Source organism: Thalia democratica, chromosome 5, assembly GCF_965202585.1.
Source record: "Thalia democratica chromosome 5, ktThaDemo2.hap1.1, whole genome shotgun sequence".
NCBI classification, from domain to species: domain Eukaryota; kingdom Metazoa; phylum Chordata; class Thaliacea; order Salpida; family Salpidae; genus Thalia; species Thalia democratica.
Window position 1 is genome coordinate 36574652 of NC_139169.1, and position 72089 is coordinate 36646740.

The following is a 72089-nucleotide window of genomic DNA, read 5'->3' on the forward strand; positions in this document are numbered from 1 at the left end:
AAAAATTAATAAAAACTTTTACGCACTTGAGTAAAGGCAACAGAACAAAATAGAGATAGTAAGCATTTAATTTATTTTTAAGAGCTTTAGACATGTTGTAGGATAAGTTTTTATTCCTTATAAAACATTCATTTTAAGCATTTCTACTACAAAGGAAATGTATTAAATACAGTAAAACTAAGTGCTTTTTATTATATTATTTGAAACATATAAATACTGACATAAAACTAATCTTACACAGGTAGTAAATTAGCACTACATGTAGCTCTATAAAGTCAAAGCATAAGTAGTTAAAAGGAAAACATTGTTATTCTTACATGCTAAACAAAAAGACATGTGAAAATTCAGTATAAAAATGGTTAAAACTCAAAAAAAAATTATTGTAAAAAGCTACATATCTGAGAAAAAAAGTTGAAATCTTCTTATTGCAAAATACTTAATCAAACTAACCTTTGCAGATAGAATTTTGCAGTCACGAAAATATTTGTCGTATGCTTGTTTCTCTACTCTTAACATTTGAAGCTAAATCATTGGTTTGAATTGATAACTATTTAGTTGAATTACAGGGTAGAATCAATGAATAGTCAAAAAGTAATAGAAGTAAGAATAAAACAAAGCGAAATCGTTCTTTTGCCAAAACAATATATCTCAAACAAAACTTGAGCAAAAAAAAATTCTCATTTACACAAAACGCTTACCACAGTTGATGCTTTAAACTCAAAGTTCAGGCTTTTAGGAATCAAATTAACATTGTACGCGGCGAAACATTTCCAAGCGAATTGAAACGCGTTCATATGAATATGCTTCAAACAAACTCCTTTTCTAATTTTGAACTTTTGAATGGCAACAATGGAAAGAGCGGCTGACAGCAGCTCTCTTTCTTGCTCAGTTGAACTTACCTGCGAAATAATATTTACTCCCCATTTAAAATTGTGATTTATCAACAAAGAAAATTAAGGGCATATGATAGCTAAGGTAAGTTTTCACAATATAGTTTTATTTTATTGAGTTTTAAGTAAGCACTAAGTTGCATTTAAAAAATTTTAAAAATCAAAATATTTATTGAGATATTGCCGGTCGAACTCGTAGACTACAATTTCATTATGGGAGGCCCAGACTAAAACGGCAAATAACTAGTAATCACTAAAAATCTATCTTCTCTTACGTTTTTTGAGATAACTGCCGAAAAATTTCAGGAAATGTTACTTGCAAATTTAAAAAAATTCTGTCAGAACAAAATATAAGAAAATTAAAAAATAAAAGTTTGTGATAAAAAACCAAAAAAAAAGTTTTTTTCTGTTTATTTTTTATCTTTTTAAAATTCTTTCCGACGGAATTTTCTAAATATTTAAGGAAAATTTTCTAAAAGTTTGAAGTATTTATCTCAAACAACGTAGGAGAAAATAGATTTTTAGTGAAATAGTCTTTTTTTGCCGTTTTAGCTTGCGCCTCCCATAAGGAACCTATTGTTGCCTCCGACTTTGACTTGCTATATCTCAAAAATTAGTTTGAACTTATAAATCTGTAAAAAGCATCATGTAGCTTAGTTAAAACTCCATTAAATAAGATCTAATTGTGAAAAAAGAATTAACCACCTATACCCTTAACAGTACGGCTTGATATTAAATTTTTTAATAGAAAATAAGGTAACTTTTTAAATAAAATAAAAACATAACTCTAACGAAATGTCACTTGTTTGACTTAAAAAAACTTAAACAAGAGTTTATGTTAAGTCAAAATCTTTTTTTTATGCATATTTTATTTATAAAAATAAATAAGAAGTAAAAGTTGAAATATTATTTTTTAAAAAGCTATAAACTGAGAATGAATATTACTTTAATCAAATGAGTCTTTTTTTGGTTCGAACTATTGTTTTGAGCTATCCAAAATTGACTTAAAACAATTTAGAAGGGTTCTATGTGTCTCATTAAGCTGTAAACTTTTGTTGCAGCTTAAATAATATACACCAGAAGAAAATCTACTTTTAATGAACAAACTTTAATCCCGTATCACTTTGATTGTAAAACATACTTTTTAGTCATTTAGTTACAGAATGCTCATTCTACTAAATATTAAGTTTTATAGAACACTCTGCTTACATTTTCAAACTAATTTAACAGCTACTTCCAGTACTTAAGTAAACGACAAACTATTACCAGATGACAACATTTTAGTGTAAAACCTAAAGGTCAAAAAAAGTACTTTCATAAAAAAGGACGGTCATAAAACAGCCACATTTAAAAGCCTTAAGGATATAAAATGTACACATTAAGCTAAAATGAATTTTACAAAAGTTCAAACTTCTTTTCGCGGAAGTCCTAACTGCCCTTTAAGTTCCGACATTCCTATATCAATAAATTTTTTCTTTTCTAATACAGCTTTTAAATTGCTATTTTGATTTTTGTACGTCTCCTGATAGAATGTTCCAAGTTCAGCTTTAAAATCTTGCAAATAGTTTTCCAAGATCTGCATTGAATACTTGTATTTAAAAAATAGAATATTAGTGATAAAAACTAATGAAGCTGCTACTTTTGATGTATAAATAACTAAGTTGAAACATTTTACGTTTTCCGAATGACTACAAACATAAATTAAATTGTACTAAATTAAAACAAAAAATTTACACCTTCAATTTTCATAAACTAAATTACCAGAATTTCATATAGTAAAAATACAACACTTATTTCAATTAAAACAAGTTAAAAAAGTTTATATCCAAGTAAATAAGTCTGAGATTTTCATTAAGGGCATAGGAGGGGTAAACACCCTTTTTTGGTTTTTGATCTTATTTTATATAGTTTTTACTAAGCTATAAGTTGCTTTTTACAGATTTAAAAGATTCAAAATAAATTTTGAGATATAGCCGGGCAAAGTCAAAGGCAGCAATTGGTTCCTTATGGAAGGCGCAAACTAAAACGGCAAAAATAGACTATTTCACTAAAAATCTATCTTCTCCTACATTTTTTGAGATAACTACCTCAAACTTTTAGGAAATGTTCCTTGATATATTTAGAAAATTCTGTTGGAACAGAATTTAAAAAAATTAAAAATTAAAAATTTTATATAAAACATAAACAAAAAAAAGTTTTTTTAGTTTTTTTGTTATAAATTTTTTATTTTTAAATTTTTTTAAATTCTGTTCCGACAGAATTTGTTAAATATTGCAAGGAACATTTCCTGAAAAATTGAGGTAGTTATCTCAAAAAACGTAGGAGGAGATAGATTTTTAGTTATTTTCTGTTTTAGTTTGCGCCTCCCATAAGGATCCTATTGTTGCCTCCGACTTTGACCGGCTATATCTCAAAAATTGTTTTGAATTTTTAAAATCTGTAAAAAGCTATTTGTAGCTTATTAAAAACTATATAAATAAGATCAAAAACCAAAAAAGGGTGTTTACCCCCCCCCTATGCCCTTAAGACAAATAAAATTATATATAGTAATACCAAGTAGGAAAACGAAACAAGCTTTGGCTTTTAAACTTGTCCAAATAACAAGTGAAATATTGATTTTTACTAACTAAAAGCCACAAAATAGCAACAAATTGACACTCACCTGGTTTGGGTGAAAATCTTCGATGACGTTTTCTAATTTTTGCAATTTTTCATGAGCAGCCTTATCTGGGTCCGCAAGCTTTTCCTTGAGTAGCCGAGTAAGTTCTTCACGTTCCTCTTCAATGAGTTTTTTTTGGTTGTTACTTTTTTCATTTTTTAACTTTCTGGCATAAAAGTCCTCCATTATTTCATCTACTACGCTATGAAACTCATCTGAAGATTCTAGTGCGTCTTTCAGCTGATGAATAAATTGAGGTTGGTTTTAAAGTTAAACAGACAAAACTGCACAGCTTATAAGTTGGGAAAGAAGAGTTTCTAACTTTTTAATGTTCTAAAAGTTAAAACATCAAGTACTAAAATTTTATAATTATCTTGAAAATTTCAGTTGTTCAATTTTTTATTAAATTTAACTAGAATACTTCAGGAAATTTATGTATTTTTGAAGTGGTTCAAACTAAAAACAAACTTTTTACTTTGTTATTATGATTACTTTAAAATTTTTTATTTTAAAGTTTTTACTACAACCAAACTAGCTTGAGTAAAACAGAGACTTTTTAACTATTGAACTAGTCGGAGTGTGCGACAACCCTGTATTACAGAATTAGCAAACTAAGATGGTGTAAAAAATACTTATTACTAAAATCCTACTTTATAATAGAGTTTTTTCAAATCTTTTTTAAAATTTTTATAGCAATTTTTATTATGTAATAAATAAATTAATGTAGGATTTTTTTTATATTCAAGAAATTAGGAAACAATATAAACTTAATTTTCAAAATATTATTACATATTTACTTAATCATAAATATCTCGCAATACTATTTAAAACTTCAGAGCTTAATAAATAACATTTTATCTACTAAATATAAATAATGTTGTATTTGAGATATATAGTAACACGTCAAAAAGTCCACAAAATTTTTAATTTAGCTTACTGTTTTCCTTGGAAGTAGTTGTGATTTTTGTCTTTAGCAAGCGAAAACGATGAACTAAACCATTACAGTTGTAGACTTTTTGAAATATTTTAATATTAATACAAATAAAAGATCAACACAAAAACTTCAACAACAAACTGTTGACATTATAGGACAATTTAAGGAATTTAGAGCTTATAATATTATCAGCTAAAGTTATTTATTAATAAATAACATCTTATGTAAAAATCAGCATCTGAAAGACTATTTAAGGCCATAGGGGGGGGGGGGGTCCACTTTGTTTTTTACAACTTGATCTTATTTTGTAGAATTTAATCTGAGCTATCAGACACTTTTAACCGCTTAAAAAAACTCAAAGTAACTTTTGAGATATAAGCAATCAAAGAAAGGGCGTTCAATAGGTACCTTATGGAAGGCGAAAACTAAAAATGCGAAAAAAGACTACTTCACTAAAAATCTATCTCCTCCTTCATTTTTTGAGTAATCTTTCTCAAATTTTTACAGAATGTGTATCATTAAACTTTAAAAAGATCTATTGTAGGAATTTTTTAATTTTGAGTAAAAAAAAATTATTGTCAAAAAGCTACCCTTTTTTTTAGTTTTTTGTGGATAAAATTTTTATTTTTCAAAATTTCAAAAATTCCAACATTCAGATTCTTCAAAATATTAAAAGGAACATTTCCTGAAAATTTGAAGTCTCTAGGTCAAAAAATGAAGGAGGAGATAGGTTTTTAGTAAATTTTTAAATTGCCGAGATAATTTACCCCGAAAAATTCGCGGTTCATACGTTTGTATTGGAAACTTTTTACAAAAAATAAAATATCTTAAAAGTTAAATTATATTTTTGAATTCTGTGAAAACAGGCTTGTAGTTTGTATTTAAAGCTTTCATATAAAATCCAAAGTTATTTTTTGTAAAAAAAAAAGTTGGACCCCTCCCCCCCCCCTATGACCTTAACTTGCTTAAAAACACGAGTCAGTGTGTACACAAAAGAAAGCTTAAACACCACTATGCCCTTAACTTTCACGCTGTTTAAAACAACGTTTGGAAAATTATTTCTGCTACAGCAACCTTTCTGGCTGTCTCAAGAAACAACTAACCGATGATTGTTTGGATAAGTCAAACAACAATTTCAAGTCAGCAGCACGGACAAACGGCCAATTTTCTTCTTTTGTTTTGAGTATTTTGGATTTTAGGAACAACTTTTCCGTCCAGCTCTTAATCACACAGAAAACTCCCAATATAATCCCTTTTCCACCGCAATCGAATCGTAAGCTATCGTCGATTTTATTGATTATGTACTCATACGTTCTGTCAACCTACAGAGACATGACAGTTTTATATCATACTAATGTTAAAATCAAGGGGAAAGAATTATGTTTGAAACAACTTTACAGTGGTCATTATTTATTATATCAAAACTTTAGGAAAATGCTTGATCATTTTCTTGCACTAGGAACTATATATTTGTTTAAAATACTTGAAAAAACTTGTAACTAACAATTTCTTGCAAATGCATGCAAAAATGTCTGCTTTTATCCAATGTCTGCTTATATTTCATGTTAAAAGCTTCACAAAACCTATTCTTATTTTGATTGCACAGTTTATATTCGTCAAAAAGGTTTTCCTTGAGAAAATTGTTGGCTAACATCTCCATGATCTTATTCATCAACAAGTCCACAACTTTTCGGTCAAAAAATCCCATATCACTGAGCTTTGTCAAGCCAGCCGGTTGCTCTTTTACAAACAACTCCAGTGAGTTTAGAACGCTGTTTTGCTGCACATTTGATGTTTCCCCAACATTCTTGTTTGTCGTGTCAGCGGTTGAGTCTTTCTCGCATTTATTGGTTTCTTTTTCATCCTTGTTTTGATTCGGCACCCCCTTAAAATACTAGTAGTTTTATTTTTTCTGAATTTAATTAAACAACTTAAAAAGTAAGTTTATCTTAAATCAAATTTATAAAAAATTAATAAATCTGCAAAACTGAGCTTAAAACTGTAAATCTAATAATATATCAAGTTTGGGAAGACAAGCTATGAATTAATTAACAAATTTTTATATAAAATTTTAGCAAACAAGTCATTTTTATTTTAAGATAATAAAACACTATAATGATGACTAAAGTCTTTAATATTTAATAATATAATAGAGAATATGCAGTAGACAACATATTCTTGGAAAAAATTAAAAAACTTAACCAACAAAGTTATGTACTACATTTTTTTTTTGTAAAAAATAACTTTAAACAAAACAATAACTACAAAATAATCTAACTGAAACTTAGAACTACTTCAAACAAAAAAAAGACACTTTTTATTTCATGAAACAAAACAACTAGGCTCAGGTACTGGGTTTGAGAATTGTTATGAATAAAATGTACAGTGAAAATAAAAACCATTCAACTTTTGGTGCTAACTTGAATAACTAAGAAGTTTTTAACAAAAAAAAATCAACTCACATTGTTGTCTATCCCAAGGCTTGACGTAGGAAAAACTTTGTTTCCGTCTTTTAGGCAATATTTTTTGATGACTGCAAAAAAAACGTATAGACAGTTATGCATATACATTTACATTGATTCACTATTGTAAACAAGTAGTGACACATTAATGCTAAGCCTCGACTATTTTTACAGTACGAGTCGAAAAGGGATCAAAACTATTTTAATATTGCATGTACCAAAATTCGAGGTATAAAAGAATTACTTAAATAAGAACTAAACAAGGATTTCCTTATAAAAATAGCTTTACAAAACATATGAGAGAGATAAAGTAAAATACAATACCAAACTTAAATAGATCAACGATCATGTGTTTAGTATAACTCTTTTTACTACTATGGTATCTCTAAAACTATCAATAAATTACAAAACCTTGAAATACAACTGTAAGCTAAGCAATTAAATTCTCAATAAAAGGTCTTTATGGCACAATAATTTTTATAAACACTTTTCATTAACTAACTTTTATTTAACAAAATAAAGCAGCAGGTTTAAAAATAACTGGTAAAACATTTTTTTTACTAACAATTTTTTTATTTACAAATATAAAACTTTAAACTAATTACAACTTAACAAACATTATATAACTATGAGCTTCAAAAATTAAAATTACATAAAAAAAATCTAATGAAGTTTTCAATACAAAAAAATATTTTTTTGTAACTACGAACAGTATCAAAAACTACATTTTTTATACTACAATACAAAAAACTGCTTATTCTGGTAATGGTATAACCTTTTTGCAACTTACAATCAAAAGAAAGCTTTGGTTTTTCGTGCCCTAGAAGCTGATCTTCTGAGAGGCGTTCAATTGTTAAAATTGCTATCTTCATGTTTTTCTTGTACAGCAAAAACTCTGTTTTGAATCTGCTAAGTTGCTCACTACTGTTAACACGACCTTTTTCATTCAAATTAGTACTTTCAAGAAAATCATTTTGCTTAATTGTAATCGCCTTTTCAATGCAGTCGTTTAGATTTCCTGTCAAGTTTGCGCGCAGAGTCCAAACGCGCTGAAGTTGTGAGTCAAAATTCTCCAGAAGCTTTCCAGCTTCTTCGACTGCAAGCTTCTTCAGTTGCTCAAAAGACATCTTGTTTATCTGTTGATGGTGGGGAAGTAGGGATTCGCGCTGAGGATTTTTTAATCCAAGCATCATGTAACAAATGCTGTTGACTGTTTCGTTTAAACGTTCGCCTTTTCTTTTTGCAACCTGCATAAAGTTTTATTATCTTACATATGCACAAAATTAATTTTGTATGATAAATTGGTTCTGCATCAATGGTCGTTGCCCGAAAAAAGCGACATCGCTTCTTTTGAGAACTCCTGTTTTAAAGGAAAACCAAAAACTGGTCTGAGTCAGTCGAGTTCATTTAATAATCTTTTCAAATGCAAAACCAGATACCAGCTTAAATTCGGTATACTTGAGTTTTATTTTTCACTTTTTGTACAACTGCTTATTGAAAAGTAAAGGGCTGGGACAAAAATAAAGTTTGTTAAGCTGATCACAGATATGTGCACTTAAAATGACTTAGTTCATTTCAAAGTTTATTTTATGTCTCCATAAGGTTTTGTATTTTTTTGTACTATGAGACTGAAGAAAATAGATTGCTTTCGTTTTAAACAGTTATAAATGCAATACAAATATTCAAAAATACATCGATTTTAAACTGTTTATAAACACTTGAATGTGTTAAAAAGTAATACATACTACTTGCTAAGGCGCATGTTTGAGATAATCAATTTTGATAGTTAGGTTTCATAAATTTTCAATTGTAAACTTTAAAAAACTGTGATAATTTTGATAATACAATAATATAACAAGATACACAATACAATATGAGGTATTACAAAAAAATATTTTTTATAAAACTTTACTTTCGTAATACCTTTCACTTTATTTCGTGTTATCGTAATTATACTAATGAATTTATTCGTTCATAAATTTATTTTACTAACTAAGTTTCGGTCAAAGACCTCGTCAGTGCTTAAATAAATCTAAAAAAATATGTAACAGTCTTGGAAAATAGCATTTAATCAATTAAATTAGAATAAAATAAAAATAATTTAGATCTTAAAAACAAAACATATAATAGTAATTATGTTAATCTAAAGTTCTACTAAAGATAATACTTGTAAGTACGTTTAAAATTTTTTAGTTGTTACCAACTGTTTTTTTTTATATACTCTTTTGACCACTTTGTAGTTACTTTGTTATTAATATGTTTAATAAATTTATCTTTTGGTAGCTTTGTATTCTACCGAGGAAAATTCATCGAAATATATTTAGCTTGTTAAACTATGTGTCTTATTTATCTAACTGTTTAGTTAAAGGTCAGTAATGTTTCAAAATATTTTGATTTAACTGTTAAACAATTTTTTAACATTACTTTAAGCTTTAGTTGATATACGTTTTACAAATAATTTACAACCTCTAAAAATTTACAAACTTATAAATTAAAATTTAGTTATTATGGTTTTAATGTGATAAAGCATGAATATACACCTCGTTTAACTCCGTTTTAAAAGGAACATTAATATTTGTTTCATTGACAACATCTCTCATCACTCCCATGTAATATTTGAACAGTTTTTCTTCAATATTATTTTTTATTACGTAGTGAGCAACTCCATTTCTGACCTTTTAAATAGAAAATTTTATAGATAAACTGTAAACTGTCAATATCAAAAAGGATACAAAAAACTTAATATTACATCATTTTTATTAAAGACTACATTAGAGCAAAATCTTTAAAACCAACAACAATAATCAGTAAATTAAGCAAGTATGTTTATATTAAATAATAAAAAAATGTTAAAAATGTTTTAGACCAGCGGTTCTTAATCTTTTTTTTTCGTTTTTTACCCCTTTTTGGAAGATTATTACCAAATTTACCCCCAATATACAAAATAGTATTTAATTTGAGGAAAAGTAATAGATTATTTGAACTTTAAGCTTATAAAATCTAAAAAATATTAAAATTTAAAGAATTTATCTAATTAAAAAAAAATACAGTTAAGTATTAATTTATAAATTAAAATAACAATTAAAAACATTGATTTACATAACTTGTAATAAAGTAAATTTACTTCCTAAAATAAGGTAATTTACTCCAGTTTAAGAATCGCTGTTTCAGACTGTTTACAAAAAAATCTTTCATAATAAAATGCTTTAACATTCTTTAATAGTAGAACAAACAAAATTTTACAAAGAAATAAACAAAACACACAGAACATAAAAATTTTTCTAAATAGGTTCTTTTAAAAAACTGGAACTATTTGTTAAAACAGCTACTATAGTAAGAAGATAACAAACATCTGTTAAACCACAACCAGTACTGTAATTAAGAATTCTATCTTTATCAAATCGTCCGAATTTAGTAGCAAAACTTATAATGTTTTGCGGCTCTAGCTCATCAATAGTTCTAGGCCTTTTACTCAAAACTAAAGTACTTGGTGCTTCTTGTGCAATAACTATGCTATGTCGAAATTGGTCATTGAAATACGCCTATGCAGTAATAATTGTTTTGTAAATTAAAGTAACAGTATTTCAAGGTTGTATTCTCTAAGATTATCTTGTAAATGAATATTCACTTATTTATACCTTTATTATAAAACTAAACACATAAAACTATATTTATAAATTATACACAAAACAACTTTACTTTATATAAGTTTTAAATTAATAAAGTGAAATAAAAAAACCTTTAATAATTGGAATAAGTTATATTAAGTTTACTTACTATAATTATACTACGTATATCAAAAGCCAAATTTTTTTTTTCAGTAAACCAAAACAGCTAACCTTAAAAAATACTTAAAGAAATAAACTAACTGTTAGTATATTTAGTTCTTGAATATAATCTAAGTACTTGGCTTTTAAAATATCAGGATAAGTCTCCATATTTTTAAATTTTTCAATTGAAATACTCTTTCCCTGATGATAATATTTGCTAATTGTAGACCGTATGTACTGTATCCATTCGGCATTCATTTCCCAGCTATTTGATCTGTTTAAAAATAAGAGCTATTCTCTTTTAATTCTCTAAATACTACTAAAAAAACTCACTTTTAAGTATTATGAAAACAGTGTTTTTTTCTTGCAAAGTTTCGGTTGCAAATCTTGAAGCATAGCATACTTAAATTAACATAAAAACCAACTCATGACATTTATATTAATTTTATAGGGTAAATACTATTATTTAAAAACAATTTAGCTCAGCATTTATATAACTAATACAATTTAGCTAAATAAATAAACAGACTAAAACTACTATAAATACAAAAAGTGTTTGTTAACAACATTTTAAAAGTGCATACTATTTAAAAATTAAAACTGTATTATAATTAATAAAGAAAAAAGAAAACTAACTTTGTTCTTGTTTATATCTTATAAAAATTTAAAACTCTAACTGAGTTTTCAATGAAGCTTAAAAAAATTATTTGAAAAAACATTATAAGACTAAAATATGTTATCAAACAAAAACAAGGATTTTTGTAAAAAACTCACATACACTACAAAATATGAAAATAAAGTGCAAAAATTTAAAAATCAAATTAAGCACATAAACTGTACTTCGTTTTTAATTAACTAACTGCTTATTGAAGAATTTTGTTTTAATAACTACATATTTTCTAAACAAACTTATGAAAAAGAAAACATTTAAACTATATATTTAAATTGACTTCGTATGAAATGTCGAGAAAAATTAAAACCTTAAGAATAATTTTATGTCTTATACAATTTTGAAGCTACTAACTTAAAAAAAAAGAAAAAAATATTTTTTAAAGAACTACAACAAAAACATTTTTTAGAAATGATTGTTGATTAGAGTTTTTTTTTAGTTACATACATTTATAGCTACAAATAAGTTTTTTTTTATTCTAATTTCTTATTGCTGATACGGAAGATCATCTATGGTTATATACTTTTTCAAACACTCTTTACACAGTTGTTTATATACTATAAACGCATGGTGGATAGCAATTGTCAGGGTTCGTGCGCGAAATTTTTTTCATTTAGACTGACTGGGACCAATTTAGCCTGACATTTTTTCAAAGTAAGGAAAATCCCCTTAAGAAGTCATTTTAGATATTGGTGGGTCTTAATTAGTACTATTGTAGTCTCCGACTTCAACTAGCTTTATCTCAAAAATATTTAGAGCTTTAAAAATATGCAAAAAGCAACTCATAGCTAGTTACAACTCAATAAAATAAGACTCAATAAATTGTGAAAAAAGTGATTGACCCTCTATGCCCTTAACATAACAAATTCAGTGATAAGTTTTAAAATAAGTTATATCTAATCTATCAACAGTGTAAAAATATTACTTAACACAATTGTTCAAATTAATTATAATAGATTTATAATAAAACGACATGCATTGTCGTGTTTTATTAAAACTTAAAAAGAAACGCTTATACGAGTATTAAAATTCGAACAAACGGCTAAGTTGTTGAACTAAACTGTAATGTTTAAACTGTATTTTTTAATGAATTTTCATAGTTATGACGAATATAATCTACTCAAAACAAAATAATGAAGATTCTTATATTTTTTTAGAGATTCAACAAAAGGTTTTGGGCATTTATTTTTACAAGTACTGACTGATTTTGTCTTTAATAACTAAATCATTATTTAGAAATAAATTCACATCTCAATTTAACCTTAAAAAAATTTCTCAACTTTTTTTAATCAAAAATATTGAAGCATTTGAACTAAGAAAAACTGAGATTCTCAAACTTTTAAATAAAAAAACTGATTTAGCCTGACGTTTTTCAACTTTTTTCAAAAAAACTGATTTAGCCTGACTTAGCCTGATTTAGCCTGACGCGCACGAACCCTGAATTGTTTATTAACAAATTTCATCTATAGAGCGACGGTAATAACATCAGAGAAAAATAAGCAGTATGTTGGCTCATCAGGTTAATCGTTTAAAAGTAGGTACACACGGCATAAATGTTCTTTTAACAACAGTAAATACAGACTAAAAACTACGCTTTTAAAATATATCTGGGATTTGAAGGATAGAAATAAAGATTTTAGCATTTATTGGGAAGTCTTAGCACGAACAAAAACGATTTCAATTTAAAACATGGCTGCACTCTCTGCAATATAGAAAAACACGATATCTCAAAATTAAACTCAAATCTAGCTTTAAATAAACGAAATGAACTTTTTAGTAATTGTAAACACTTTTCAAGCTTTTATTTTAAATAGTTTTGAACAAATATGCTATCTTAGTGTGTCTTATACTTTTTAATAACTTATTTAGTGACGGAACAATCCTTAAAGCTTTTGCTTAATTTCATGTTTTTTATGCCAATCATAAAAAACCTTTTAAAGGCGGCATATATGAAAATGACACTAAACTTTCGAAGTATGTTTGTGACTTAAAGCGCAGTGGCATTGACTTTGAAATATCCTGGGAAGTCATAAAAAGAGCACAGTCTATAGCTGACGGCAATAGCCCAATATGTAGGCTGTGTCTCAAAGAAGCAACAGCCGTTGTATATGCACTGAAAGACAAGAGATTCCTAAATAAAAGAAGCGAGTTTGTATCGTCTTGTAGACGTATAAAAAAAACGCTTTTAAAGTTTAACAAGTTTTAATTTCACTTAAAATAATCTAAATTTCAATTTGTATCTTAATTTTATCTTTATCTCTTTCAATTATCTGTCGTAATATATAGTTACTTATTGAAGTTTTATGAATTTTTGCTAGTTTATTGTCGATTGGTAAATTAATTTTTGCACAAGCCGTTTTGCATGATTTTTGATAGTTTCAAAATTACGTCATAATCTATTTATGCTAAATTTTTTAACTTTCATTTGTGTGTTTTGTTTTGTGCTTTATTTTAAACTTGCTTTGAAGCTGATGAGTGCATAGGCACGAAACTCGAGTCCTTTGAGTTTTACATCTTGAAATAAACCTTTTATATATATAGTAAAAATCAGTGTTCAACCAGATCCAAAAGCTTATCAGATTAATCTTAATTGAGCTCAAACTAGAACTAGATAGGTCCTTTTTTAACTAAAATTTAGCCATAAGTAGATTTGAGTCTTTAAAATTAAAATCTGATCAGATCTAAATACTGGCAAGCTATAGCATGATCCGGAATTTGGATCCCATAAGACACTAGCAAATTATTTCTTTATTTGTTTTAAAAATTTATAATTTGTTTGATAGTTTAAAAAGAATTCTATATACTATTTAAGTTTTTCACATCTATGAAAAACATGCTTTTAAGCTCATAGTATAACTAAAATATTTCATGTCAATAGCATGTTGTATACAAACCTAGGATTATTCAATTTAAAATTTATGGCAGCTTCTACATCTGTTCCTGGGTATTGTGGATTGTAATTGAAATCTTTTTTTAGGACTTGTAAAATTTCTTTCATTTTTTCTTTTGCTTTTGGTTCAAGTTGCTTCAATACATATCTAAAATGTTTATAAGACTCTAATAATCACATAAAATATCTAGATTTATTACAAAAAAATTATGTTGTTTTGATTATTAAAGAATAAAAAATTACTCACTTAAGTACAAGCAACTAAGGAAGTTCTTTTTTTGTTGTTTTACTTATTTTTTAATTTACATATTTTCTTGCTTAATTAAAATGTTAATCAACTATAAAAACCAAGGTAAAAGTTACGAGGAGAGTTAACAAAATATATCAAAGCAACTAACAGCTGTTAACAGATTCCTTAACGTTGAGGTAATTTTTAAATAAAAAGGGGCTAAAAATTATGAGTTTAAAGGTTCCAAAAGAAGGTAAACAACACTGTTTTATTAAAACTATATATTCATCTATGGTTTTTAAGCAATAGTAATCTAATGATTTTCAAACCCTATCTTATTATAAAACGAACATATACTGATGTTATAAAACAAAATACAAGATAAACATCTAATTATTTAGTTTTAATTAATGAAACTGCCATTATTTCATAAACACTATATCTATATTTTTTTTAATGATTTTCACAACATGTGATTAACCTAAAAATTACATCCCAGACCAAATATTTTTGTTAAGCCATACGTTGTCCATCCCTAATCTTCAGGGACAGACTAGTATAATTAAGAGTTCTCAAAAAGTTGCATTCCAAACATCAAGGGGTGATGCCAATGCTAATTGTGTTTAAAGTTTGTTTTTGAACAAATATCACATAGACATAAAATCAGTTTAATCCAAAAGTAAAGTTTGAAATTGCAATTTTGTGGCTTTCAAACAAACAAAATGTTTACTGTGTTGATGCATTAAAACTTAGACAAACAAAATTAAAATATATGGAGACCATTGGAGGATAAATATGTGAAAATTCGAAGACAGTTAACCAGGAAGGCTGAAGTTCAAAGTGCTCAGATTAGTTGGATAGCTAATATGATCATTTAAACTAGCAAATTTTTTTTAGTTTCAAACCAAAACATTTTGAAATCCACTTTAAAATTGCTATGGTTAATAGAGCACTAATCATGTAAGCTGACATCATATTTGTTGTTGAGATGTGAATTGGTCACTTATTTGTTATCTGAAATACTTTTGGATTCATGGATACAAACATGATTTTATTAGTTTACATTTTGCTTAAATTGTTAACTAAATTGAAGTGAAATACTGTACATAGCTATTTTGTAGCTTGTTTACTGAAGTTAATTAGAATTTATTGCCTGTTCTGTGATTAAAATAAAAAATTAAAAGTAAAAATTTTGTTACCAAATAAAAGTTTATATTATAATGATTATAAAAATAAATTTTATTATGTAAAATTTTGAAATTCCATGAAAAAATACTTTTTTTTAATGTTGCAAGGAACGTTTCCTGGAAATTTGAGGTACTTTTTTTTTCTCAAAAATGTAGGAGAAGAAAAAATGTTAATGTAGGGGTAGGGAGTACAGCACATTTTTTAATCATATTGTAAAATTCATATGAGTCCATATGATTTGGATGTGTTTTTTCTTCATTAAGAGGATCTAAAGAAACAAATGTTACAAATAAAAAGGTATGCCGCCCAAAAAACTAATTTCAACTACAAAAATCACATATTTTTCGATTTTTTGACTTAAACAGTAATAAAATCACTTATCCTAGACTTATAGTTCATATATTAATTGAAAGCTTATACTTATTGACATAGACTTAAAGACATAATAATTGCTTTTGATGTATTATGACGTCATTATCACCCTAAATATGAAACTTTGTCTGTAAAACTGTGATTTTTGGAATATTTAAAAGCATAGATTGTTAGTGATTTTAATTAAAAAAAATATTGTAAAAAAAAACTTTTTTAGGAATATTTACTTACCTTAAAAAGTTTAGGCGATGTTGTATGTATATTAGCGGGGTACTTGATGTCATAGTTCATTTAGCTTTAAGTGTTTACAAAACCCTTAAATAATTATTCACTTAGCATTACAACAAATTAATGAAATATTAAAGAGTTATAATTTATTATAGGCAAGATAATTTTGTATGGCATTAAACATCAAAATGATTGCAAAATAAAGACTTCACAATGAAATAAAAAACATTGCAAAATAAAAAGAAAATTGTACTATATCATTTAAGATTAACACTTAACATTATTGCAGATAACTGATACTTTTAAAAGATTTTGTATAAAAAACTGTCACATGATTGATAGAATATAATAGATTATATGTTTAAAGCAATTAGGTTAACATAATACTCTTAAAAACTTGAAAAAAAAACTATCATTTAACTTTCTGTAAAAAACATTTGTTCTACTAAAATTTAACATTTACTTTGAAAAGTTCTAGATTACCTATCTTGAACAAAATAAAGTTATTGTTCGTACTAAGTTGATTTACTTTAATGAGTCACACAAATCTGAAAAGTTAAACAATCCAGAACTTTTCAAAGCAAATGGTAATACCCACAAGGAAAGACTCCTAAATTCATGAGCTTTTGTTGCAGAAGATGATGAGTGCTCTCAGTCTCTGTTTTCATTACCAACAAACGCTAATGCAGTATTAATTGTAGGGGCTTCTTCCCCCAATGTACAGAAAGAAAAATATGAAGATATTTTGGTAGGGCATTATTATGCCACATTAATTAGTGAAGGATCATCAGACATAGGGTATATTGCTACTTGTGAAGGTAAAAGTGATGAAGGGACTTACAAGATGAACCACTTCATGGGAGTCCAAGATTGATAAAATTTGAAGTGGAAACACCCACCTAAATGTGATTTGCTGAACTTGCATATAGATTCTATTCTTGATTGTAAAATTGAAGTGGAATGGAACGCTTCTAGTGAAAGACCTTTTTCACTAAAAAACCGTATCCAAATATATTTTTTTGTAGAATAGATGGATTTTACAATCTTTAAGAGTATTATGTTTACCTAATTATTTCAAACAGATAATCCATTACATTTTATCAATCATGTCACAGTTTTTTTATTAAATTTTCTAAAAGTATAAGTCATTTTGCAATAATGTTAAGTTTTAATCCGAAATGATACAGTACAATTTTCGCTTTATTTTGTAATGTTCTTTATTTCTTTGTGTAAGTCTTTATTTGTCAATCATTAACGTAATGCTTTAAGTCATACAACATTATCATGCCTATAATAAATTATAACTTTTTAATATTTCGTTAATTTGTTGTAATGCTGATTGAATAATTAAATACCACTTTATTGCAAGGCACAATACTGAACAAACTCCCTTGTCAAAAATACTAAACACTCACAAATTAACTAAACATAATATAAATAGAGTGAAACAAAAAAAAAGGATTATTTAAATATGTTGATAGTTACTCTTGATCCTTTATCAGGACCATGCTGATTATTTAAATTTGGTTGAAGTTTTTTAATTAGTAAAGCTTCTGTAGATAAAAGAATGTTATACAAACTGCATGTTTTAATAATTTCAAAACAATTATAAATGTTGATGTGACTAGTACAAAATGCACAATATATTGATGAGACTGAAAGACAACTTTTCGTAAGAATTAAAGAGCATGTGACTCTAACTAATAGTGGGTATTTAAACATATCGAAAATTGTGCATTTTGTACTAGTAACATCAACATTTATAATTGTTTTGAAATTATTAAAACGTGCAGTTTGTATAATATTCTTTTATCTACAGAAGCTTTACTAATTAAAAAACTTCAACCAAGTTTAAATAATCAGCTTGGTCCTGATAAAGGGTCAAGAGTAACTACCAATATTTTTTAATAATCCATTTTGTTTTTTTTGTTTCACTCTATTTATATTATGTTTAGTTAATTTGTGAGTGTCTAGTATTTTTGTCAAGGGAGTTTGTGAATTCCGAAAGCGCTTAAATTCTTAATAAAAGTTATAATGGAAAAAGTATTGTGTCTTGCACTAAAGTGGTATTTTAATTACATTAAAAGGTCTATCTATATCTGATTGAATATTTTTTTAAGGGTTTCTAAAACACTTAAACCTAAATAAAATATGACATCAAACATCCCGCTAATACACATACCACATCACCTAAACTTTTAAAGGTTGGTAAGTATACCTAAAAAGTTTAGTTTTAAAATATTTTTTTTTTATTAAGACTTCTAACAAGCTATAATTTTTAATTTTGCAAAAAGCACAATTTTACAGACAAAATTTGCGTATTTAGGGTGATTATGACGCCATAGTACATCAAAAGCAGTTAATATGTTTTTTAATCTATGTCAATAAGTATAAGCTTTTATTTAAGATATAAATTATAAGTCTACGACATGTATAATTGATTTTATTACTGTTAAAGTCTAAAAATTAAAAATATGTGATTTTTGGGGTTGAAATTAGTTTTTTGGGCGGCATACATTTTTTTTTGCAAAAAATTTGTTTTTTTAGATTCTTTTTAACAGAGTAAAAACACATCTAAATCATATGGACTCATAAGTCCAGCAAACATCACCCAAATACTCCCTACCGAACATGTTTAAAGCACTGCTTTGTTTACTCGAGCGTAATATTACTATCTTAAAACAAATCAAAGGTTATACGCTTCATTGCTGAATTACCATAGTAATTCTTAGCAGGGGCGTGTTTTGACTGGTTTGCTGTTTCCTGTGAACCCCCTGAAAAAAATAAAAAAGATAAAAAGATTCTTAGAATATCACTAAAAACGTTGTTTATTGACTTTGTTTTGGTTATTTGAAAAACTTTGAATAATGAATGTTGAATTTATAACACTGAAAGATTAAAAAGTTTCCTTAACAAAAAATGCTCATTTTTGCCCAGCTGAAAAAGATTTAGAATAAAATCTTAATTGTGACGTCATAATAGGTAAAAGTTTTAAAGTAGCATTTTTTCTAGGAAACTTTTTACTAAGATGCTCTTAGTTTCCACTATAAATTGTTACATAGTGTAAATAACTTTCGATACAGTATTGTTTTTGAACTAGTAAGTACAATTTTACTTTAAAAATGTCCAATATAATCACTAAAGTTTTGTTTTACCAAGTTGGTTGTTTATAATAATTTTGTGTGAAACTTTTGTATTTTAAACTATATATTTTTTGTTTATGTGTCAACCAACTGGGTTTAAACCTTGAAAAGTTCAGTTTAAAGAGTTTTAAAAATTATTTATAGACCACTCCACCATCTGGCAATTTATTCTTTTATCATTAAATGGCATTTTGATAAATTTTATTTAAGTTGTCTTATTTTTGTATATCTGTCGGCCACAAAGTTGGTTCTTAATTTTTTGAAATTTTTAACTCAGAGAGATTTAAAAATCATTATTAGAATTTCTGCACCATCAGGCAAACATTTAATTACAATTTAAAGGTATTTTAATTTTGTTGTAAAAGTCTAAACATTTTTTGGTAATTACTTAGAACGATGTCGCACCAATATTTTGCTGAAATTGTTTGTGTTTAATATCTTTTTGAACCATAATTTTAGGCTTAAAATCAATATTTTAAGCTTTATATGATTGATCTAAAATTATTCTTCGTTTTAAACAATTTATGTAAATACATAGTTAAGATTAAATTCATTTGTTATAAACTAAAGTACAGATTTGATTTTATTTTATTTTACAGTATAGGAATGTATAAGTTGTTTCATTTGCTTTATTTTAAAAATAAAAGCAATTAAATATATAAGTTTTATTGATTTATGATAAATAAGTTTTATTTATGTAATTATAAAAAATAATTTTAAAGCCTATAATTATGGTAAAAATCAACATTGAATTTAATATAATTTCAGCTTGAAATTGGTGCAACATCATCCTAGGTAACTACCCATGTTTTTAGTGAAATTTCAGTTTTATAGATTAAATAACTTGAAAAAATGTTTTAATTATAAATATAATTTTTTCCGGCTCTTTTAGTTTTAATTTATCTAAATTTAATACAGTATAATAAATAAAAACATACACAAAAAAAATTATTACTAGTTATATGTTTTTTTTATTTCTAAGCATTTTAAACACAGAGTTTTTCGGCTGAATATTGCGTACTTAACTGGCAGTGCATACCTAAGAAGTGAGTACTTTAGCGAGAAATTAAGAACAAAAAAATTGTGAACCCCCTTTGAAAAAAGTCTATACACGCCCCTGATTCTTAGCATTTTAACAAGTCTGCTTCCTACCCCTAGTAATGATTTTTATTTATTCGTAGATTTAGCTTCCTTCTTCCATAAGGAACTTGTTACCTGTTACATTTACTGCTACATTTCGAAAACTAGTTTAAATTTCAAAAGGTGTTAAAAACTAACTATAGCTTTGCTAAAACTCTACAAACTATAATGAAGTTATAAAAAAAGTGATTTATTCTCTCCTATGCCCTTAAATCTATTAATCTATTAGAAACTTGTTTAATATTTATAGAGTGCAATTCTGTTTTATCAAATTTATTACTTTTCTAATCCCTTAAATAAAAATAATTTTGTAACAAATGAGGAAATAATTCTTCATTCAGTTTTTTATCTTCACAGATTGCTCATTGTTTATGCTTAAACTAAATTAACTGAACAATGAGTTTTTCTTCTTTTTATATTGATACAAACTATGTATTAAATAAATTGTTATATGATAAAAATATTACAAATACTAACTTACTAAGTATTTATTGAATGTTTTAGTAACAATAAAACTATTATTTCATTGATTTTAATTTTTAAGAATTTAATATTAGATGACTAGATAACAACGTTCACATTCGAAAAAAAAAGACAATTAGTTTAAGACTACTTAAAGTTTTAGTTTTTAAAACTTTTAGTAAACTCAAAACAACTTCTCAAAAGTTTTTATACTTTTAGTAAACAAAAAATAATATAATTTTCTATAATACTAATTAAAAGCTATTTTATAATTAGGCTTAACTTATTACCTTAGTAAAACTTTTAGAATAAACTTTTTAGAAACATTGCTCTAACTTTTTAAATCTACAGAAAAAAAAATCAAAGACTTTCTTAACACAGAAAAACATATTTTTGAATGAAAATCATCAACTAAAAATTAATTACCTTAAAATTTTTAGCAAAAAACTAAAAATCTTTTTTTAATTAAGTAGGTACTAAATACTCCAATAACTTTAGATGACTTTGACAAAACAGACACAAAACAATACTTTGTATACTTGGTATAACACAATCTATAAGTTTAAGGTGACTATCTAAAATCTTAAAAACTTACACAAAGCAATAATGAAGAGCAGCAAGTCTCTTGTAACTAACTTCATCAAACTCATCTGAAAAAAAAATAATAATATTTAAAAACAACTGTAAAATTTAAAAATCAAAGTTTTAACTTTTTTTCTAAACTCATAGCTGCTACAGCCAAAGTATTTTGTTTTTAAATACTGACCCACAAAACAGAATCTTTAGTGCGAAAATACTTAAGTAGATTTGATTTGACTAAATTAACATTTTGCTGCCTGATGATTCTGATGAGGAAATTAGTTGCTTTTTAGTTACAGGGTTGCAACTCCTTGAGTCAAAAAGATATTGTGAGTAAAACTACACTGTCCTGATTTATCCTGAGTTTTTAAAGTTCTTCAAGACAGTTGTTTGCCTCTGGCGCAAAGTACTTATACTTCATGTTTGTTTTTCTTCTAAATAATGTAAAAAAAGCTTTATATGTATACATTGTTCTTTATTTGAAATTTACTAAAAAATTAAGAAATTTTCTTTGAAGATTCAACGTTAAAAGTTTAAATTATTTAAGACTTAAAAAAATGTGTATACTTAAAACAATATAACTTTGCTAATCTTGAAAATAGCTAAAAATAGAAAGTTTATTTATACTTCAAAATACTAAGTTCAAACTTTTATTTCTTTAAACTATTATTTATGTTGAGCAAACTTTTTATTACAGGGTTGTTAACATTTGTTAAAGAAACAGACAGCTTCAGAATTAATAGTTTATTAATATCATCCTTATCATGTATAGCTACAATATCTAATTTTACTTGACAAGACAAATCTTTTGATGTATGCAAGAAAATTTTTGAAATATGCAAATAATAGTTACTAATGAGTCATTACTGTTACATTTTGCACTGTAATAAGACCTAGTTCAAAAACTACTTCTAGCTGATGGGAGTTTTTAGAACGGGATACATTATGAGATAATTGTGGCTGCTGTTTGGTTGCAAACATTTGGTTACATAGAAATATATGTTTATGACAAGACTCAAAACATTATGCATTGACCGTTGTAACTTATTTTCCAAAATCAGAATTTCATAGACAGGTATCCTAAAAGTTGTTATAAGATCTAAACTATGCATTCAAATATTAAATATTAAACATTTTTGGGTACTTTCACTACACTTCTCACAAAATGATTACTTTACTTGCTCACCCAAGAAAACCATGTGTGCATATACACTAATGAGAATTGATATTCCTTTTCTGGTGTGTAAATGAATAGTGGCAATATGTTTGTTACTGTCAGAACTAACTTTCACATATTACAAAAGTGTTCTAGACAACAAATTCTATATCACGCTCCTTACTTACCAAAAGAATAAACACACAAATAAATCATAATCCTTTTATTTAATTAAGCCTTGACCAGCAAGGTGTGTGTTTCATGAACAAGGCTGCAATATCAACCTTAAGACAAAGAAGTTTGTTGTTTACATGTGTAGCATAATTGAATTATAGCTCATTTTACATCAGTGTTTATATTATATATGAGTGTTTATATTTATAATTATTACCGTTTCAGATACTTCAGCTTTAATATAGTATTTAAACACAAAGAGTTTTTCTTTATAAGAATATTTTAAACTTATAAAAGTTGTAATAAAGTGTCTAATACATGGATGCAACTAAAAAACGCCAAATCACCCATGTGATATTACTTGCAGACTTTGACCTTCACAGGTAAAACATGAGAAGAATTCTGGGTTTTTAAAAGCTTTTATAATGCCAAATGCACCTCAACTGATTAAGTCAAGAGTTGATCTAAGGATCAGCCAAAAAACATGGCTTGCCTTTATTTGCAGGTCAAACATAAGCAGCCAAAATGCAAGCATACAGCTTTTTTCAATGAGGGCATGACAAGCTTGGCGATCTTATGCTGGCAAATGATCCTAGGCTGATGACCAAGTCAGAAGAATATGTGGCTAAACTGATGGAATGAGTCATGGCAATGATGCTCCAAACTTGAAGTTTAGAAGTGTGTCTCTTTTTATTTTTGTACTTCAGCTATCCCTATTTACCCAATAGGAAATTTAAACTCTGTATTAAATTGTTATTAAAACAGCACTATATTAGCTGTCAGCTTTACAGCTTAAGTAGGCTGCGGTTATAAGAAGAATGCTAATATTCATATGGCTGACAAATAAGACCCCTGGAGCCAATTCTTTTTGCCAAATAGTTTGCAATAATTTTCCAAAAACCTTGACTTAATTTAAAGCATACTCATGGTAGTGTAGGTAGCTTAAGATTTTACAGAGAATTAACAAAATTAAATTTAAAATATCAAAAATTAAATTGGTTTAAATACTTAAATTTAGTTTTATTGGTTTTTGTGCACTTAGGTTTTGCTAAATCACTCAGGTACATATTTATAACTATTTACCTGTTTTTTCACTCATGATACAATTTAGGCTAATAACTTTGATTTGTAAAAGGTTAGTTTCTTGCTTAACTTTAAGTTTTTTTTGGCTTATGTAATCTGCAGAATAAAGTTAATAATCTCGTTAAAAAAACTAACTGAAATTTAAGAAAAAAAAGACTAAAAATATTATTTTACAAGGTTTTATACTTATTTTATGCTTTTTTACTAATAAAAAAATGTTATGATATGATCTATAGAAGTTATTATTTTAAGTTTTATTGTGTATAAAATTTAAAGTAAATACTAAACAGCTCAAACAATTATACTTAACAATACTTAAAGCAACTGATCTTTATAAAATATATATTTTAAAAAAATTAATGATGAAAGCTAATAGGTAGATGGGTAAAAGAAAAAAGATTTTGTTAATATATTAATCTTTATTAAAATCAATAAAAGTTTATCTTTGAAAAAAAGCAGGATATTTTATACTCAAAGCTATGAAAAATAATGAAATTAACTGCAATAATTTATGTGGTTTAAGTAATTACATTATACTGTAGAATGAATTTATTCTTTTAAGACTTTATTTTACCAACTAAGTTTTGGTCAAAGACCTTGTCAGTGCTTAAATAAATCTAAAAAGATATGTAACAGTCATGAAAAATAATTTCTAAACAATTAAATAAAAACAAATTTTACTCAAAATTTTTTACTTAAAACAAAACTAAGCACATCGATCCATTAAGTTTACCAAAGAATCTGAAACAAGTAACCAATTAGCTTTTCTCGATGTTCTGATTGTTAAAAAAGATGAAAAATTTACAACAAAAGTATACAGAAAGCCTACCTTCAACAACAACTACTTAAACTTCCAATCATTTTGTAGTAAACGTAGAAAAATTGGTCTGATTAAGACTCTATACAGTAGAAAAATCTGCTAACTAGAATACTTGGCTGAGGAATTTAACAATATAAAGTCAATTCTTAAACTCAATTGGTATTCTGAAATGCTAGTAAACCGAGTAATAAAGTCACAATCTACCAACTCAAATATAGCTAAACCTTATGGACCAGATAAATGCCCAATATTATTGAAACTTCCATTTATTGGTGTTGAATCTAAATTAATTGAGAAGAAAATAGTGGGTATAACAAGTAAAACATATCATGCTGTGAATCCTAGGGTTCTATTCATGCCCAAGCCAATACTTCAACGTTCGAGAAAAGACCTAATGACACTTCAAGAAAAAAGTTTTGTAGTTTACAAGTTTAAATGCTGCTGTGACAGCAGCTACATTGGTCAAACTTCTCGACACCTCATAACTAGAATAAAGGAAAATGTTCCCATGTGTATCACTTTGTATATTAAAGACAAAAAAGACAAAAAGAGTGTTGCAGTAAAAAATGCAATAAAAAAATCTGCGATAGCAGAACACCTTTTGAATAATCCAAGTTGTGGAAAAAAGTTTGCATTAACTAATTTCAGTGTAATGCAACAATGTTCAAATACATTTGAATTAATTAGACTTGAAGCCATTTTAATACATTTAAATAAACCAAATTTATGTAAAAAGAAAGAATTTGACTACACCTTAGACCTATTTAGTTAAGACCATTTTGTGTTGATTTTTAAAGTTTTGATTGATTACATTTTTGTTGATTACATTTACGTTTACTTAATCCATTACAGTAGACTACCGCTTAATACCAAATTGAACCCGACCAAAAAGTGCGACCAAAAAGTGCGTACTTAGCACGGGTAGTGCGTACTTTTTGACAAATTAGTATAAAATGAAATTTAATTGTTTGTCTTATTTTTTCAACTAACCACCAAATAATTAAGCCAAATAAACAAGTCTTTTTATTTTAAATAACATTAATACATAATGCTAATCTGCAAAAATTTTTAATAGATTTTAAAATGATTTATTTTTTCTTTAAAAAGTCTCTTCATAATTAATACATACATTTAATATAGCAAGTCAATGTCAGTCAATGATATAAAAAAGAATATTAAGCCATATTTCAATATTTTGTTTTGTTAGAGGGAAAGTACTAAACTACATTGTGTTTACCAAACATTTTCAAAACATCAATATGTGTACATTTAAAGTAAATTATGACTTAACTATGTTGTATATGTAGGTTTTTTTAACTTTTTCATCTAGATTTATTTATTTTATAGCATTACAGCTCAAATATCATTATTTTTACACTTTTCTGCAACCACTACATAAGTATTTAGTTTATTAACATTTAATAACAGGACTGTCACAATCTTAGGCCACTTAGACTACTCAAGATTACTCATCCTAGTTTAAAAGTTGTTGAAGTCTCAGGCTAACTCAGCAAGTTGGCCATTCTACCTGGAACCTTTTAGATTTTTTTGTCTTTCTGGATAAGTGCGTACTTAAGCGGTAGTCTACTGTAATTGATTAATTTGTAATTTTTTTTGTACATATACTTGTTGTGTTTTATTGTATTGTTTCAACTGTAATTTCCCTGAAGAGAATTTGACAAAATACATTGGAAAGAAAAAAAAAAAGTGTTCATCTATTCACTAAAAGTTATAAAATAAAGTCTGATGTTTAAATTACTAAAAACAAATTAAATTTTATATTTAGATTGAATATAAGGTAAAGCTCAAAACTAGTTAAGTTTCAAAATCAATATAACAAAAATAATAATAAAAAGCTGTATGTAGCTTTCTTTTCTCTTCTTGTTTTTTTTTCAAAGTAAACATTGATTAAATAAAAATTTAGTTTATAGTACTAAGTGAGCTTTATATGAGATGCATTTTAATAAAGCTAATTTTAGTTGTGACGTAACTATTGAAAATTTAAACAATTTTGTACATGTAATAGCTACTAAAAATTTTAAATTTTGCTTGAATGAAATTCATAAAAACTTTTTAAGAGCATGCATAAAACCTGTATTATGGACAACTTAAGACTAAAGTTTTGAATGTGAGTTTTTCGAAGCGCAGGTATGAATAAAAGAGCTTGTACCATTTATTTAAGTTATCCCTTCTGTTGGCTTTGGAAATTGCAACCTTTTCTAGTTACTGCAAATGATTTGTGGGTTTTTGGCTTTGCCAATGTGGTGGATTATTTCCTACTCTTTTTTATAATAAATGTTGTTATAAAAAAGAATTTGAGAATAAATATATTACTTCTCCTCCAGCAGTTGAGATCTCTCTATTTGTTTTCTTAAAACCAAAACATTTAATATAAATGTTGTTATTTTAAAGTTTCAATATGTATTTTGATATTTCTGTGGCGTTTTCTTTTGGGATCAACGGGTGGAACTTTCAAAAGAAGATGGTACAACCATATCAGAGATTTAAAAACTACAAAGAAAACAGCACATACATATTAAAATACATATGGAAACTTAAAAATAACAAAATTGATTATAAAATAGACTAGAAAATAATCCACCTCATTCGCAAAGCCAAAAACCTACAATGCATTTGCAGTACTTGCATACTAGAAAAGGTCGAAATTACTAAAGCCAACAGAAAGGATAACTTAAATAAACGGTACAAGCTCTTTAATTCCTGCCCGCACTTCAAAAAACTTCACTTCAAAACTTAAGTCTTAAGTTGTCCGTAATACAGGTTTATGCATGCATTAAACAGTTTTTATGTAGCTACTATATTTGAAACTAAAAGTTTTTATAAAAATCATTCAAGCAAAATTTAAAATTTTCATAGCTATTACAAGTACAAAATTGTTTAAACTTTCAATAGTTACGTCACAACTAAAATTAGCTTTATTAAAATGCATCTCAAATAAAGCATTAGTACTATTAACTACATTATTATTTAAGCAATGTTTACTTTGAAAATAAATTAGAAGAAAAAAAAAGCTACATACAGCTTTTTGTTATTATTTTTGTTATATTGATTTTGAAACTTAACTAACTTTTTAGCTTTATCTTAAATTCAATCTCAATATAAAAATTTAGTTAGTTTTGTTTTTAAGTAAAAACTTTGAGTAAATTTGTTTTTATTTAATTGTTTAGAAACTATTTTCCATGATTGTTACATATCTTTTTAGATTTATTTAAGCACTGACAAGGTCTTTTACTGAAACTTAATTTGTAAAAAAAAAATTGTGAGAGTAAACTCATTATTTCTCCTCTAGTAGTTAAGATCTCTTTATTTGCCTTTAAAAGTCAAATCATTTTATATACTGTAAAATGTTATTTTTGATTTATTATTTTTAAAAGAGAACTTTATTAACTGTTCTAATTTAACATGGTAATGATAAAAAAGTGGTCAGGGTTGCCAATAGTTTTTGAGAAATTTCTTCAAGGTTTTCAAAAGTACACATTTTTGAGTCGGTTTTTAATTTAAAGTAAGTTTAAGGTTTAAAGATGTATGTAAGTAGTATAACAACATTCAAAAGATAGTGTAAAGCTACTTCAAATGCATTTTTGATAATGATTCAGCAGGATCCTGCCAACAACGCCAAGATTAGAGGCTATATAAAAATTAAAAAAAAAGAATTGATGATGAATAAAATATTAAATCTATATGATTTACTTTTTGTGTCCAAAATTTTAGTCATTAAAATGTAAAATTCGTTTAAAATTCCAGGTTTTTCCTGTTTTTTTATTCAAATTTCAGGTATCTTTAACCTAAATTGTCAAATTCCATGTTTTTTAGTTTGCACTTTCTATTAGGAACCTATTGAAGTCACCGACTCATATCTCAAAATTTAATTTGATTTTTTTTAAGCGCTTAAAAATTTTTAACAGCTCAGATAAAACTCTATAAAATAAGATCAACTTGTGAAAATTAAGGTGGACCCCCTCCCCTATGACCTTAAGTAACAGACTTTTTTTTAAGTGTTATTATTTAAATTAACTCAAAACTAAATTGTTCTTAAAAGAAAAAATTGGTGTGCACTATTTCTTATACCCATTTCTGCCAATATTGACATTGAAAAGTCTACCATGAGCACCACACCATCTCCTCCCCTTAGATCTTAATTTTAACGATCATGTACATTCTCTTTTTTTTTTTGTTGCGCTATTTACAAGAACAACCACAAAAAATGCAATATAAAGTTCTATAATAACATAAAGTTGGAAAATTGGTTAAAATGCTGTGAAAAAGAAAAACATATATCTCATCTTTAAATATATAAATAAGAATTAACATAAGTATTAAAAAAAAACTGTAAATCATACTATACATTAATAAAATCTGTAAATTTTCCTTGTATGTGCTTAGATTTATTTTCTTTTATTAAACCTTTTAACTACATTCTTAACTAAATTAAAGTTTTTTAAACTAAGAAATCCTAAACTGAAAAAAAAAACTTTATTTTAGTTGTACAAAATAGTTGAAGAAGTTTGGTTAAAAAATTTAGGTGTAGATATAATTTTAAAAAGAAGTCTTTTTAAGGTTTTTGGTTAGCTTCTTCTATAAGGAACATATAAGGCTAACTGACTTTGATTGCTAATATCTTTAAAACTACTTTAAATATTGTTAATTAGTTTAAACTTCTGATAGCTTAGATAAAACTCTACAACATTAGATCAATATATTAAAAACAAGGTAGACCACCCCAAGGCCTTAAACAAAACATAAATCTATTATCTGTGACAAGTTTCTTTTCTAAAAGAAATTAAATTTTTAGAAGTAAAATATTTATACAAATTACTACACACAGTACTTTTTTAATTGTTTATGAAACTACTATGCTATTGTTATAATAAGAAGTAGAGATCCATTTTAGTGAACTTAAAATTGCACAAACAAACAGTTTTAATACTTTTAAGAAGAGGTTCAGAGAGTGTAAACTATTTATGCCTCTATAGTTTTTTTTTTTTTCTTTTACACATAAAAACAATAATAGTTGTTTAATTGTATTTGCAACTAATATTTAGAGTAGATGTTTTTTTTATTTTATGGTAAAAATTATCTTAAACTCCACCCATTGCAAATAAATTCTTGGGAAATGTTTAGTTGATGATAAGATAGTTTAATTATAAATTTTCATTTAAAAATATATTTAACTTTGAAAAAATTACTTTACAAACATAGAATTAAGTTTTCTTTTTTATCAAAACTTTTTATAAGAGTTAATATTTTATTCAGTTACTGAGAACAGGAACAAATTTCAAAAACCATTAATAGGATATATCTAATTGCTTTTTTAAACTAGCTTGTGATAGTAACTAGACAAGTTTTGTTTCAAAACTTAATATTTACATTACTAACTAAATCAACACCAGGGTCGAAAATACAAACTAACTTAAGAAATTAAGCATATCATATAACTTACTAAACTTTCATACATATTTTCTATTTTAAAGTGAAGTCGGCAGATACTGATAGCAGATACTTTTATTTTTGACTTATTTATATATATTTTAAAACAGTTGATATTTTATTGAATGACAAAAAAAAACTCAAAGTAATTAGTTCTAAACCTGGTACATGAAGAACATTTTGGTTATCGAGTCGTACTCCTTTGGAATACCATTTAACGTCTTTTCCAGGACATAAAAATTATAAAAATAATAACTTAAAAAAAAACTTAATTTTTAAACAAAAAGAATATTTCTGAAGTCTTAATTTATTAATATAAGTCCTTAATAATATTTTTGGAATTTACAGTCTCTTCTCCTCCATCTTTGAAAATTTTAATTTCTTTAAGAAGTCTAAATAAACTACAAACTTTAAGTTTTTAATTAAATCTTTGTAATTAGCTTAAAAACATTCAGTGAATAAAATTTGTGTTACGTAAGTTTTTTTTTAGTTTTTTTTTCTAAACTTATCGTTTAATTTAAAGCTTGAGTATAAGACAAATAAGTAAGTACCAAAAACTTTATAAGTATATTTAAAAGTGAGTCTGAGCTGAGCTGAAAAAAGCCGAGTCCGGAATTTTTTTAAACCTTTTTTTAAACTCCTATTCTTAACCAACCTAACATAAACTTACCAAACAGTTTTACAAACTTAAACTTAAAATTAATAAAATAAATAAAATTGATAATTAAAGCTAAAAATCAATTTTTTTATTGGAAAAGTAAATATTTAGCTCAGACTGACTTGTAACCGTTACTAACAATTTAAAACTCTACATTTTTACAAAAATTCAAAACTTAACAATAGCGTCATCCGTCATCCAAAAGCTTAACTACCTTTTTAAAACCAGTCCTACAAAAAGTAACACTTGTAAAACTATCTCATTTTAGAAATAACATCGAGATGATTCTGCTTTTTAAAGTCAAGTTATTGTGTATGTTACAAAAAAAGAAGTACCTTGAACAAGTGGTAAAAAGTAAATGTAATGTTTTTTTACTATGTGCTTAGTACTAGTAATAATACTTGCACACGTAAAGTACAAAATATAAAATATTTTTCTTAAAAACAAAAAAGTACATAACCAGTAATAAAGCTAAGAAGTAAAAAAATAGTAAGTTAAGTAGTATTTTTTAAGATAATAAGTTTTAATAGTTGAAAAACAACATCACTTTAGATTTCGAGTTTTAACTTTTTTTTACCAAGTGCTTCGCAGAAAAACATTAATTTAATAAAAGGACTTCAAAAAAAAATTTATGGTAGATAAAAACAGTTTAGTTAGGTTGCAGTTATGATTAACCTAAATAAAGTTACAGTCATCTCTCGCGAATCTACGCATACTGTGCTCACAGCAAAAGTGCGCAACTAACTAAGAGAACGTAAATAAACGAGATGTAGTAAATATACCTAATATATTGGCTGTTTTATTTTAATATATTTGAATAGATAAAGTTTATGGACTTTCAACTTTTTTTGTTTACAAAATAGTTTTCGTTTAAGTTGTACATATATGTCGAGAAAATAACAAAAGTTGTTAAAGTGTATAAAAAGTTATTTTTTTACTGAGTTCCTTGTCCATCTAAGTGTAAGCTTGTATCTCATGGTATTAGAGAAAAAGATCATTCTATAACACCATACAAAACAAGTTTATTTTTACTTGGGCAAGAAACAATTTAGCTAAAAATTAGAGATTTATTGAGTTAAAAGAAAATTTATGCCATTGATAGTAAATTAAAAAAGTGTACTATTTTTGAATTAAAGATACAAAGGGGCCAAGACACCTAATAAATATATAGCAAGTTCTAGAGTTTAATAGGTTTTTATAAAAAGCAAAAAATAAAATTAAAATAATCCTAATCCTGTTGAAAAACCATCTCCAGTTTTATTAGCATTTAAAAATATATATAATAAGTGAAATACATTACTCTTCAATACAAACGAAACATTTTCAGTATAAAATACTTTTGAAATTATCTTTTTTTGAAAATTCTTAAATGCGTTACTAAACGAAAGTGTGTAACCGAACAAGTGCATAGATTCACGAGTGGTGACTGTAATTAACTGTTGATTAATGAAACTAATTTTGAAAGTGTTAAGTCAGTTCCTGTCATAAGAAAAAAGTACAACACACTTTCTTTTAAAGGTAATTTTTACATACTTTTTAAATATAATGAATCTGTCAGACTTAATTACAATGATACCAACAATAACTAAAAAAATGAAGTTAACTTTGAACTTCGTGATGAATTTAGTTCCTGTGCACCAAGGGGCAATATATTTTTGATTGATGGCCGAGACAGACAAAATCTTTGCGATTGCTGCATTCAATACGATACCAAAACGAAAAACAGCAAAAACACCGAAGTTGCGGAGTTGTCTTACCGCTTGTGCAACTTTCGAAGAAAAAATTGTGCTTGGCGGTGGTGTTGTTCAACAAAACATACCTCTTGTGGTAACAAATACCGTAGAAGGGTACGTCCACATAGCAGACAACATGCCGAATATGGATGAAGTGAAGTTTTTCACAACTTGGTTAAAAGCGAACTGATTCTAGCTGGGAGAGGTAGTGGTACGTGCGGAATTTCTGACCAATTCGTCAACAAGTTCTCAACGCTTCTGCTGCCCGAAGAATTAGGCTAGGACAACTACGATAGGAAACAAAATTGTCATATTTTGGATAAAGGAGAAGAAAATTCTATTTTTTGATACAGAAAGTCGTGGCAAGAGAAATCATGTACAAGTTTAAAATATGGAATGTATCCTTCTTGTTTTAAAATACCTCAAACTTAGTATCTTGCAAGTTGTTTTTTTAAGACAACTGAATACAAAATTGTACAATTACTTGTTTGTACACGATTTAACGTGAATTACTTAAGGTTAAAAACATTTACTTGATAAATTTGTTTTTGTTGGTACAAAAAAAAAAAATCGAATTTTTTTTTTGAAATTTATAAACATGTTTTGAATTAATACAATTATGACAAAATTTAAATTGAGTTTATTACTTAACAATTGTTTAACGCTAGAGCGATGATCACAAGTAAAAAAGTAAAAAAACTAACAAGTTGCAACGGACAAATATTATATTGTTTTAGATAAGTAATTAGTTGATTAGGTTGTTAGTTAATTAATTAAATTTTAGTAATTTTCAGCAAGATAAATTATCATTAACGTAAAACACAATTATAACAAAAATCAAACGACAAAACAAAATTACATAATGAAAACAAGAAAATTAACTTAAATCTAGTAAATTAAGACTTCAAATAAATTTTTTTTAAATGTCTTCATTTTCCCACCAATTCTGATCTCAAGTTGAAAAGTTTGTTGTTATCTGCAAATGCAACTTCGAGTCTCTCCAAATTACAGAGGGTGCAAATTTTACTAGGCTTATTTTGGTAATTGCTATGAATAATCTCCAATTTTATAATTTTTCTCAAATTAGCGTTGCAATTTTAGATTTTGTGAATAGATCTACTTAGTCGTTTACTTTCTTTCTTTTTTACATTTCTAAAGGATTGCGTATGTTCGTAAAATCTACTTTTTAATGGTCTTTCAGTTGAACCAATGTAAATATGTTCCTTTTTGTTATGCATAACTGTTTTTTATAAATGACTCATTTAGTAAGACATTTACCATTAACTGGACAATTAGTTTTTGATTTACAATTGCATAATTTGCAGTTTTTCTCAGTTGTTTCATTTGAGTTTTGAAGTAATTTTTGGTTGTGATTGGACAATTCCTTTTCCAAATTAGGCATGCAGGAATATGAAATCTTAATTGTATTTCTATAAAATATAGAACCATAAAAGCCTGATTTTGGAAAATGTTTTGATACTAATTTTAGAAATTCCTTCCCTATATTTGTTTTGTACAGTTACTGAAAGGAGTAAAAAACTTACTTTTCCTTAATTTTTTTCTATTTTTTCCGGTAGGCTTATTTTGAACATATGATAGTGTTGTTTTAAAGCCACTATTTTTTAAGGTCTTTTCATTCGGATCTTTTATATTGTCAAATTTGTCGTTTGTTTTGGATAGTGATGATGACCTTTTTTGTATCATTGATGAAATTTTTTTTTTATTGGATATGGGTGATTTGAATTCAAGTTCATATAAAAATTTTTAGCATTTTTTTTTAAATGGAAGTACACGTCTTTCTCCATGTCCATAGTTATGTCCAAAAATGTCACCCTTTGTTTTGTTTTGAATTAATATTATGAAGTCTAAAAAAAGCTTTATTATACTTAATGTTAAGAAAACAATGTTACAAAAAAATTTATGACTTAAAAATATTTTTTTTTAATTTAAGGTTAGGATCAATACTTTTTTTTTTATAATTTTAATTGTTTAAATAACTTTTTTAAGGTGATTATTTTTAGTTGTTCAATTTTTTAAAATCATTTGTTGTACTTGATGAAATTAAGAAACTCAATCTGTTGTTAAGCTAAGTTTTCTTTGAAATTACGTACTTTAAAAACGTTTATATATCGATTATAACGACGTAGTAAACAAATTGCTGTGTTAAAGCCTATGTAGTTAATCCTTCGACAGCTAATTCAATGAGAAATACAATTTTTTGCTGTTCAAAATATTAACTTTTGAATTACTCTCAAGTTTAATTTTATTTTACTTTAAGCTACGTGTTTTTTAAATGGTTTTTTTTTTTCAACTTCCTCACTTATTTCATTGTAATAGTTTTATATCCTTTGTTTTGAAAATTCGCATGTAAAAAAATGTTTTATTTAATGCTTTATTGTTTTACTAAACGATTTTGCAATGATTTTTTAACTTTTTCCTCTTATTCTATATCTCTACCGGTTTTTAAAATGCCTTTATCAACTGTCCTGATTTATACTTTATAATATATGAAAACAAATTAAGACTTATATAGCTGAAAAAAACAAAATACAACATAACAAAACATTTCTTATTCAGTTTAGAAAAAGTATAGTTCGTCAGAGTACAGCTACCTTTGTGACATTGGTACTTATAAAGTTTTTAAATTTCTTGTTAAATAAAAGTTTTACCAAATAAAATATAATTGAAAATTAAAATGTATTTAGTTTGTAATTGTAGTTCGTTTAATTTATATATTAGAATTTGCAATAAACTATTAAGTTTTTTTAAATTATCTTTCGAACTTAAAACTTGTTTGTTTAAAAAATGATAGTCACAACGAAATACACATTTGTTATTAATTTAATTTTAATTATTAATTAATTTGTAAATCGTTTGTTGAGTCTTCTAAAAACTTTTTGATTTAATACAGCTTGTAGATTCAGCGATTTAAAATTTTATATTAGCTGTTTACAAAACTGAAATTAAATGTTTTATGATCTTATGTCTAAATAAAGTTAGTTTTGGTTGACTATTTAGTTTTTTTAAAGTAAAATACCAAATACTAAAAATTAAAAAGTATAAGTAGAAGTCTCTCTATGCTTAAAGTATAAAATTTATTTTTATGTGTAAAAGGTAAAATGATAAACTTTTTTATAAGCTAAATGTTATATGTTTTGGCTTTAAGAAAGCTTATAGAGAGATCTCAACTACTGAATGAGAAATAATAAGTAAGCTAAATATCATGGTTAAACTGTTGGTACACTTGAACAGACTGATTTAAAGATATCAACGTATTGTATATTTTATAAATTGTAAAAAAAAACTTTTAGTAGCAATAAATGACAAAATAGTAATGATAAACAATTACTAAAACAAGTCTCTAAATTATACTCCTGTAAAACTAGGATTTTTTTCAGTATCTAGGTAGATCTATAAAAATTGTTTACTGCGTTTAACATTGCAAATGTATACCAAGAACTTGTTTAGGTTATTTCTATAAATAACTATTTAAATACCAAATGTACTAGATTTATACGGTTGTCTTTAAATGCTAAAAAAAATAAGTCATAATATTGTTAGATTTTATTTCATCAACCGTTTGTAGATTGATGACGACAGATTTGTTGATTGCGGCTAGCTGACGAGTTTTTACAAGAACAAAACCGGTTTCAGTCTACCGAAAGCTTGTGGTCTGATTATCGAATTGGTATGATAAAACATTATGTATAAGTAATTTTAGAGATAGTTAATTTAGTTGCAAATATTCTTATATTGTTAGGAAAAGTCATAGTTATGTTTTACTAAATCCTGTAAATTAATAAAGACACTATAAAATAACTTAGAATTTTAATTTACTAACAAAGAAAATATGTCTGTATACATACCTCAACAAAAAGTAGTTCTTAAAACCTTCAGAAAATAAGAATGTTTTAAAATTAAAAAAAAAGAACAGAAAAACCTATAAACCTCTCTTTATTTTCTTAGTTATTATTTTTATATATAATCATTTTTAGAACAATTTTTGTTATTTTTCTTTAACAGCACCTTTATTATAGTCTCATTTGTAAACTTTATAAAAAACATTTTTGTAAAGTTTATTAATAATTTTTTCTGAAGATTTTAACTACGCTTTTCATCTAAATTATTTTAAGTGAAAAACCAGTCTTTATATAGTTTTTGAATATAAGCTAAAATTTTGTTAGTTACTTTTAATGTATATGTTGTTTCAAGTTTGATTTTAGCAGCATATTCTTGAGGGGAGCATATAAAAGTTAAGCTTGTACGAACATTAAAAAAAAAACAAATATTTTAATTCAGTTTTAAAAATTCACTAAAAACTTAAAAAAATGTTATAAATAATAACAAAACCTACTACTTGTTTGAAGAACTATAATATTTATCTTATAAAACTTTAAATGTTTTTATGATTCTCTATATAATAAAGTAGACACTAAAAATGTAGAAAAAACAATAAAAAAATCAAAAAGTTTAACTACTTGTTTTTTTTAACTTTTTAAAAGTTATACCAAAACTATTTTATGTTTATATAATAGAGTTTAACGAATTAAAGTGTTACTGAAGTGATTTCATCAAATATATAGTACATTATTTAAAGCGCAAACTAAAATAAATAAATATTTTTTTTTTTTTAAACTCAGTGTTTTACATAATTACTTAAGAAGCAATTCAAGCCTTAATATGCACTTCTTCTTTAACTTTTTAAATTTTATTAAGTCATTAAAGTTGAAAAAATTAAATAAAATTTCAAATATTTTCAATTGATTATGCCACACTTCTTCAATTTTTTGTTTTTCGTAAAAAACAATATAAGATTACACATTTCTCAATTAATCAAAAAATGACGTTAAACACGTAAAATTTTTGTTTTAAATAACGTTAGTAACTAATTTTTCAACATTAAATCGCACATAAGTAGATTATATGTAATTTTGTATTTTTTTTAAACATTACAATTAAATATAATTAAATGTAAAGTATTATTTTTAAACTAAACCTTGAGAATTTAGGTACTAACATTAAAATTTATTCTTCTTTTATGCTATAACCAGCTGTTGGATAATTTAAAATCAGCAAATAATTTGTTCCAATTTGTTTATGTTATGTTTTTTTCTTAATTCTGTAATCAAACACGTTATTGTAATTTAAGAATATTTAGTCACGACTACTTAGTTTTTTTTTCTTGAAAACAATATTATGATGTAACGTGATATTTTATATACTTATGAACTTTTTAAAAACAATGTTATTGAAATCTATAAAAACAATAAAAATAAAATTAGTTATAAAAATATTTAGTTGCTAATTAAAACTATAAAAAAATGGAACTAAGCAAATTAACTATGCCACAAAATTATTAAAGATAAACTTTTACAGAACTTTAATATAAAAAAGACAATTTGTATTAGTTAAGTTGTTTAAGTTTTTATTGTTTAGTTAATAAGTTTTTGCATTTAATAACCTTTTCTCTAAATAAACATATTTGTGATTAAGAACGAACCAGCAACCTACTTAAGAAAACAACAAAAGTTAAAAAGGCTTCGTTTAATATAGTCTTAAAGATTTTAATTTTCTTGCTAGATTGTCGAAAACTCTAAAAAACTCTAGTTTTACTGACAGATTATGGAGTTTAATTTTTAAATTTGCTTCTTTTTACGTAAATACTTAGCGATGTAAACTTTGTTTAAATGTTAAATATTAGCTGTAAGTTTTAATTTTGTTAAAGTTATGTTGCAATCGTTAAAAAACTCTAAACATTTTAGTTTATAATAAGTGTTAAGCTGAAAAACTATTTAATTTGCTTAGCTTTATAAGATTTATTTACACTTAGATACTTAAATATTTAATTAAAATATAAAGAAATAAATAAATATTTTTTCTGTATTAATTTAAACTAAGTAGAATATAGTAAATCTTTTTTAATTGGACTTAACAAAATATTATGTAACCTTATTAAGCTTAAGCTGTATATAAATTATATATAAAAAAAAGAGCTTAAATAAGTATTGCTGTACTTTATTGATATTTTTTTAAAATACAGTTTCAATATTAACTGTCATTAGTTCCTGTATAAAGCTTATTAATACTTAAAATGCATTTTTTCGTGTTTTTAATTCTATTCTTAAGTATATAATTCAAAGCTAAGTTATTAGTAATGTATTTTTTAATCTTTAAATAAAAAAAAAACTTGTAACAGTTTAGTTTTAAAAAATAAAAACATAGTTTAAAATTTGCTAGACGTTAATTTCAAACATTATGAAATTAACTTTCGTTTACATAAATACTTAAAAGTTTTATTTTCATTGAAAAAAAAATTCTTAAGTATTTTAAGTTTTAGTTTAATGAGTCGCTAAACGTGCGTATGCATGCGAAACAAAAAAGTATAAACTAAAAATGTTCTTAATAACTGGAGTGTAACTTTATTACTAAAAGCGAGGTAAAACTAGATCACCCAATACAATTAAGAAATACCGTTGTTATTAGTTTTTAAAAGTTTCATTATTTTTTTAGAGTTTTATTATCTCTTCACTTCTTAAGTATTATAAACTTGTATGTATTTTTCAAAGATTTTTCAAATCGTAAAAACATTTTTGTAGTTAATAAGTCTCTTTATAGTATAATATATTGCTTATGTTTGAATTTCAAGTTTTATTACTTTTTTGTTTTCACTTACCAGAGCTGTTAATTTTAAATGGAGAAAAGCTTCTTAGAAACTAGTCCTGATTTATTTTCTATCGCTAGCTGAGTTATAAGAATTTTATTCTAAAAATTTATTTTCTTGGAATAAGCTTCGTGGTTTGTATTTTTTTTACTATTTATTTCTTTTAATTTATCAAAGTAATTTTAAAATCGACAGAGTATTATAGTAAATGTTTAAGATTATTGCTTTGAATTTTCTTAAATTTAGCTTTAAAAGCCTTTTTATACGTTATATATGTAATTTTATACATTTATACATTATACATGTTTTGTACATTATATACATATATACATTTATATATTCGTTTCTACTTGTACTGAAGTATCTTAACAAAACTATTTTATTAAAGCTTTTCATTTATACGACTTTCAACAAAATATATTTTTACAGTTTATTAGAAGTTTTTATATTTTTGTTGTAGTACAACAAAACTTATTAATATAAGTAAACTAGTAGCATTTCTTTTTTTACATTTTTTGCTTATTCGATAGTTATTTATAAACGAAAAACCGTAGCAGACTAAATTCTTAAAATTAAAAAAAGTCAGATGTGTGGGTGAAATAATGTTTTGTACGCTTATCTCACTCATATATCAACTTCCAAGTTCAACTCGCATGCAAACACATTTGTGACGTCACACCACGTTTCCTTTCGCATAGTGATGTCATAAACACGTTAAAGAAGTTTCCTTTCTACACGCATTTCAATAGAAATTACTTGCATTGACTTAATTGAGCTTTAGACAGTTACATATTTGTTCAAGTTTATAAAAAAAATTATGTTTATGAAGATTTCAAAGAATAATTTTAAAAGTCATTTTTAAATTTACTTTTATGGTATACGAAAAACCCGTGTTAACAAAAAATTTCATTACTAAAACTTTTTAAACACTCTCAAAAGCTTAGTGCTTTTGATTTCTTAGTAAATGCAGTAGTTAAGTTCAAATAAATTATATTGAGAAACATAAAAAGTATTACATTTGAATTTTCAAACTGATAGTATGATAGTTTACATTAGCCACTTTTTAGATATGTAAGAAGTATTTTCAAGTCTCATATCCGAAATTTTTGAATATTTTAGACATTTCTTTTACTAAAGAGATTGTTAATTTACTTTTTTATAGTTATCAACTTTTAAAGAAGTTACAAACTGATGTTACAAAACAGGTATTTAATGACTTTTTGAACAAAACTACTTAAAAAACTTCTTTTTTAAATTAATTTTGTATACTTAAAGTATAATTCAAAATCAACAGTTAAACTTATTAAGTATAACTTTTATACAGGTAATTTATATAAACTAAATGATGGAAATCGGTTTTGAAAATATAGAAGAAAAAAGAAGAAATATAAAAAGTCTCGGTGTTAGTTCTAACAAATAAAAAAAACTTTTTTATAAACTTATAAGGCAAATCTTTATTTAAACTTTTTAGAAGCTCTTACTAAGTTGAGTGCAAGAAAATTTTTAGTTTAGGAAAGTCATAAACATTTTGCTACCTTTAACTATACCAATTTATAGCAGCAAAATGTTTTTTAGCAAAAAACTAAACTTTCATTATTACAAATTTTTATTGTTAAGTTGGTTTTTTTGCTAACTTTACTAAATTTAAATTTAAAAGTGTTTTTAACAAGAATCTTGAAAACAATTGTGACGTCACAACAGGTAGCCGTTGTCTCGCTTCAATCTTTTACGTTTGCTGTTGGCATGGCAACTTTTATACTGTTGAGTCAGACACATGAGGAAAAACCTATTGACGTTACACTAATCAGTAACAAGAGTCACCATAGCAACCAGGAACACCAGGATGACAACAACCCACCTTTGATAGGCGAGCAAATATGGATTCCTTTTCTGGTTGGTTATTTTTTATTTACATCTACATTACATTAAAAAAGGTAAAAATAAGCACTGTACGGATAGGTAAAAATGCTTCGTTTGAAATAATTGTATTAGTTATTATTTTGAAGATTATTTACAGTCATAAAGTAAATGTGGATTATGCTTATTTAAGTTTTTTTTGTAATCTATAAAACGCAAAATGACCTTTGAAAAGATTTCTAATGAAACAACCTATTGATTTTAACCAAAATATATTGGTTTTGGCTCCTGCAATTTATTAATGTCTATAGAAAATTTAATCTTTGCCTAATTTTTGTTACATATAATAGTATAAAATATTGCTTTCTGAATAAGCGGTGTGAGTTTTTATGCAATGTATTTATTCATTAAAAAATTTTACTAAGTGCATGTTTCAACAAAAGTTAACCAAAATTTACTCGTTCGAACAACTTTATCAGAGTTGTTGCAGTGAGTATATTCCTGTAAAAATAAGTACAATTAAATTCGAATAATTATCTACCAACTGTACTACTAAAATAATAAATTTTGTTAAACATCAACACAACATTATATTAGTGGACTTTCTATTTATATTACCAAAAGTAGTTGAGTAGAACTAAAGAGATATTTTATCTTTAATAGAATTTACTCATGCTCTTTTCAAAATTTTTAATTATGTTTATCGTCTCATTTATTAACATTGAGATAAATAAACTTTCAAATAAATTGTGTTGACTCTTATTTTGGTATGAGATAAAATGTTTTTCAAATTTACTGGAAAATATATGAGAGGTTTAAAATCTTAAAGATTTATATTAAAAATACACAAAAGTAATTTTTGAGTTGTATGTTTGTTAAAATCATTTTAAGTTTATATTTTACGACTAGTAAAAAATAAACATGTCTTTAACTTTCGTTTTTAGTTGAGCTAAACATAAACTTTTGATTGTTGTGTCTGTACAACTTTGTTGCAAGCTTTTAAAACTTCATTGTAATGAAAAAAATATAAGGAGGTAAATTTTATTGAAAACTAAAGTATTTAAAGATACTACAGGAGAAAAAACTTAGTTTAAGATATTCCTTCTGATTGGGTTTTAGCATTTTTATTGGCATTAAATTTGTATATTTGGTCATGCACTATATTTGTTTATTATACGACAAAAAAAAAGAACTCAAAATATTTAGTTCATAACTGGCGTCGAAAATATATTTTCATTAATTGATTATAATTTATTAACTGATATAAACAGAGTTTCAAAAACTGTTTATTATAAACACTTTAAAACTGGACAATTAATACATACGACATCTATTCATTTTGAATATCTGCTTGTATACAATTTTTGTAAGCTTATTTCTAAATACTAAAATACTTATTTCAGAAGTTACTTCCAGCTCTAAAAAGATATGATAAAAATTATCTATTTTATTTCAATTGATTATAATCAATAGAATAAAAAACAAAATCTTTAAAACTAAAAATCAAACAGATAATTATTACAAGTAGAGTTTACAACTTGCCTAGAGGAGCTACACTTACAATAAACAAAGTTTGTTTTGTTTATATTTTATCGTAAAATATATTAGATGCTGTATTACAATTGTTCACATTTGTTTTTTTTTCTTATATTTACTTAAAATTTTAATTTCTTTTAACATTGCTTTATACCTTAATTATTTGATACATTGCAATAACAGAATGTTTATGTAATAATTCTTAATGGGCTGTTACAATTAGTTTTTGAAATATCTTAATTTGTTTATTACTTTGTAAGTAGAACAAACATAAAGTTGAAACTTTTTTTTTACAGTATTTTTTTGTATGATTATAACTATATCAAAAGTTCATGTTTGAAGTGATTGATTTACAAATCTAAGTCAAATCAATATGAATATAATTAGTTTATTAGGAATGATGTGTTTTCTTTAAAGAAATTAGGATGATGTATACCACAATTTGTTATGTTGTTAATTGCGGTTTGAAACAGTCAAATACTTTTATATATCACATGAACACGTTATAAGTGTTACCAAGTAAATTTTATTTATAGACTTTAAACTATATAAAGATATTTTAAGACAATATCAATTTAGATTATCATACTTACAATCTAGTTTAAGTGTTTTGTTCAAAAAAGACTAACATATTTTTAACATTTATTATAGGGAAAAATCTTTTTACCATTTTAGTTCTTTTTTTTTTCCTAAATATAAATAGATTTATTTGCTAATTGTTTTTTTCTAAAAAATAACCAAAATTTATAATTTTGTAAACATTAAAGTTTGTAAAAAAAACTGTTTACTTTTATTTGTCCTTGACATGACACTAAACTGTATCCTGGTGTATGACTCGATAACCGAAAGTTTTTTTCGTACACCTGGTCCTTGGACCAAAATTTTTGAGCGTTGTATTTTTCGTTTACTAAAAAGTATTTACAGTAAAACAATATAATTTTATTTTTATCAAAAAACTGGAGCTTAAATTGTATTTTCTCTCATAAATAATAAAAAAAGGCAATGGCAATTTAATTGTTTCTTTTTTTTTAAGTAATAAAAAAATATTTTTTCTAACAGTTTAACTTAAATGAGAAAGATAAACTATATAATTTAGTATGTATATATAAATACTTTTCATACTAAACTAACAACAAATTTACATAAAAAATCATCTTAAATAGTAATCAAATTAGTAAACGTAATATCTGAGACTAAGTGACATCACTATTTATTCAATGAAAATAATCGATTCATATTGAAAAAAAAAACTTTTAGATAAGAAACTGTTTGATGGTTTCAGTGTTCACATCTTTAGTTTGTTTCTGCTTTCTGATTGTCGAAACGTTTTTCTTAGTCGTATACTTTGGAAAGGTTTGTGAGTAAAAATTTTTGAAATACATTCATAATTTTGATTTTACGTTATACAAAGATTTTAATTGTATTTTTTTAATGTTTTCAAAAACAAGCTTATATCTGCTTAAAAACTTTTAAATTAATAAAGTTTTCTGAATGTTGAAAACTTGAAAACTTAGAAAACAAAATTGAAAAGTATACAAGTTTATTTGGTAAAAACCTTAGAGTATTTATTATTGAGTAAAACTAGCCAATTGTATTTAAAGTTTTTCTGTAAACATTATGAAAATTATGAGAATAACTATTTCTTACAAAGGTTATAAAGTTATTAATGTTTTAAGTTTGTTTAATATGAGTTTATAAGTTTTTAACAGTTACTAGTATCTATTTGTTTTTATTTTAGAATTTAGTTTTTACTCGTTTATAGTTTGCTATCATGTTGTTAGTAGCATAGAGTATAAATTGTTTTTAGAAATTAAACTTTTAAGCATAGTTAAAGTATAGCTAGTTTCAATCTTACTTATAAAAATTTTAGCGATTTCACAACTTTTTTAAACAGTAAACAGTAAAATAGAATCAAAATATAAAAGACTAAGTTGACGCAACCATAAGCAGCTGCAAACATTATAATACTGAAACAATTGTATACAGCTGAAAAAAAATCACACAGCATATGTTCAGTTAATCTAATACTTTAGCTTTTTAAAAACGTTTCTCAATTAAAATATTCTGTTTTAAAGTATTTTGAAAAACATTAAGTTTTAATATACTTTTCAAATAACCAACCAAAAGTATAGTTGAAATTCTTAACTTCAAATGGCATTATTAAGTATCTACTGTTCTTTCAGCACTACATTCCATACAAACTGCTGACGTCAGTAATTTGCCTTTGTTCGTTTATCACATTGATTTGTTCGATTATCACGTCATCAGCAACGTCATCGATGCTGCCCGAGTTCAAGTGTTGCAGCGGAAATATTTCAAATGACTTCATACATTTCGTCGCAGTGAATCGAATAAGTACTAGTTAGTTTGTTTATTAAGAGATAACTTACTTATTTAAAATGAAACTTTGTATTTTAACACAGTAATGCAAATAAGTATGAATAATTTTTTTTTAATGTTTTAAGTTTAAAACATATAAATATTTTAATAAATTTTGTCATACGATTTTAAATCAAGTGAAAATTAAAATTAATATACTAAAAGTACACATGTCCAATCTACAGCTATCGTCAACACGTGTTGTTTTAAACAATATAATTTTTTTTAAATAAAGTACAATAAACCACAAACAACGCATGTACTAAACGTATGATTCAAGTAACTAAACTACAATTCTAAATATAAGAAGAGATGTTTTCTTAATTGATAGTAAATATTAGTCTTTAAGGTTGAAGGTTTGAAGGTTTTAAATTAATGTTTTAGCACACTCAAAACTTAAAAATTTAAACATAAATATATTATTAAAACCGTAAAAGTATAAAAATTACATTTTTTTAAACTTAAAACTTTAATTAACTTACAAGCAAAATATATACTTTAACTAGTTAACATTTAGAGTCGGATAAATCGAACATTCTTTATTTTAAAACTTTACTCTACAAAGTTTTATTTTGATTTTTCAGTGTATGTACATCACTTAAATATTGTTAGAAGCTTTTTTGTTGAAGTTTTTGAAATTCGTTAAATTTTAAATTTTCAAGAAATAATTGTTACGTCACAGTGAACAGTTCGTTTCCATCGCGACACCGAAGCACTGTTAACACAATAACCGATGACGATCCCCCGCCTCCTTATCCAGGACCTCCTCCCCCAAAATACGAAATAGAAGTGGTGTGACGTCATAGTTTCATGAGTTGCGAAAAAGAAGATAAGTGGAAGAAGAAAATTTAGTTTTAAACTGGTAGTAGTAGAATTATTAAAAGTTTTTATCATTTATTTAACTTTGGGAGCCAGTCGTTTTCACTTTATACCTTAAGCTTTTTGTGAAAACTACATACCTTAAAATATTTTGTTTATAAATGTGGTAAAATTAAAGTGTAATGACTTATTCAATAAACATTTAACCTAAAAAGATAACTTGAGCCAATATTAAAATAAGGACTTTTTTTATTAAATTTATTAAGGTTAAAAATGCTCAGTTACAACCAAAGTTTTATTTATAACACTTTTTAAAAACTCTAATACATGATTTTGATTAGTATAATATAATCTAAAACACTATATAAAAGTTTATTTGAAGTTAAAAAGAACAAGTTTAACATTTGCTACTTAAGTTATTGTCGATGCTTTTAAAAATCAAAGTTCCACATAGATAAATACTTTTATTGTTTAATAATAGTGTAATAAGCATCTTTTTCAGTGCTTATATAGAATGATAGTTAAATAATCATAATAAAAAAAGAATTAGTTGCTTGAACATTAATTATCAATTTCCGTATAAAAAATAAAGTATTGTTTAAGTCAAAAGAGTAAAGTTTATTTTTTTGTAAGTAGAAAGTATTTACACTATTAATTGAAGTTATATGTTCACCAATTAATCTGAATTAAGTTTTATTAAGAAAATTTACTTTTAGATTAAAAGTATTTTAACCATAAAAGTTTAAAGTTAAGAGTTGAAGAACTTAGATTTTTCTTTTTGTAAAATTTTTATTAATCTATCTATATTTTTTTGCTGCAATTTGCATTTTTTTGTTTTAATGATTCTTGATAATAATCAACTTAATCATAAATAAAAGCTGTATTGAGTTTTATCTTTAATTTCATTACAATTAACTTACATAGTTTTATTTTATTTTAATATTTAAACTTGCTTTAAACAGCAACTAAACATTCAACAAGGTTGTTTACTTTCAATTCTTAGTTTTTTACTGTGTTTCAAACCATTGTCAATTAAAAGCTGAACATAGTCGGTATTTAATTAAAGCTGTACGAATATTATTTCATTTAGAACTATATAAATTTTAAAAGCTGTTTTATGACTTATGTCTTAGTTTTTTTATGTTTTAAAAACTATGATTCAAAATTTTTGCAAAATTTATTTTTAATAAATGTACTGTACATGCTGTAATTTAAAAAGTTTAGGGTTTATTTTTAGTTGAAACTTAGCTTAATTTAAAAAAATTAAATGTCATAAACAGTGTACTATTTTTGAAATTATTTTTCTTTTAAAAAGATAACTGTTAAGTATATACTGATTTGTATTTCATGCAAAAAGTATTTGAGAAGTCTACGTTGCTTTTGAAAATCTGATATCAAATACAAAGATTCTAAAAATATTTTTGATACCTTCCTTTTTTAGAAAATATAAAATAATCACTTTCTTTATAAAAACCTAAGAGTTTTTAAATTTAATTTCGAATTTCTCATCAATTATCCCTAAGACATTTTTTCTACTCTTCATCACCACACCAGCTTACCTAGTATAAGTTAGTTGTTGCAGCTTTACACGGTATCGCCCCTTTGTTGACAAAAATTCTAAAATTGTCCCTTACTTGTTATTGCCTCCGATTTGCTAAATCGCCCCTTTAGGAAACTTTGTTGTAAACAAACGTTGATGATAGCTTAGATTAGATTAAAATGATAACTTAGTTTTTTTATTTATATATTATTAATTATGATTCAAAACTGCTCAGATACATTATTTGTATATACATTTATTAATAGTGTATGTTTAATGATACGAGAGATCGTAAAGATACGAGAGGTACCAAATATACTTACTATAATGACTGTTTTTTTATATTGCTTTTACTGAAAAGCAGACTGAGGACTTTCCCACTTTTAACAATTTGTTTATTTTGATAATAAATATGAAAACAAAGGATAAAACTATACATATATCAAAAAAAAATAATTAAAACTATTTAAATTAATAATACTTTTAGAAGAACTTCACTAAATTTTATAATAAGTAGAATTTATTTTTATCTTTATTTAAATGTGACTTGTTTGATACTTAATGTTTATATTCTATATTCAATTTTTAATTAAGCATTTGTTTACAATTAAGAAATGATGTGGTGTCTATTTTAAATTTTCTGTTGCTTTATCCTATATTAGGCAAGAGTGCTGTATTATTTATTTGTGTTTTAAACTCTCTTTTTTTCATTATACTTTCATTATTTAACACAGTCATATTTCTTTCAGAATTTTAATTTAATCTCTTATTGTTAACATAGTTGATTTAGTTACTGAGGTGTAACTAAATGTTTATCAATTAGTCAAGGAACATAAGTTTACAAAGTCTAAAGATATAGAGAGGTGAACTAGCATTTAAAATTATATTTTAAAATAAAAACATACAATAAACCTAATTTGTGCAGTATTAAAAAAACTAAAATTTTCAGAATTCTAAAATGCGTAACTAAACGAGACTGCGTAAAGATGCGAGAGGTTACCGTATATAGAACCTAGCTCAATAGATATAATAAACTTTATTAAACGGGTAGCATTATAAATTACATTATTAATTTTAGTTTTGTTTTAAAGAAGTTTACTGGTTTACTCGTACTAAGTTTAGTATTGTAATAAAAAGTTGTTTTTAAATATATAAATGACTTATAGTATAAACTTGTATAAAACTTAATAAGTTTCCTAAAAAACTATTTTTGTAAAAGTTAGAAGAATAAAAATTGTGTCGTAAAGTTTATAAGCTTCTTGTGGTGCACCTAAAGTTAGTTAATTGCATTTAAATATTTAGTACAAGATACGTTTTTATCCTCTACAAACATTTATACAAGAACAGTTGTTTTCTATACTAGTGCTTTATTTTCAGCAGGTTAATCTAAAAAAGTATCATGTATTCATAATTGTTAGGGGTAGGCCAGACGTTTTTCATTTCCTGCGTAATTAAAAAAAACATTTAAAAAACACTACTTTTTACTGTAAATCAATTTTAGAAGGAATTTAAAAACATTTGTACACAGAAACTTATCTTCATTTGTTTGCGTAAGTCGTTTTTAAGCTAAATATTACGTTGATGTTTAAAAATTTCAGCTTTAAGTAACATATTTGGTCTGCAGGTTGTCCACCCCTCGTTTATACGCTTGTACATCAATTTTAAAGTAACTTTTTTTTTTCTCTAGGGAAATAGATAAAACAAAATTTTCAAATGTAGCTTGTAATGCCTTGATTGATTGCTTTAAATGCTTAATGGATGAATTATAGAAATTTAAAGATTTAAATGCATGCACTTTCAAAAATTTAAATAATCTTTGTGGCTTAATTTTTTAATTTTATTACCCATATTAATAAGATACTACAGGATACTATAAGCAAAACTAAAGATAACTATTTATCAAATCCTCTTATTTTGGTTGTTGCGTCTTGCAAGGAAACATGAAACTTGCGTAGCATAAATATATTGTACACAGTTTCGAGGACTGAAGCCTAAATAGTTTCTAAAAACCTAAACTAAAAACTGCAAAGAAAAAAGCTGCACATTTTTTATAACTAACTTTTAAGTTTTACCAAATTACACATAATTTCTCGTAGCTAATAGTACTCAACAGTTTTTCGTTAATTTTATAAAGTCTTGCCACTTTAGAAATATTTGGTTTGCTTGTTTTTTTATTTATTTTAAGCTATACACTCCGTATCAACTGATTTTAAGTATATAGATGTTTGATTATAACATTAATGATTATATATCTCAGTTTTATACAAACGTTTATTGCTGTTATAAGAACTATAATTATAATGTTCACACAGGCTAGTGATGAGAAAAAGATGTAGCTAATTTTACAAAAATGGATGGACCGGAAATTTTCATAACCAGTTAAGTTTATTCGTTTTTGAAAGAAGAGAAACACTATTCTGATTTTTTCAATGTTTTAGTTTTATGATATTATTGTTGTTATGGTATGAAGTTTTTTTTAACAAAACTATAAGTAAAAAGTCTGAAAAAAAAAAATTTGCAAAGTCTGCCAAGTTAATTCAATAGAAAGTTTAATCTAAATTATAATTAAAAACAGTTTATTATTGAATATTAGAGTTTATATATGCTTTGAACTATCAAAGAAAAAAAGATTATTTTTTAAGTTTTATAGTCAGTTTAAACAATTTTAACTTACTATAAATCGTTGATCTTATACAGTTCAATACTTTCTATGTTAACTCTTTTAAAAAGTTTAAAACAAATAACTAAGCACAAGTAGTTTTGTTTATACAATAAATATTCGTTTACACACTTGTACACCATTTAATAGTATAGATATAAATAGTGATATAATTACAGTTAAAAATAGTAATAAATTACTTGATGGCTTAATGAATTTAGGAGCTGCGATAAACGCAATTCCTCTATCCATGTTCATTTTTTAACAGGAATTGAAGAAACGTAGAAAAAAAAAATTGTAAGTAGTAATTGATCTATCTTGTTAAGGTTCACAAAATTTTATAAGTCTTTTATTGTTGTTTAAACAAATGTTTAATAAAAATAAAGTGTAAACTTTCAAATTTGAATATGATAAAAATATTTTATCTGTATCGTTTCATGTTTATAATAAGTTACAACATACTTATTTACAAAAAGATAATTAAATTTCATACCAATAAAAACGATCAAATTGTTTAAAAGTTTTAGTTATTTTTATCTTTAAAAATTCGGTTATAATTAGTTTAACATATTGTTTTTGAAAACTTGAGAATACTTAAAAGAATATGTATTGAATTAAGCAAGGTAATGAGTAACCAAATATTAGTTTAAAAGTATTAACTCTTAAAGTTTTAAAAATTGATACAAAACCCTAAAAGTTTATTTACTGAAGAAAACTTGACTTTCGGGTTGCTAAAATACGAAAAAGTGCAAAAGTGCAACTTAAAAATTAATTGCTACTGAACTTTTTTATAGCATAAATAGTCAAAATATGTTAGAATTCATTAATTGTGTTATTGTACAACTTGTTGAGTAGAAGAACTTAAAAAACTAAGTAATAAAGACACATAAGTGATAAACCTAAAAATATTTGTAAGAACTAGCTTTAAAGTAAAAGGTTACTTATTTGAAAATTTTAAACCTAAATAAATCAACTTTTATAACTTTAAGTGATAGTACTTTTAAAATTGTTTCGTCGAGCTAGTTTAGCAAAACACTTTTAAAGGTCATTGCTGGATCAATAGAAAATATATCTGTTTTGGAATATGTTATCTATTAACAAAACAGTAAAAAAGTAATCAAATAAACCACGACAAAATGAAGTTGTAAAAGTATTGTTTATTACACATTCAAAACATTAAGTTAAAAAGTTTTAAAGAAATCAATTAACACAACTTCATACAAAAAGTTAAAATAAAAGAACTTAATGCATTAATTTTTATTGTTTTTAATCGCTTTAGCCATATGAGAGTATAGAATACAAGCTGAGTTAAAACGAAAACAAAATACTAAATTACAAATTACACTTGCATCATCATCCAGTAGCTAATTTCTTCACCAGTTTCATCAATTTAATCTGAAATATCATCCCAAATAGATGATTTCATCAAATTATTTTGATCTGATAAAAACTCTTTTGCTTCTTGTTCACTGGCAAAATTCTCTGTAAAAGATGACGTTTTAATAGAGATTTTTACAAATAAGTTTTAACAGAAGAGCAATATATAAATCGTTTTAAATATACTTTTGTTTTCCAAAGTTGAACTTTGATATTCATATCGAAAATATAAAAAATATTCTAAACTGTTTTTATTTAAAACAGTTTAAATTCCCACTTACCTTCAAACAATCTTTTCAAAGCTGCATGTTTTTCTATTGAAGTTAGTTTTACTTCATCTTCTATAAAACAAAACTTTGTAAGATTATCACTTAATAAAAAAAGCACATATTTTCAAACTAACCTGTTTTGACTGAGCCTAATTTCATCGAGCTGCAAAATGAAGCTACAGCTAGCATTAATATTATCTTAAAAGTAAAGTTAAACATTTTAGTTCAAAGCTGTGCGTAACACAAATTAAACTTCAACGAATATATCTTTAATGTATCAAACAAAACAAAAATGCTTCGGGCAGTTTCAGCTACTAAGTGTATTGAACGTGTTTTGCGGTATTAATTAAAAAAAAGTGTTTAAAAGCAATCTGGTGTTACACAATTTAGATCTTCTTAAAGTTTGTTTCGTTAAAAAACAGGTTATTTTTAACATTATTTTGATAAAGATTGTATATAATCACATGATTTTTTTTTAAAAAGGTATAATTAAAGGTTTTGTTTAGAACTTGACGCTTCTTGTTTAGAAATACAACTTATATTAAATAAAACTGTCTTAGTTAATAACATTTTTAAATATAGTTTTGATAGACTAAGTAAATATCGGACTAAATACACACTAGCTGTCGAAATTTAGTTCGCATATAGACAATTTATTTATTAAATTAAACATTAAATTTAATAAAATAATTTTATGATGCTCAATAATATTTTTCATCGATTACTTTCATTCTTTTAAAAAATAAAAACATACAATTGTTACCTTTAAGGTACAAGTTCAAAAAAACATGCTTATAAATCATTTTATTAAAGAATTTTTTTAATTAACTTATTTTAAATAAACTTCTTGTTAAGATCTAATAAACAAACAGAAAAACAAAACTATTACATATTCTCAGCTATGGAAGTTTAAGACCAGCAAAAAGTTCATAGATAGAAATATATGTAATCTTATGTATATTCATAAAAAAGGCAATATTTTCATTAAACTTTTGGTGATTTATATTTCTTGTTATAATATTTATGTGCAAAGTAGAATGTTATATTTTCAAATTTAAACAAACTAAAATATAAAGCTCTTAACTAGTAAAATAAAATATTTACTTACACACTTGTACACCATTTAATTATATATACATAACTACTGATATAATTGCATAACAAGTTGTTTAACATTTTTTGCTGAATTTTGAGAGTTGCTTAATACTTCGGTGTAGAAATATTTATTTAAACATTTAAAACAGTAAAACTAGCTTAAACCAAAAACAAAATTTATAAATATATGTGTATTATTTTATACTTTCACAATAGTTATTATCAAATCTTATAAGTTTAAAACGTTTACAAACTTATTGATTATGCCTACACAAATGTTTAAAGAAAACTTCAAGGTTAACTTTCAACTTGTAATAAAACAAAAACTATCTGAAGGGTTTCGTGATTTTATTAAGCTAACAATATACTTATTTACACAACTATTTTTAAATTTTAGTCTAAATATAATGACAAAACTTTTTATTTATTTTAGTTAATTTTATATTGAAACATCTTGAAAAGTTTTGTTTAAACTAATTTAATAACTCATTTTATAGCGTCCGGAATACTACGATACAGAATAAGCAAAGTAATGGATATTCTTAAATTATTCGAACTTTTAAAGAATAGTATAAAAACTCTTTAAAGTTTCTATACCAAAAAAATAGCTTGTCAAAGGTGACAAAATTTCAACCAGCTTATTAACTCACTGCTGCTAAACTTGTATAAACATAAAAGTTTAAACCTGGGTGTGACTTAAATTAATTTTTTTATTTTTAAACTGAAAAAATGAGTCAACAAACTTTTAACACTAAAAAAAGCGTTTTAAAACTAGTTAGTTAAGATAACTAAAATAGATAAGCTACTTTAGTTATACATATATTTTCAAAACTAAATGTTAAAATTTACATAACTAACTCTATATATTTTTAAATCTGTTTTTAGATGACTTAACAACTTTATCACTTAAGCCATAAAAAGCTGTTTACCTTAACTACAAAAAAAAATAGTGATCTACCAGATACACTATCCGGATCTCAATTTATAAAATATATTTGGTTTTGGATCTAGCCTGATCTTAGTTTGGAAAAAAATGTTTAGATCTGAATCCGGTAGATTATTAGCTGAATTATTAAGTCAACATAACTAATTTTCAAATTTACTGAACAAAACTTTAGTTTTATGTTTGAAATAAAAATGCTATGTCTAACTGTGTTTAAAATAATAAAAAGCTGGTAAAAGCTTAAATAAGAATATAATAGATAGTAAAGTATAAGCTTAAAATTTTTATACAAAAGTTTTTAAATGTAAAATACTTTATAAAACAAACTTACATATGTGGTAAAATTTCGTTGTAACGGGTATTAAATTATACTTGGTAAACAGTTTTGATTTTTCTCGCGTTTTTCAAGCGTTAAAGAGAACACCCGCAAACAGAATAAAATAGATTTAAGAAAAGCGTATTTCTCGTAACTTTTTTCGAAAACTTATGCTTATACATAGCTGTACAGCACATAGCCCATCAAAAACAGTTATGTTTAGTGTGTTTATTGACAGAGCTTTATACTACTAAGCTTTAAAGTTTAAACTATTTTACTTTGTAAATTTAGCTGAGTATGTTTAATACAACTAAAATAGTTTTGCAGATGTTATAAGCTTTAAAGTTCAAAGATGTTTGTTTATGTTAAATAATATTGTTAAAGATTTAAACTGGCTACAGATCAATTTTTTATGAGTCTAAATTTGATTATAACATTGTACTAGGTTACATGACATTTCAAATTATAATGTTATAAAAAAATTCATAAAGCCCCATCTTTAAAAGTGATATATATAGGAAAAAATGCTAATGTAGTTTTCTAAAATAAGATTACAATGGTATTTAAAAATCCAAATAAAAAAATTTAAAAGAAAAAAGAAATCAGAAATTGCTTAAAATATTAAAATTACTACATTTCAGTAAATTTAAAAACTTGTTTTAGCCTTATCTGAAAAACGTTTGAAACTTTATGCTCTTATAGGGCTAAATAAGTAAAAACAAGCGTTAAATCAAGTTGTTGAAAACAAACAAGCCGAGTAAAGTAAACAAAGTTGCTGCAGTTGAGTTTTGTTTTTAAGACCTTGAACCAAACTTAAAATTTTGACCGACTGAAATAAGATAAATCACTGAATTGAATCAGACGATACTATAACTGTAATAGTCCTAAATATAGAACTTTAAATCCATGAAAAATTCGAAATAGTTTTGCTGTTTTAATATTTTTGATATTGCTTATATCTAAAAAGAAACGTTGACGCTACAAATTTATTAATCGAATTTAATAGATAAGAAATTGTTTTTATATACATAGCTTGATTAAAACAGAATTGTAGTATAAGTTTAAATTATATATCGATTTTATCAAAGATTAAACTAAACTAATAAATATGATTTTTGTTTGCTTTAAGTATCTAGGATAGTAGAACGTGTCCAATATAAAATTAGTATAAGTTTAAAATAGTTTATCTTATAAATCAAATAACCATAAAATAAACTTAACCTGTTAGTATTAGAAACATTTTAGATTCAGCATCAATTACAGAACTAACGATAACACTTATTTACTTATAATATATAAAGTCTAGAAAATAAACCAAGAACAAAGTTAGTACAATGCAAAAATAATAAACACAGCATTTTAATCTTAAAATTGTTCTTTTAATATTACGGTCAGAAATGAAAGAAAAAATGTTATGTTTAAATTAAAGAACTTAAAAGTTTTTACTATGAAAAAGTTTTGCATGACTAGTTTAAGTTTTTGAAAACTGTTATCAAAATGGTTAAGCAATATCTATTTAAGGTTTATTTTCTTAAGTAGTAAGTTGTACAAATAACAGTCAAAAAACATCTAAAAAACACCCTAAAAACATATATTTCAAGCTATATACATAACAAAGTCTTAATCCAAGTAAATTTTTTGTCTTACTTATGAATCCTAAAGCTCTAAAAACTATAAATCACCATGACGGCTACAACATTATTCGTGCTTAAATAAATACATATTTTCATTTTAAAAATTTCACAGGAATGTGCTTCGCATCCAGGGTACCTAAATTTTTTCTCAGGGTGAACACCACGGCTTCAAGCGTCTTGCCATCGGCTTCGTACTTCTTCAGATGATCGTAGGTTCCTAGCGTGGCATCGTGAACATAATTGAACAAACTAATTAAATTCAAACTTTGTTTTTCCGCACAGTATCTCCTGCCTGAAAAGTAAAAATTTAAATCAAGTTTACTTCAATTTTCAATAAGTCTTACTTTTTACATTTATCTAAGCTCCTTACCAGAAAAGTTTTTTTTTAAATCAGTTTACAGACTAAATAAAAAAATCTCACCGTGATAAAGATACAAAGGCATTGTGACTTGCCGCAGTCTGGCGTTGGATAAGAATATTTTACGTACAACACCGCCCTCTAGTGAGTTGTACCACGTGTAATTCGAGTTGTTGGCAGTCGGGCCGTGCAACGCGGTGTACAGGGGGTGCTTGTAGTACGGCCTTTCAATGGCCTTTGAAAGCTTGCTGGTCGCGTAAACGGGCTTCTCAGACGGCAAATGCTCCGAAAAGTGTTTGTCTGCAGGAGCATACGTAAAATTAATGATAAAGTCTAAAGAAAAGTTTCTTTAAAATAAAACAGCACCGCACTACCATCAACAACAGTTTCAGAGACAATTCAGTATCGATTATGTTACTTAGAATTCTAATAAACTAACTGTGTTTAACTTTGCAGCGAGTTTTGAGGTGGTTCAGCTTCAACCTTTCATGCATGTTTTTTGTGCAATCGTACTGCAAGTTTATTGACTTTTCCCACTCGATAGTCTTCAGGACGATCATGTGGCCGGAATTTTCTTCAATTGCGACCAACATCAGTTCAAATTTGTCTTCTCTTTCGAATTTTTTTATTTGGTTACCTTTTTGGTTGTAGTTAATTTCAGCGCTTGGATAGTCTTGAAGCTGTATATGTATTTTGTTGTCTAAAGTTATGAGGTTTTCTTTTTAATCGTTATTCATAAACAAAAATAACTTAGATTTTTAATTTAAATGTAGTAAGAATAAACTTTACTGACTTAAACTTAGAAACAATAGATACATTAATATTAGTTTAGCGAATGGTATGAATGTCGAGTTAAAGTAGTAACAGTTTCTAAATATCAAGTTTATTCTGATATTTCTAAAACATGTTATCAAACACATCAGATTTACTTAGAAAACTAGAAAGAGAATAAACTTTGAATAACTATGCATTTTTGTGAGCAGTGGAGCATTCTATACAAACAGCATTACAACACTGCACTCACCAAGACTTGAACAATGGAGTACTGTTCAGTTGGACCTTCTATTGTGACGAACGAATCGAACGAATACCAAGGAAAAGTATCGCCTACGCCGTCATTACAATACTTGTTTCCTTGATCGAGTCCATTGAGGAGTGAGTGTATTCTGTGAAAATTTTTTTTAAATTAATTTATTTACAGTTTAACAACAAAATAAAATCTTTATCGTACTTAGTAAGGGTAATAATAAAAATAGTTTTAGAGAAGAGTGTTTGAATATTAATAACTTTTTAAATTTTACTAATGTATCGTTGCAAAGTTTATTTCAAAAAATATATTTTTTTTACTATTTTTATAAAATTTAAAAAGGATATAGTTATAGTTTTAATGTTTTATATGTTTTTATACTAAATTTATTAAAATGTTAACAAAAAACTTAACTGTTGCTTGGAATAAAAGTTTAATTATAATTTTTAATTGCTTTAATTAAAGATTAAAGAATGATTTAAAAGTTATAACTGTATTCAAGATTTAACCAAAAAATCATAGCTTTTAAAATAGTTCAGAATTTAAACAACAAATCACTATTAAACACGTCTTATTGCACTAACGATCACAAGATAACTAAAACAAATAATATTACAATCGAAATCTCTTATTTTTAATTAAAATATACATCAATTAAAATATAAAAGTATAAAAACAAGCACCAACACAAAGTCGTTCTCGTAAGCGATCATTTGCGACGATCCGGTCAGCGCCTGAACCCACCCGACCGTCCACACTTCGCCCTGGCAAATTGGCGGGAAAGCCACCGTGGCTTTGGCGCCAAAAACCGGAGGCATGTAGCCGAACCGACGCTCCGTTTCCTGCACGACCACAAAGTCGTCGTCCGAACTGTGAGTGGCGACCACTCCGGCGTATATCTTGCCAACAAGCATGTTGTTTGTTGAGCTCTCCACGCTCGCAGGCCTCTCCTTGTTCAGCCACGGAGTGCACCGCCTCAGATCCGAGTGGAGGGGAATCGGAACGAACTGGTGGAACCTGTGCCTGGCGGTCAGCAGGAGGTGGGTGAAGTCAACGTCCCGAAGGTTGTCGAGGTTGTCAAGGGCGTCCAGAGTGAAATCGCTCACGTGACTGTTGAGAAGTAGTTCCGCTTCGTTGATCGTCATCGGAAAAGTGTTTGTTACGTCACAGGGATTTGCAAACCTGGCATACCTGTACTTGGGCGTCCTCATCTGAACTTGGTTGACGAGCTGAGGGTTCAGTTTGATTTTGTTGCTGAGAAAATCGCTTTCTATTTTGTGCATTTCTTCTTCAGTAGCTTCACCAGGGTTGCATTCAACTGCGGCTATTTTAAAAGCATGAATTAGTCAAATTAAAACAATTATACTAGTCAGAGATTTCTAAAACATATTTGAAAAAGAGTTAAACTTTTTGTGTATACTAAAAGTTGTTAAACATATTTTTTATTTTCATTTATAGAAACCTTTTGTCGGTATGACAGTTTTATAATTTTGTTTCCTTTGTTTAATTTGCAATAAATGTTGTTTCTTGCTTTCGATGTTATCCCGATTGTGATAAAGCGATTTTATGTAGTCAGTTGCCATCATTAAGACTATTTTACCTTAAAAAAATTGAATTTACTTTAAGCTTCATACTTTACCTTTAAAACTAAATCATTGTACTTATACGTACAAACAAGGTAGATAAAACTTTCAAAGAGAAATATTTTTTTTTGAAAAGCACAATAAAAAAAAAGCCAGTAAGTCAATTTGACCTATAAGATATGCTGTTTTTTTTGATATTTGTCAAGTACAAAACAAATAAAACTTACTCAAAACCACTGAATCTGCTTTGTTGTCCCAACAGTATTTCAAAACTTCTGTTGTACTTGCTCTTATACTAGGATCAATGCAAAGCATCTGCGTCAACATTGGCACAAACGAGCTTTCTGCAGTTGATGCTAATTTACCTTTGGATTTCCACATGCGAAACTCGGCATCCTTTTCATCAGCTATTTGCCAAGGAAAGCTCGAGTTTATGATGTAATAAATACATATTCCAGCTGCCCATATATCACCTGATTTATTTCCTTCATTACAGTTCAGCAGTTCAGGTGCCTTAAACTTAGTATCTATCCCCGGTTTTGTGTCGTTAGTTAGGTTTTCAAAAACATTAACGAGCACCAAGTTTTTATTACTGTCCACCTTCAAATTATCAAGGCAAACGTTGCATTGGGGATTAACGAAGTGGTTATGTATGATATGCAGTTTGTACAGTAATTGTTTGCACCACTTGTTTCTAACTTGCTTGCTTAAAAAATTAAGAAGTTTTGTTATAGAAGTTAAACATGTCTTTTCCTTAGTCGTATATAAGTTTAGCGGGTTTTGTGTTTTATCCACATAATTACTGTTAATAATCATATTATTTATAACCGTCCTAAAGTATACCTTTTGTTTATTATTATTAGAATTGTGTTAAATACTAGATGTTATAAATTATTATCACTAATATTATTTTATTTATAACGAAGCATTAATATTGAACGTATATTTTTTAAAAGAAAAAACGCTATACTATTTTTATATTTTAAATAAAATTACACTAGTATATTATAAAGATATAAACTATAAACTTGATATATTATTTGATTTTGATAATAGGTATGTAATAGTAGTTTTAAACTTTTAACAAAGTTTTTTGACAATGCAATTAATCAAATATATAATTAATAATGTAAATATAATTAATTTAAAAAAAATAAAATAGAGAAAATAAATAGACCTTTCAAACAAGCTAATGTTTTGAGAATTTTGTAAAAAATGTTTACATGCACGTTTTTTTTATTATGAATGTTAAAAAAAATAATTTAAAAGTTTAGAACAATACTAAACTTAGAGTAATGTTTGTATTTAAGTTTTTGGGTTAAAACTTAACAGTTAATATTTTTTAAGAAGTAATTACTACCTTTTAAAAAAACTTTGTATTTTACACCAAAGCGTGGATATTTGGACCTGGTTTTAAAAAGTTTGAATGTTAAGGTGGAAATAGAAAAGTTAATTAAAAAAGACTGGTTTGAAATAAAAAAAATTAAAATAGTTTTAAAGTGACTTTTTGTGCAAAATTGACGATTCGTGCAAAACTGATTCCATGTAGAGTAACACAAGTTAAATATGTAATGCTTAGTTGTGCAAAAGTGACACCATGTAAAAGTTACTATTCGTGTAAAAGCGACGACGTGCAAAAGATAGTACTTTTGAAATAATTTGAATCTGTGCAAAAACGACTACTTGTGCAAAAGTAACAACTCAGTATTTCTAACAGACACCAAGACAAAAAAAATGTAAAAATCTTCAACTCTACTAAAACTTAAGCTATAAAATTTGCTTTATAATTAATTAAATCAAATTAAAATAAACGTTTTTTATATATATAAACTTTTCCCTAATGTTTTCTTTGTTTAAACTTTGAAATATAAATTTTTGATAAATAAAAATCTACACTCTAGCAAGTGACTCAAACAATTTTAACTTGGTTATAAGTATTGTACTTAATTAAATAAGAAATAACAGTAATTTTTTTCTAAAGACTGATGCTTAGTTTATTAAAGTTATCAAACGTTTTCTTGGTTAAATTTCATTGCCTATCTCTTTAGTATGATTAATTTAAAAAAAAAACTTTATAAATGTTATGATAAAACTTGAAACGAGCAAAAACTTTCGTAAATAACTTAAAACTTAGTGTATTTATTTTTATATACAAACCATAACTAACTTAAATCACTATGGTTCAATTTGAGTTAAAATAATTATGGTTAGTTTTATTTTTTGCATATTATGTAGATTATTTAAATACTTAGTATAAAGAATGTAATTAATAAGTTAAATGCTGTATTATGTTTATGAACTAAAGTTGTTATATCTAATTACTTATAAACACCCTTTATCTGAAAACTTATTTTGTTTTTAAAGATTAAAACAAATTTAAATTTTTATACGTATAATAAAAATATAAACCTTTGGATTGATACACTTGATTTAAGTTTGTTTCAAAATGTCCATCTATTTACAGGTAATAGCATTTTCTTTTTGCTTACTAGTTACTTTCTTTGATAAAAGAAAAGTTTGAATTTAAATACGGTAAATTTCGCAAAATTAAGTTTGTAACAAATAAAAAACGTAATACTTAAGTTATTACTTATAAAATTGGATACATACTAGTAAACTTTAAAAAATTAAGAAAACTAATTTGTTTGTTTCAATGTACTTACGAACTATAATAGTTTGAGAGTACAGTGCTTATTCACTTATCCGGATAAATGAATAAGTACTGTAATCAGTAAAGTATCATATAGATTAGAAATTGTGAAAATAAACATCTACCCATTTTATTTCATTAAACAAATACTTTGTAAATATTAAATCAAAAGTTTTGAAAAATTATGCGATAATTTGTACTTATTTTAAATAAAATAAAATAATTTTATTACGAGGTGAGAGTACTTAAAGTTAAATAATTAAACATAAGCTGTACTCATACATAACTATATACACATTAACACACTTTTAAAGTGTAAACAAATAAAAAATGAAAATGTTAGTATAAACATAATCAAAAATGCTTTGACAGTTTATTACTATATTTCAAAAGTCGTTTTTCGCTCCAATGAGTAGTTTCTCAAATCTTTAAAAAAATAATAAAAAAAACCAACAGCTTTTCATACTACAGTATTACATTATTACTAGTATTAGTCAAACTATTTTGTAAAAGTTAAATAAAAAATCAAACATTTTAATGAAAATTAATAGGTAAACTTTTAGCTTGGAATGAGACCAAAAAACCATCAAAATTACTTTGTGTCTTTTATAACCTCAAAATATATAGAATAACAAAATAATATTCTAAATCGTTGTAAAAAAATTTAAAACCTAAAGGTGGTTTAATAAAACACTAATTTAAAAGATAAAAGTAAAAAAAATAGCTGTATTATAAAAATATTTTTAAACAAAATACTGAAACTTTGATGTCTTTTTATGACAAAAATTTTGGACTTGGCATTTTTGAGTAAACTTGGTTAAACATTTTATATTGTTGATATTTGCTAATAAACAACTTCGGTTAAAATTTATTTTTACATACATTAATTTTTACTTAAGCAGTAAAAAGGTTTTCAAATTAACAACGACAAGTTAATATGTTTGAACAAAAAAAAACATTACTTAGTACAGATTTAAAACACTTAAAATTTTAAAGAAAGGAAGTATAAAAAATTTTGAAATCGAGTTTAAAAAATATTTAAATATTTGTTTTTACATCTAAAAACTATTCTAGTCTTTTTGGTTAACTAAAGCGTTTTCAAAAAAGTAAAACATACTGTTGACACTGAATAAGAAAATGAATGAACAACTAAATTTAACAATAACGACATTGCATCATCATCCAGTAGCTAACTTCTTCACCAGTTTCGTCAACCCAATCTGAAATGTCTTCACTTTTTTCACTAGCCCAGTCAGAAATATCTTCCCAAATAGATCTTTTCGTTATTTGTTTTCCTAAAAACTGTTTTGCTTCTTTCTCATTGACAAAGTTGCCTATCAAAGTTAATGTTTTAATGTTGTGTACAAAAACACAATAAAAAAACACAAAACAATGTTACATTTATCTTTTATTTAATACAAAACAAAAAAGTTAAGTTTTTAAAAAAGTCTAGACATAGTTTATACTTGTATTTTATACAACTGTTAAAAGTTACAACTAACCTTCAGTCGAATCTTTTAAAGTTGCATTTTTCTCATCTGGAATATATTAAATCATATTCTAATGCACAGATTTTTTTTGTTAATTTGAGTTTCATTTAAAACATAAAAATAAATAAACATAAAAATATTTTATAAAGTTAAACAATTTAAAGAAAATTCACATATAGTCCAACTACTTTTTACTTACCTATTTCGCTTGAGCTTAATTTCATCGAAACGCATAATGCAGCTAAAGTCAGTGCTAAAAATATCTTATAAGTAAAGTAAGACATTTTAATTCAAAAATGAGTGTAACGTTTAAATTTCAAACTAAATATTAAACTAAGGTAGCTTTAATATATAACATCAAACGAAACTGCTTCAAGCAGTTGCAGCTACCAAAAAATTTTGAGCTTGCTTGCGGTATAAAATGTTTTTGGAGAAAATGAATTTATAGTTACATAAACTACATCTATTAAGTGATTAATAGCTGTAAACTTTACTATGTTAGAAATAGATAATTTTTTAATTTAACATTTTAATATTTATAAATGACCAATGATTTAAAAAAAAAAAACGTTACAGTTATTTTTATTTCTTCCAGAAAGTTAAATTTCAACAGATTGTGTAGTTATTGGCTCATTTTTACATCACACAGAAATAATGTAATTGCTTAATATCTAACTATAGTTGTTTAAAACTCCTTCACAGTGTTATAAGGTCTTTAAAAAGCTCGATGGTTATTTTGATGTTTACTTTTTTAGTGTCGTTAATCAAAAGCTCTAACAACTTTGTTAATAAGTTTTTATAAGTTTAAAATTTTGTAATGTTGTTTCTAACTACTTTATAAAAGTAATCATAAAAAACAAAGTTGTTAGAAAACTTTTAAAAAACTAGGTAAAAACAGATAAATATTTTTTTAAATTATTGAATAGATAAATTATTATGTTTAAACAGATGTTGATTTTTTTTGGTAGTTATATTTAAAAAACATGAAATGCACCAAAGACAAAAATCATAAATCCAACGAAAATTAAATTTTGAAAAGTAGCTGAAAACGGTAAGTGTACTTATCTTTTCGTTATTGAAGTTCTACAAACCAAAAAACTTTTTTATCGACTAAATGCAAGTTTAAACAAATTAGAAGTAAAATGAAAAAGCTAAAAAATACTCCAATTTAAGGTAAAAAGTCATTTAAAAAAAGTGATTGCTTTATCGATTTTAATAGATTATAATAGAAATAATTTTAATTGAAATATACTTTAAATAGTTAGTTTACTATACTTAAAACACGATGTATCTTTTTAATACTGATAAATATTATCTTCTCTCAAGTTAAAGGTTTTTTGTTACATAATCAAAAAAGCAGCTTTCATCGATTTAAGTTTAAAATATTACATTTGTTTTTATATCATTGTGAAAAATTTCAAAACGTGTTAGTCATATAATTTTAAACAGTCACTTTTGTTTTAAATTTTGTATCTTAACTTGTATTAGTTTGTGTATAAAAATATATAAATAGTTAAAAGAAACAAATTAGGCAAAAAGTAATATTTAATAATATTAATAGCTCGTTTATGTAAATTATTTTTATTGTCAAATGTCAGATGTTTTGTTTTATCATGAACTTTTATAATTTTTCAACAGCTTTTAAACTATATGACTTATTCAAAAAAAGTTTTATTCATTTCATTTAATTTAAATTTTTAGCTTCTTTAGGTATCTGCTACTTAATAAAGTGAAGCAAAATTTAGTTTATACTGTAAACATCATTTATAGTATTCAGCAAACTTTTGTATACAAATACCAATTTAACTTTTTAATTTGTCTTCAAAACCTGCACTTTCATAATTTTTTTTTGTTTAGGCTTTAAGGTACGAAGTAATAAAAAATTATAACCCACTTAGAATACTTTGTTCAATTTTAGGTCAAGTTTTGACTCGATGTAAAAAAACTATCTTTTTGGAAACAACAACAGTTTATCATGATCGAGAAAACAGTTTGCAGTCAGTCGCAGCTTTCAGTATTCGCACGAAGCAGCCGAGGTGACGAAAATGTTGGTTGTCAAAAACATTACCTGTTTCAACAAATCAATGAAAGAGCGTTTAATTGTAAGCACAATTAAAAATAACAAAGTTTTGTGAATTATTGATAACTGAGTAGATAAGTGTTTATATCAATGTTAAACTTAAATATTATTTATAACAGTTTTTAGACTTAGAAAAAGAGCAGTATTATAAGCTTTAAACTATATGTTTTAAACACTTTAAAGAGTTTGTATGCTGGTATTTTAACAGTTTATTTTTAGTAATTAAAAAAAGTTTATCTTTAAACGGTTAAAAATTTTGCTTCTTAACTTTGTATTAAGTAAAACTTACTCTATATATACTAAAAAAAAGTCAGAAACTAATACTTTTTAATTTATTTAAAATTGTGTATTAGTAGATTAGATGGAATAAAACATAATGTAAGCAAAAAAAAAAAAAATACTAACACTTTAAAGATTTTTAATTTTTATTAAATTGTTCTATTTATTCCAAATGTTTCATAAAATTATAAACAAAAATTTACTGAGGTGTTTATAAAACAAAATTGATTGCATAATTTTATTTTTAAAGTTTAGTCAAGTGCAATTTATATATAATTTATATAAATGAAAAGTACTTTTTATACTTAATCTCGTTATCTATATTATATACAACCTTATATAATTTTATCAAAATTAATAAACTCCTTTTTCACATTTTAATTGGTTTAATTCAAATGCAATGTTTTAGAGTTATTAAGAAATTAAATTTTGATAAAGTTTTTAAACTTTAGATATAGTTATTTTCATAATTTAAAAATCTACTTTTTGCTAAACTATTATAGTTAAACTTCATAATTTCTACAAATTAATAATATTTATTAAGGTGTTAAAAGTAGATATCAATAATTAACTATTAAGAAATGTTTCAGTGAAACATTTTTACTATGATAGAAAAAAAAAGTACAGGAATTTTTTTTGCAGTTTTCTAAAAATTACAAAAATAAAATCCAAAACGGATCTTTGTATCTTTTCCATTGTTAGCTTTTAAATGTTTAAAGAATTGTACTATATAAACTGAACATTGTATCTATGTTCATTATTATTTATTAAAAAACAATTAAAAGCTTTTTAATAAAGAAAAATATTACTTAGCTAGCGATAAATGAATCTTTACTTATATCGCATGTTTGACAGATTTCAGTTTACGGACAAAACTGAACACAACTAATCGATCAAGTCAATGTATCTTTTTTCGTGTAATTTATTCTCAAATGTTTTGGGTTATTTCAAAAAACATGATTGAGCTACAGAGCAACTAGAACCTGACATCATCAACTATTTAAAAACCGAAAGAATCAAATCAGCTACTTTATTATATCTTAAAAAAATCACCATATCTCATTTTGACGAGCATGTTATGTATTACATCGTATTATTAGTTTTAAAACTTTTCGTGCCTTAATAGTTTAAAAAAAAAAATAATTAGCATCAACCACATTAATCGCTGAATTGCAAAACAATCGAATCTGACACTGCGCAATTTTACTTACATAAACTCATGCAACTTCAGACAGTTATTTGCGGAAACAAGCTCTATACTTTATATAAGATTTAAACACAAGTACAAGTGGCACTAATACAAAAACTAAACTAGAAGCATCAATCTTGCTCAACCCAGTGTTTCGTCATAATGCTTGGCAACATTGTAAACAATCGCCCCGGTTGAGACTCAGCGAAAAAATAATCCTGAGGCGCCGCGACAGAGAACTTGTTGAAATTAAAATACCATTGATGTGTCTTTTCAGTTTAAAATTCATTGGGGTTGTCTATCTAAACCCTTAGATTTACACTGCAGTTTCTATTTTATTATTTTCTTTGATGTCATCTCGAGCGTGCGACTAAAGCCATATTTTCACTTGCACACCGTAACGTATTAGCATTTACATTATTACATCATAATTGACAACAAGATACAGTCGAGGACTTTTGTATTTTGTCTAATCTCTCTTTGTGTTTTAACTTAACTTCTCAAGATTTACATTGTAAGTAAAAACTAAGTTTTCTTTTGAGTATAAAAAAACTGCAGATTGAGCTCTAAAGAAATAATGTTAAGTATTTTTGAGATTAAATTAATCGTCAAAATTGTTAAAAATAAAAAAAATAAAAAATAACTCCTAAGCAGATTAATACTTTTTTTATCTTTTAAGCTTAAAATATAAAAAAAAACTCAAAGTTAATCAATGTTTTGATTTTCTTATTTTGTTTGATGTAAAACAGCTAATTTTCGTAATATATTTTTTTGATATACGTGTGTAATACGTATAACATAATTTGTAAACGACAAAGCACCAAATTATTTTGTGTATTAACATCTAGAAATATGATTTTAATTTTAATTGATCAAGAAATGAACAACTCGTAAGAATTAAAAAAATCGCTAACATATTTATATTTACATATACAACAAGTGAGTGAGGCAAACTTATTTAACTTAACACTTAACAAATATACCTTGTCTTCGTTGAATTTTTCTCAAACCAAAATGTCGCCAATGGGATTACATAAAAGCCAATTTTTTCACAAAATTTTTATTTTACTTTTTATCGATTTTATTAGTTTGAACATTATAAACTTGAATGTTTTTAAGATATTAACAAACAATAACTTAATATAAAGTCTAAAAAAAATTAATACAACACATTTATACTTTTAACTAATATAAAACATAAGAGTTCATTTAGTTTTCTAAAAAGTAAATAGATAAATGTATTAAAAATAATCTTGATTGAACTTATTTTTAAACAAATAGCCTTATCTATTTAATTTAAAATTTGAAGAAAGAAACCAAGTTATTTTACTAAAGTAAAAACTAAATACAAATAAAGAACATTAAAACAATAATTTAATTTTTTTAGCTAGTTTATTTATAAGAATATAAAATATAAAACTATTATTTTTTATACAGTTTTAATTTTTCATACAGTTTCTATTTTAACATTTTTACCAAAATCTGATTTTTATAAACTATCTAAAAATAAGCAATGAGTCGTATGTAACGTAAATAAATGTAGAAATCATATTTTAAATATGTTAGTAAATTCATTTAAAACAAACAACTCTGTTTTAATAAATGAAAATGTTAACAGAGTTGTGCGACTGAAGTAAAAAGAATGAAATTAAGTGCGATAAAAAAAAAGATAAAAAATAAATTTGTAAACAAATTTGTTTTAGCTTTCATTAGAACATTCAAAACAGTCAATTTGCTTTTTAAACGGATCTTTTTAACTACCTCTTATTTTTTAGCATTCAGTTTGTGTAAGTATAAACATTGTGTTTAAAACTTTAAATGATTCTTCTAAGATAATAAATAATTAAAAAAGTATTTTAATAGAAAGTAAAGAAAAAAAAATAACGTTAAAACAATATTAAAAGTTGTATTGCTTTAACTTTTTAACACAATTGAGATCAGAGACATAAACGTTATTTCCTTTTGTTTTAAATTGTTATGGGATGTGAGTTTTTGCTGACTTTTGTTTTAGATTCTTAACATAAAAGCAAACTTTTACGTTTAAATATAAAGTTAATTATATTTCATAAACTTATTTCAAGCAATAGAATCACTCTCTTATACATCGTATTTAAATCAAAATACGAAATTTAGTTAATATAAACAAAAAATTCTCGTTATCTTTCAAAAGTTTTCTAAATATACTACTGTTTATTTGCGACAAAAAAGGGCAAAACTATATGATCCTAGGACAACGGTGCACGAGAAAACCCACACAGTAGTATTATCTACTCATGATTTTCAGCTTTTTATCTTATTTTTGTACTTGTAATTAATCAAATTTGTTGCACAGCTTCATGAAAAGATTACACATGATATTGCACTTGCACTCACCTCCTTTTACATTTACACGTCAAACTAAACACATTAAATAAAGGGTAAATTTTTCAAATGTAGCTTGAAAAGCATGAAATACACAAGGTTTACATTTTTAAAATAAAAGCGAACGTTTTTGACATTTTAATCATACTTTTAAAAATTTCACAGGTATTTGCAATTAAACTGTAAACACAAAACGCTTATTTGAGTTTTTAATCAAATTTACTTAGACTATAACTTCATCTCAATACATTATTTTATTTTTAAAAGTAGTACAACAAAAAAATACGATTTTGTTTTTACTATAGCGTTAATTTTAAGATCTTCAACCATGAAATTAATTCAAAAAACACCTTTTACGTTTACATCTAATGTAGCTCCGTTTTTAAAGTATAATCTAAATTTTGAAACACACTAAAACTAAAATAGTTATGGTTCTTTTTAACAAGCTTTAATAGCATTTTAATGAAGTTACAAAGGCTTTAGGTGGCATTTTCATTATGATGTAAAAATTCCAAGTCCGCTATTTTCATATCAAATCTCCATTAGATGTTGATAAATGTAAACAAAAATTAAAAAAAAAGAGCTCTCGTTGTTTAGACCTAATTCTAAATCTCCTGATTAATTTCTTATGACTAAACTGTGCGCGTTTGAAATCGTTCAAGCGCAAAAATATATTGTCATTGTTGTCATTGCAAATGTCGAGCTCAATTAAATAACAAGGATTTCAACTGGTGTTCTAAAGGAACGATTGGACTATGACAGGTAATTTGGTTTAAATCGTTGCAAGTTAATCAGGTCATTTGTAAGCTGAATAATTAAAACAATGAACATGAATTAATTCGAAATCACAACAATGTACCACCGTGATGAAAAATTTGCACATTTTTAGTGGTAAATTAAAACAAAATGATTTTTTTGATGGTCTAAACTAAACTAAAACTAAACTTTTGTCGCAAAAACAGCTGTTCTGCTTAAAAGAAAATAATTCCAATATCGAATATACAACGTGTGGATTGTGACGATCAGAAATATGCAATAAATTGAAATATTTATACAACTTGAGAGGTTCAATGAGGTTTTTTATCGTTGAGAGCTCATTTACAATTGACGATGTTTGAACTATCTTGAATTGCACCCAAAACAAGAAAAGTATTTTTAATTATTTTCATCTGATATGAAATTATTACATTGCAAAAGAAGTAACTCTTGAGTTGTTTACCTGGAAAGAGAAGTCTTTTAAAGTTTTTTTGTCTAAAAACAAAGTTTTGTTACTTTATGTAAAGTATTTAAATGTTAAAGTTTAACTTGTTTTGGAATGATTAAAACAAAATACATACTAAAATTTTATAGATAATTAGTTAGTTTACGTTCACAGTTGCTTTTAGTTTTAGCTGTTTAAGGGACTCGAATATAAAGTTAAGAGAAAAGTATATAATTTTATTACACATAAAGCTTTTATTGAATTAAATTAATAAACATATGTATTTATAATTTTTTATCTAAACTGTACACAGTATTACGGCATAATTTTATTCATACCTAACAAAAAAGAAACATAACGTTTGTTTTAAACAAGAACAGCAAAATAAAATTTAAACTAATAAAATAAACCTTTTATTTAAAGCAGTACACAAGTCTTCATACTATGGAACATTGCACGACAATCAAAAATTATTTAAAACAAATATTTGTCGAACAAATATGCAAGTTTTTATTTTACATCCATCCCAAAATTCTTTACAATTAATTGTTTTCCACGAACGAGAAAGACTTTCTGTTTCTCTTTTTATATTAAGCGTAGCAACTTTACATAATTTTTGTTTGAACATAGTTTAATGGTAAGAAATTGTAAAAAGCTTGTTTTTATGGCAAATTATTAAAATAAATTGCGTGCCGTTGTTAGCTGCTTTTATAATAGCTTATACAAAGTTCTATTAGTTTGAATGAGTAGGCTGATTTTAAGTGCATCAAAGTATAACAAAAATAGTATAGTAACAACAGCAAAAAAAAACAAAGTTTATTTAAATGAAAATGTACCTTTCAAAATTGTATTAAACAATATAAACAACAACAAAAATTATTTAATTAAACTCTTGATAATTGTGAGGTCTTTCTAAACACTTATTTTTTTCGACCAAAAAGTTTTTCGGATTTTTTTTGATCAATAAACTTATATCACAGTATCTTTTAAGTAACCTTGTTATGTAATGTATGAAAAACTAAAACAGAGTAAGTAAAACAGTAACAAGTAACAACTAATTAAATAAAAAGTCGTCCTGTTTTCAATTTTATCAAAAAATACCTTATAAGGAAAATAACGTTTGTTAAAATGTGTACCTCTGATTAAAAGTGTATCAAAGTACTTAAGAAAACCTAAAAAAAAAAAGTTAAAGCTTTAAAGTCATGTTTAAAGTGTATTTATAATATCAGCAGCTACCACGACAAAAACAACAACAAACAATTTTTTTCTGTTGTTTTATTTTTAATTCTATAATTCAATTCTGAACATAAACAACAATAATATGAACAATAATGGTTAAATGAGCTTAAGAATCTTAATTTAGATGTTGTAAAAAAAACTAATCAGCAATGAGAACGAGAGCAAAAACAACAACAATAGTCATTAGTTAAATTTTAAAGTTGTGGTTTCAAATTAAGCAGAACAAAAATCAACAGAAAATATAATTCAGCAGTTATAATTATGAAAACTAAGTAATTATTTTTTTGAGTACGTTGAAAATATCAAATACAACGAATAAAACGCAAAATTTACAATTGGTTATACCAAGTTTTACTTTAGATTAAAAAAGTTGTTTTTAGCTATATCTAAAATTATTAACAGAAAAAATACCAAACCAAATACCACAACAACAATATTAATTGCCATATATATATATATATATATACACATATAGACAAAAAATCATAGTCGTATATAAAAATCGAATTTGTAATCTTTTGTTTAATTTCATTACAAGCCTTTAAACCGGTTTTGTTTTGGTTGTTTTAAAACTAAATCACCGACTAATTTATATAAATAGTCAAAACTTAAAGCTAATTTTCATTGTTAATAGCTATTGTTTAAACTCAATCAATGAGCAATTTTATTAATAGAATAGCACATTACTTTTGATTTTATAGCGTTTATAAATAAGTTCATATTTAAAAGTCAAAGGGACAATTTTATGAGTTTGCACTTGTAAAGTTTATTTTGATAAATTGGGTTTTCTGGTCAAAAAAGCTATTTAATTTCACTTCTCATGAAAGAGTAATACAACACAATGACTTTTTTGAAACTT

The 72089-nt window shown here is 25.4% G+C and overlaps 1 protein-coding gene and 2 long non-coding RNA genes across 4 annotated transcripts; 1 reads left to right on the top strand and 2 right to left on the bottom strand.

Moving 5' to 3' along the window:
* The first annotated feature begins 40671 nt into the window (after positions 1 to 40671).
* Positions 40672 to 46222, top strand: LOC145837049 (uncharacterized). Of its 2 annotated transcripts, XM_082944815.1 has the most exons (6): positions 40672 to 40751; positions 41051 to 41242; positions 42718 to 42777; positions 44000 to 44095; positions 44926 to 45103; positions 45804 to 46222. In XM_082944815.1, exons 1-6 carry the CDS (start codon positions 40692 to 40694, stop codon positions 45917 to 45919), a joined length of 702 nt encoding a protein of 233 aa, XP_082800941.1. In that variant the 5' UTR covers positions 40672 to 40691; the 3' UTR covers positions 45920 to 46222. The 2 variants fall into 2 exon arrangements, with proteins under 2 accessions (XP_082800941.1, XP_082800942.1); XM_082944816.1 differs by lacking the exon at positions 42718 to 42777.
* Positions 46223 to 50869: 4647 nt separating this feature from the next.
* On the bottom strand, positions 50870 to 52048 carry LOC145837097 (uncharacterized). The gene is made up of 3 exons (XR_014369909.1): positions 51920 to 52048; positions 51798 to 51857; positions 50870 to 51621 (listed from the first exon to the last, which is right to left on the bottom strand). It is a non-coding gene; the product is annotated as an uncharacterized LOC145837097 (long non-coding RNA).
* Positions 52049 to 62346: 10298 nt separating this feature from the next.
* LOC145837139 (uncharacterized) lies at positions 62347 to 63195 on the bottom strand. Its single transcript, XR_014369920.1, has 3 exons — positions 63081 to 63195; positions 62894 to 62929; positions 62347 to 62725 (listed from the first exon to the last, which is right to left on the bottom strand). It is a non-coding gene; the product is annotated as an uncharacterized LOC145837139 (long non-coding RNA).
* Positions 63196 to 72089: the final 8894 nt, after the last annotated feature.

Excerpts from the sequence above, each read along its gene's own strand:
- LOC145837049 (XM_082944815.1), top strand. The coding sequence starts at position 40,692 with ATGATGGAAATCGGTTTTGAAAATATAGAAGAAAAAAGAAGAAATATA. Across the intron at positions 41,243-42,717 it reads AAATATGGATTCCTTTTCTG|ATAATTATTACAAGTAGAGT; the intron begins GTTGGTTATTTT and ends AAAATCAAACAG. Across the intron at positions 44,096-44,925 it reads TAGTCGTATACTTTGGAAAG|CACTACATTCCATACAAACT; the intron begins GTTTGTGAGTAA and ends CTGTTCTTTCAG.